Below are 72089 nucleotides of genomic sequence, written 5' to 3' on the forward strand. Positions count from 1 at the left end.
GTGTTATATGAAAAACTATCTTAGAAATGATATAGTATATCATCCTGAGGATAATACTCATCAAATATCATGAAGAGTGCTAACATTAAGCTTTGAGAAAGTCACTGTTGCTCTAAACATAAATCTTCAGGAATACTCATATGCTTACACATGTACACACATGTATAAAAATTATATCAAAAGAACACAGGCTCACATACATGGTAGTAAGTATGCATAGCAGGGCTTGAGCCATGGCACAGTGGGTTAATGCCCTGGCCTGAAGTGCCAGCTTCCCATATGGGCCCCGGTTCTAGTCTAGCTGCTCCTCTACTGATCCTGCTCTCTGCTATGTCCTGTGAAACAGTAGAAGATGGTCCAAGTCCTTGGGCCAATGCACACACATGAGAGACTTGGAAGAAGCTCCTGGCTCCTGGCTTCAGATCAGCACAGAACCAGCCATTGAAGCCATCTGGGGACTGAACCAGCAGACAGAATTCTTCTCTGTCTCTACCTCTCTCTGTAATTCTGTCTTTAAAAAAAGTATGCATAGCAAGGTAGGTCAGTGACAGCAAATTCAACACAAGCCCTTGAAGGTAAAATGTGGACATTATAAGGAAACTGAAGTAAATAAAAATTGGAAGAATTTGAAGTTGGTTATCACAAAACAAGCAAAATTTATGAATCTCAGGCAAGATGGAACACTATGAAAATAAGATTACAGTATGTGTGTGGGTGTATGTGTGTGTGTGTGTGTGTGTGTGTGTGTGCATACACAAAGAGAGCTGAAGAGGTCTCTGTAGATATTAAAAATAGTAATATTAGAACATATTAATCATTTAATGGTGATATATTGAAGAATACAGAAGGAATTCAGAAATTTCCTGATAGAAATCTTGTCCAATACATTGAGAAATATTTGAAAAATCCAAATATCCTCACAGTTATTAAAATAATTCCCAATACTTATATGTGTTCAACAATTTTCAGATGACTTTTACCAATCTTTCACATAGGAAAGGAACTCTTTTCTCAACTCCTGTAGAGAACAGGAAAAATGGAAAAATTCTGTTTCTTCTACAGGAACATCTTAAATTGATTGATCAAATACTTCCAGACAATTCAGCAAAATGAAATTGTAAGACGCTAATGTTGAAATAAATTCTCACATTTGAAATCTGAAACAATGTAAATCCAACAGTATTTTAAAATAGGTTACATAATGCCAAAGTGATGTATACACTCTAATTCAGTTTATTGTCCCTGAAAAGATGTAATACTAGTTAGAATAATGGAAGAAAAACACTTGATGTAATCTAACTGATCTAAGAATTGTTAAAAAGAACAGAACAACTCAAACATGACAAAAAGAAGAATCAGTTTTCAATCTTAAAGAGTATTTGCAGAATTCAATAACATAGAAGTTATGGCTGAAGATTGGACACAAAGTTGAAGAAAAAAATGCAACTTCTGCAGGTAATTATCCGAGGCTTGGCTCCATGCATATTGTCAAAAAATGACATACAACTTACTAAAAAGAAAGATATACAAGTGGCATCATTTACAACTGCTACTGGGATGGTGTAATGAAATCAGGGATTCAGTAACTGAGTTAAGTAGTGCTGAAATACAAAATTAAACACACAAAACAGTTATTTTTGCTTACCAATTCTGGGAAATAAGCTGTGAAAAATGGTACATGTAATGTCTCAAACGTATGAAATATCCCAAAGTAAGAATACAGGTTGGAAGACATCTGCATGTTCAGACATTCGACAATGCTGGAGCAATGTATAGAAAAAAAGAGGATGCAGAAAGAGCTGGAGAGAAAATTCATGTTCACGATAAAAAGACTAGTGGAAAGATGTCAGTAGCGTACAGGGTGTTCTACATACTGACTTGGATTACAGGCAGCATCCTAGTGTGTTCCTTGATGGAAGCCTGCTCAAGGGTGGCAACTACTCCACTTGGTATCAAGTAGACAGCTCTTCTGTGTTTTTCTAGAACTTGACCATTTGCCTTCTAATGGTGGTCTGTCCGGCAGTGCTTACCCCTAGAATGACATGATCCAGATTCTACCTTAGAGCGATGTGCTTTAGTGAGATCACTGGGTGCTTCCTGCACATTCAAAATTCACAAAGTAAACCTCCCAGTCCATAATATTTAAAGTGGGAACTGGGGGCCAGTGCTGTAACATAGTAGGTTAAGCCTCTGGCTGGGATGCCAGCATCCCAGTTGGGCAGCAGTTCCAGTCCCAGCTGCTTCACTTCCAATGCAGCTCTCTGCTGATGCTTGGGAAAGCAGCAGAAGATGGCCCAAGTTTCTGAGCCCACACCATGTAGAAGACCCAGAAGAAGCTCCTAGTTACTGGCTTCAAAATGGCCCAGTTCCCGCTATTAGCATCATTTGGTGTGTGAATCACTGGGTCGAAAGATCTCTCCCTTTCTCTTTTTCCTCTCTCTATTTTTCCCCGTCCCTTTTTTCTTGTCCTCCTGTCCTCCTTTCTCTCCCTCTTCCTCTTCCTGCTTCTCCTCCTCTTTCTGAAGCTGACTTTCATGTAAATTATAAATAAATAAATGAACACTCATTAAAACAAAGACTGCAACCCTTGGGTGGTTGAATACACCATGAAAGTTCAGAGTGAATAGCACTATTAAAACAAGTCCTCATTGCAGGCATGGAAAGTGAAGACTCTCTAGCAAAAACAGACTACATGGAGGAACTCTGTGAAAATGAAACCCAATCCTTCTTCCTTGCTCTGCAGTTCCAAGGTGTAAGGCATGTAGCACCATATGAACTCTCCTCTCATTATTCATTCATTACAGAGGCAAGATCACTGGAACTGAAATTTCATATTCTTTGCATGAAAAACACTAAGTCCTGAGTTAATGTGCAAATGATATTTCTGATTATAATTTCTATCATTTATATCTAGATCATATGTTTCTGTATTAACTAAATAGTACATTCTGTGAGGACAGAGTAGGAACCATGTCCTGTACAGGAATGTGGGTCATGAGGCATGGGGAATGAGAAGATGCCCCACCTTGCCTTGCTTCTTTGGTGCAAAATCTGAGGATATGGGGCTTTATGTGTGTGGTCCCCAAGGGCCGAGCTGCAGAGGAGCAAAGTGTGTTCCTGCCACTGCCCCCTGTAAGCTCCTCACTGCTCTGCAGCTCAATGGGCCCTCCCAGACTCTATCCCAAGTTGTGAGACCTGGGGAGGAGTGGAGATGTCCCTTAATTTCTTTATCCAGTCTACTGTTGATGGGCTTTTCGGTTGGTTCCAGGTCTTAGCTATTGTGAATTGAGATGCAATAAACATTATGGTGCAGGCAGCTTTGTTGTTTGCCAATTTAATTTCCTTTGGGTAAATTCCAAGGAGTGGGGTGGCTGGATTGTATGGTAGGGTTATATTCAGGTTTCTGAGGAATCTCCAGACTGACTTCCATCGTGGCTTAACCAGTTTGCATTCCCACCAACAGTGGGTTAGTGTCCCTTTTTCCCCACATCCTCTCCAGCATCTGTTGTTGGTAGATTTCTGCATGTGAGCCATTCTCACCAGGGTGAGGTGAAACCTCATTGTGGTTTTGATTTGCATTTCCCTGATTGCTAGTGATCTTGAACATTTTTTTCATGTGTCTGTTGGCCATTTGGATTTCCTCTTTTGCAAAATGTCTATTGAGGTCCTTTATAGCCATTACCTATATTCTCACTAATCAAGAGTTTATATTTTACTTGTTAAACTTATGCTGTGAGGCATTAAGCCTTTTTACTATAATACAAATTTAACATGTTATTTCAAAACTAAAAGAGAAAGAAAGAAAAGGGAGTTGGAGGGCAGCTAGGAGGGAGAGAAGGGGGGGAAGAAAGGAAAAGAGAAGAGAGTATAATTATAACATTAGAATTGCATCTATGAACTATATTGAATCTGTTCAAAACTAAAAGCTTAAAAAAATTAACAAGTACACATACTAGATCATTGTTATCTATAGTTACCCTATTGTGCAATAGAGCACAAGACTTCCTCATATTTAACTGTAATTTAGTGCTCATTAATCTTCCCCCTCTACTTTCCCGGGTTTTGGGGAACATCATTGTACTCTCAACTTTTATCAGATCAATATTTTCAGATTCCACAAATAAAACGAGATCATGGGGCACTTACTTTTTTTCCTGATTAATAATTACATAACATACAATTTATAATAGAAGCATCATTTAATATAATGTTTGTATTGCTGCATGTGACAGGGTTGCACCCTTTTTGTGGCCAAATAGTAATCTTGTGTATGTGTGTGTGTGTTTGACACTGTCTTTAACACAGGCTACTTCCATTTCCCGGCTATTGTGAGTAGTGCTGCAATAAACTTGGGAGTGCAGATTTCCCTTTGACAAATTGATTTCACTGCTTTTGGATAAAAATCCAACAGTGGGATTGCTGAAGTATATGGTAGTTCTATTTGAAATTGTGGAGGAAATTTCATATTGCTTTTCACAATGATCACAGTAATTTCCATTCCCATCAATAGTGCAGAAGAATTCCCAATTTTCCACATCTCCACCCTCTCTTATCCTTCATTTCTGTATAACAGCCATTGTAACTGGAGTAAAGGACTGTATCACTATGGTTCTGATTTGCTTAGTGATGTCGAGTTTTGTTTTTTCACACACCTGTTGTTCCTTTGTATAACTTTGAGAAAAATATTTATGCTGATTGGTAGCACATTTTAAAATTGGATTATTTGCTCCTGTTTATTGAGTTCCTGATATATTACAGTTATTAAACATTTGTCAGATAAATGATTTTCAACTATTTTCTTTATTTCTGTAGGTGGTCTCTTCAATCTGTTGATTGTTTCCTTTTCTTTGCAGAACCTTTTTAGCTTGATGAAATTTCATGTATTTATTTTGGTTTGTTACCTGTGCTTTTGTGTCCTTAAGCATAAAAATCCTTGTCCAATGAAAAAATATGAACACAAACCAATATTTAAGAATATTTACCCCATAAAACAATGTGGGACTTCTCTGATTTATTCCACTTAACAGTAATATGCCATCATCACATGTATCATGAAGATTTTCCAATTTCTGTTTGTGTTGGATGATTAGTGATTTTCACCATATATTAGGTATCATTTCAATTTGAAATTTATTGATAATTGTGATAGATTCTGGCAACAGAGTACAATCTGTGTAAGATGTCCTATGTGCAACTTCATTATAGGTAACTTTGTGTCTGTGTTTCTTTTGCATGTATAAATAAAAGTGCTTTCACCTAATTCACATATAACATGCTTGAAGTGAGGAAGCACACCTCCAAACAAACTGTATTGTATGGAAAACTATATTAGAAATTATACAGTATATCAACCTGAGGATAATACTCATCAGATATCATAAATGGGACTAACCTTAGCCTTAGAGAAAAATCAGTGCTTCTCAAAATATAATTCTCTAGGAACACTCATATGCATCCAGGCACATACTCATGTATATAATTTATATTGAAAGAGCACAGGCTGACATCCTCATTGATAAGTATGCATAGCAAAGTAGGTCAATGAAAGCAAATTCAACACAAACCCTCGGAGATGGGATGTGGATATTATAAGAAAATGGAAGTAAATAAAAATTAGAATATTTAAAGTTGATTGTCATCTAAAACAAGGAAACTTCATGAACCTCAGCAAGATTGATCAATAAGAAAAACATGGTTACTGTGCATGTGTACAAAGTTGAAGGGGTTCTGCACAGATGTAAGAAATACTAATAGCAGAATATAATCACTAAATGGTGACACATTGAAGAATACAGAAGAAATTCGAACATTTAGAGGGAAATATTATGAAGCATATTAAGAAATATATTAAAAATCCAAATATACTCATGGTTGTTAAAATAATTCCCAATAGTTTTTTGTTGTAAACAATTTTCAGATTTGCATATTATCCAAAAATGAGGACATGGAACTTATTGGAAATGAAGATATAAAAGTGGCATTGTTTTAAAATGATAATGGGATTGTGTAATTAAGTCAGTGTATCAGTAATTGATTAAGTAGTGCTTGAATACAAGATTAAACACAGAGAAAAGTTATTTTCACTTAGCAGTTCTGGAAAATGAAGCTTTTAAAGATGGCATGTATGATATCTTAAATGTATGAGATATCCAAAGGTGAAACTACCCTAATATTGGAAGACAACTGCAAGTTCAGACATGGGACATCATTGGAGCAATATAAAGAAAAGGAGAGGATACTGACACAGTGGAGAGAAAATTCATTTTCAAGGATAAAAAGACAGGAAAGTGGAAATATGCCAGTAGGGTTCAAGGTGATCTAGACCAACTTCTATCACAGGCAGCATCCCAGTGTGTTCTTGATGGGAAGCTGCTCAAGAGTGGCAACTAATCCAGCTGATATCATGTGTACAGCTCTTCATGTTTCTCTAGAATTTAACCCATAGCCTTGCTAATGGTAGTCTCTCAATCAAGCTTGACTTTAGAATGACTTAATCCGGATTCTACCAGAGAGAGTTATGCTTCACGGAGATAGCTGGATGCTTTCTGTACAGCCAAAATTTGCAAACTTCCAGTCCATGATATTAAGAGTGGCATAGCAGGTTAAGTCTCTGCCTGTGATGCAGGCATCCCAAATGGCACCAGTTTCAGTCCCAGCTGCTTCATTTCAAGTCCTGTTCTCTGCTGATGCTTGGGCTTTTGGACCCACACCCACTTGGGAAATCCAGAAGAAACTCCTGGTTATTGGTTTCAGATCAGCCCCACTCCAGCCATTACAGTCTTTTGGGGTATGAACCACCAGGTGAAAGATTTTCTCTCCCTTTCTCTCTCTTCCTCTCTCTCTTTTTCCTTTCCTCTCCTCCTCCCCCTGTCACTCTCCCTCTTCTTTCCTCCTTCTACTTCTCCTATTTCTGTAACTCTGCCTTTCATGTAATTAAAAAAATAAAATAACTTTCATTAAAAACAAACACAAGGAACCTTGACTGATTGATTAGGTCATGATATTATTGAGTGAATAGCACCCTTAAAACAAGGGCTGCTGCTTGCTCTTGTTCAAAGTGAGGACACAGAAAGAATGTGTCATGTATAAGGGCAGAGTAGTCCTCACCACACATGGAATTCTCCGGTACCTTGATCATCACTTCCCAGTCCTAAGAAACCATGGAAAATGAGTTTGTGGTGTTAAAACAACACAGGTTAAGATATGTTTTTAAAGCAACATGAATAGGTTCAGAGAGTAGGACTTAGGGCTCTATTATTAGAAAAAGAGAATGTACTCATCAGTATGTAAGGTACTTAGGGAGAGTAAGTAATAAATGACTAACATGAGGTAGATGAACATGAATTTTTTTATTTTTAATTTTTTAAAAATTTTATTTATTTATTTGAGAGACAGAGTAACAGACAGCAGAGGGAGAGACAGATAGAAATGTCCTCTGTCTGTTGGTTTACTTCCCAAATGGCTGCAATGGCCAGACCTGTACTGATGCAAAGCCAGGGGCTAGGCGTTTCTTTCCATCTTGAGAGGAGTTCAGGGGCTCAAGGACTGGGGCCATACTCTGCTGCTTTCCCAGGCCATAGCAAAAGCTGGATTGAAAGAGCAGCCAGGACTAGAACCGGCACCCATGAGGGATTAACCTACTGAGCCACTAGCCGGCCCCTGAAGAGCAAGACTAATTGCCAAAAATTCCCTACATGTCATTTTTATAAGTTGTCTTCAGTAAGAAATAAGGAGTATTTGCCTAAACTAGCTCAGTCGGGTATTCTAGAAGGACCTTGTGAATCTGAAATAACTGAACTTGGGATGATGTTATTGTACATTTCTCACCAGATGTGAACCAGTGTGTAAAGTGTCTGGATCATCAGTATGCCAGCACCGAGTGTGACCACTGCCTGCACAAAGCTGTGGCCTTCTTGGCTTATGAAGACCCATTAGGAATGAGCCAGGTCTGCACAGCTCTATGTTTTTCTGTCCTCACCACTGGGGTTCTTTGTGTCTTTGTGAAGCACTGAGACACTCCCATAGTCAAGGCCAACAACCATTGTCTCAGCTACATCCTGCTCATTGCCCTCATCTTCTGCTTCCTCTGTTCTTTACTCTTCATTGGTCATCGCAATACAGCCCCCTGTGTCCTCCAGCAGACCACGTTTGGTGTGGTGTTCACCATGGCTCTTTCCACTGTCCTGGCCAAAACTATCACTGTGGTTCTGGCCTTCAAGGTCACTGCCCCAGGGAGAAGGATGAGACACTGGCTAATATCAAGGGCACCTAACTCCATTATTCCAATCTGCTCCCTGATCCTACTGGCTCCATGTGGCTTCTGCCTTGGGACTTCTCCTCCCTTTGTTGACACAGATGCGCACTCTGAGCATGGCCACATCATCCTGGTGTGCAACAAGGACTCGGAAACTGCTTTCTATTGTCTCCTTGGCTACCTGGGCTCCATTGCCATGGCCAGCTTCACTGTGGCTTTCCTAGCCAGGAATCTGCCTGACACCTTCAATGAAGCCAAATTCCTGACGTTCAGCATGCTGGTGTTCTGCAGTGTCTGGGTGACCTTCCTGCCTGTCTACCATAGCACCAAGGGGAAGTTCATGGTGGCCGTGCAGGTCTTCTCCATCTTGGCCTCCAGTTCTGGGCTCCTGGGCTGCATCTTTGTCCCCAAGTGCTACATTATTCTTTTCAGACCTGAGAAGAATGCTTTGAAAGGATTAAGGGATAGAATAATTTCCAAGGAAACAGATGTTCTGAACAGTAACTCTTAAGGCTGTCTCAATTTCCCATGGTTAGAAACTAGTATTTACAAAAGTGATTTTGCATTCTGATACTAAAAAATAACTTGCAGAATGTAACCACCTTATAAACAATTTATGCTTCTATTTAAATGTTTTTGTTCTGAAGGACCAATTCACAGAAAAGAAAGAGAGAGTGGGACAAACCTTCCATCTGCTGATAGATGCTGAAGATATCTAAGTGGCCCAGCGTTGGTTCTGAAGAGAAGCTCTTGAGGCTCTCTCAGTTTCAAGGATTGGAAAGTAGTATTTACAAAACTGATTTTGCACACCAACAATAGATGCTGGAGAGGATGTGGGGAAAAAGGGACACTAACCCACTGTTGGTGGGAATGCAAACTGGTTAAGCCACTATGGAAGTCAGTCTGGATTCCTCAGAAACCTGAAGATAACCCTACCATTCAACCCAGCCATCCCACTCCTTGGAATTTACCCAAAAGAAATGAAATTGGCAAACAAAAAAGCTGTCTGCACATTAATGTTTATTGCAGCTCAATTCACAATAGCTAAGACCTGGAACCAACCCAAATGCCCATCAACACTAGACTGGATAAAGAAATTATGGGACATGTACTCTATAGAATACTATACAGCAGTCAAAAACGATAAAACCCGGTCATTTTCAACAAGATGGAGGAATTTGGAAAACATCATGCTGAGTGAATTAAGCCGGTCCCAAAGGGACAAATATCATATGTTCTCCCTGATCGATGACAACTAACTGAGCACCAAAGGGGAAACTTGTTGAAGTGAAATGGACACTGTGAGAAACAGTGACTTGATCAGCTGTTGTCCTGACGGTTGATGTACAATGTAATACTTCATCCATTTTAGCATTTTTTTTCTAGTAACATTGGTTGAACTCTGTAATTAACACACAATTATTCTTAGGCCTTTAAATTTTCACTGAAAAGTGATCCCTGTTAGGAATTTGGAAAACATTATGTTGAGTGAAATAAGCCAATCCCAAAGGGACAAATACCACTTGTTCTCCTTGATAGGTGACAACTAACTGAGCACCAAAAAGGAAACCTGTTAAAGTGAAATGAACACTATGAGAAATGGTGACTTGATCAGCCCTCACCCTGACTGTTGATGAGCAGCTTAATATGTTATCCCTCTTAGTATTTTTTTTTGGTTGTTCTACTTAATACTTTTGGTTGAATACTGTAATCAATACACAAGTCTTCTTAAGTGCTGAAACAACTGAAAAGTGATTGCTGTTAAATATAAGAGTGGGAACAAGAGAGGGAAGAGATGTGCAATTCGGGACATGCTCAAGCTGACTTACCTCAAACAGTAGAGTTAGAAACATACCAGGGGATTCTAATTCAATCCCATTGAGGTGGCATGTACCAATGCCATCTCACTAGTCCCAGTGATCAATTTCTGTTCACAATTGATCATAATGATAGGACTAAGAACCAAAGGGATCACATAAACAAGACTAGTGTCTGCAAAAACTAGCTGATAGAATAAAAAAGGGAGAGAATGGTCCAACATGGGAAGTGATATACTCAGCAGACCTATAGAATGGCAAATGTCCTAACAGCACTCTGGCCTCATAATCAGCCCTTAAGGCATGAGGATCCAGCTGAAATGCCCATGAGAGTATTTCAGGAATGGAAAGCCAAGACACTCTGGGGGGAAAAAAAAACCTAAATGAAAGATCTCTGTGAGTGAGATCCCAGTGGAAAGAATGGGTCATCAAAGAAGGAGGTACCTTTCTCTGAAGGGAGAACTTCCACTTTGACCATGGCCTTGTCCAAAAATGATCAGGGTCAGTGAACCCAGGGGGCTTCCATAGTCTTGGCAGCTCATGACAAGAGCCTAGGGTGATTACTGATGCCATAAACAAGAGTGTCAATTTGTTAAGTCAACAACAGGAGTCACTGTGCACTTACTCCTCATGTAGGATCTTTGTCCTTAGTGTGCTGTACATTGAGATTTAATGCTATAACTAGTACTCAAACAGTATTTTTCACTTTATGTTTCTGTGTGGGAGCAAACTGTTGAAATCTTTACTTAATGTATGCTAAAGTGCTCTTCTGTATATAAAGAAAATTGAAAATGAATCTTGACATGAATGGAAGGGGAGAGGGAGTGGATAAGGGGAGGGTTGCGGGTTGGAGGGACGTTATGGGGGAAGTCATTGTAATCAATATTCTGTACTTTGGAAATTTATATTCATTAAATAAAAGTTAAAAAAACTGATTTTGCATTCTGATGCTATATAATAAGTTGAACATTTTAATTGCCTTATGAACAACTTACATTTCTCTTAGAAACTTTTTAATTCTCATACACTAAATAACAAAACAGAGATAGATTGGGAAAAACCATCTAGTGATATACTCTGAAGATATCCGCAGTGGTGCAGTGCTGGTTCAGGACAAAGAAAGGAGCTCAGTTAGGTTTCCATCGGGTGTCAGGGACTGCAAGAGGCCATTTTCCACTGATTTTTCTGGTTCATTAACAGGGAGCTGGATTGCAAGTGGACAGCCAGCATATGGCCTGGCACCCACATAGGATGTCGGGGTTACAGGTGTTTGTTATATCCACCACACCCCAACACTGGCTGCAATCATCCTCTCTTCAAAATAATACTGTGTACAAGTTTCTTAGCTTGGGCTTTATGTTCACAAACAAAACCCATCTCAGATAAAGGCTGTCCTTGAAAATTTCATTTCTGCATTTTCATTGTCAACTCATCAACATTGTAATATTCATATTTTAATAAAATGAGTTACATGTTTGTTTGCTGTTTTCATTCATTCACTGGAATCTATATTAATTTTGGCTTTGTAATATAGTTGGGATATTTTCATGCAATCGTTGGACATGTTAAATCATTTCAATATGTATATGCATTATCCAGGAAATCCTTAATTATATATCATTTCATACAGATTTGAAATGATGTGATAATCACACACCAGGTTTTCATTATATGTAGAACTGATTCTGCAAACTTCTTTTCCATCTGCTCATTTCTGTTTATTATCAATTTGGCTTTAGATTTACTTTTGCCAATACCAGACATAAGAAAGTGATTTTTATATCTTCTTCAGCAGAAAATAATTCAACAAAAAGTAACAATTTGAAAGTGAAGTAATGGCATTTGGACCATTCACTCTCTTGTGCAACTGTTATCTCTGTCATATTTTAAAAATATTTTCTTTGCTACAAATCAGATTCCTTATCCATTAATGGTCACTCTCAGTTCCTTCTCTTGCTGGTCACACAACCACCAGTCTGTTTCTGTTTCCATGGATTTAATGGTCCTGAGTGTTTTGTATAAATTATATATTAGACTCTGTGGATTTAGGTGACCTTTGATTTTGCATGGTGTTTTCAAGGGGCATCCACATTATTGCAAGAATCTACATTTTTCATGACAAACTGATAATTCCTTGTAGTAATTCATTGAGTTTTGTGTCTCCGTACACTGACTTGTGTGTTATTTTTCACTTTGGCTGTTTGGAGACACACACTGATGTACAAGAGATTTTTGCCTATTTTCTAATTTTGGAGTGTACCATTAGGTGTGGGATGTTTTGGTCATCAATGAATTTTATGTTGAATTTGCTAAGGAGGTGACAACTGTATTCCATACCATATGTGTTGTAACTTTATAGCATGGTTTGAAGTTCCAAATTCTCTATGGCATCTCCAACAAGTAAAAACTTTGAAATTTTTTGTAGTCAGGTAGTGTTTGTGAAGTAGAGGCTCCTGGTGTGGAACGGTTTGTCCATACTTATTTCCGATTAGCATCATTTGTTATGTCCTTTGGTCATTTATTTATCTGTGCAGAAATATCCATCATATTATATTCCCATTGTTCATGAATTATATTTTGTTGTTACTTCTACTTTTTAAAAATATATGTTCTTGTTTGTAAGTTACTCAATGTGTTAATATTTCAAATTTTAGTTGATGTATAAAAATTTCATGAGCATCACATATACAGTTTTAGAACACAGAGACGCTTCCCACCTATTCATTCATCCTGTCCACAATCTGAAACTTACTTTTTTAAAAAGACTTATTTATTTTATTTGAAAGAGTTAAACAGAGAGAGGAGAGGCAGAGAGAGAGGGAGAGAGAAAGAGAGAGAGGTCTTCCATCTGATGATTCACTCCCCAATTGGCTGCAATAGCCAGGGCTGTGCCGAGCCAAAGCCAGGAGCTCCTTCCAGGTCTCCCATGACTTGGGGCATCCTCCACTGCCTTTCCAGGCCACAGCAGAGAGCCAGACAGGAATTGGAACAGCCTGGTCTCAAACCAGTGCCCATATAAGATGCCGGCACTTCAGACCAGGGCGTAATCCCACTGCTCCACAGCGCCAGCCACAATCTTATGCTTCTTCCTCCTCCCTCTCCTATTGCCACTCTTAATTTTTGCAAAGAACTGTTTTCTAGCTTACTTTATACTCAAGAGATTAACCTTACTGTATGTAATGTGTTCTACAAATCGTATGAAGAAACCAAACTATTCTTCAAAATAAAGACAAAGGCTATAAAAAAAAAAAAAAACCATGGAATCTCAAATTGTCAATTTTACTCCAACATTACATTTAGGCACTTGTTATGACAGATAAGAGAATACATATGGTTATGTCTGTTTTTGATACTTGCTGATTTCTCTTAAGTGCCATGGTTTCCAGCTGCATCAATTTTGTTTCAATAAACAAGATTTTTTTCTTTTTTTTTCCTGCTGATTAATATTCTTAGAGTATATATACCATGGTTTCTATATCCAGTAAGCTATTGATGGATATCTGGGTTGATTCTATTTCTTAGCTATTTTGAATTGAGCTGCAATGAACATGGGGGTATAGATGCCCCTTTTTCATGTTGATTTCACTTTGGGTAGATTCCTAGGAGTCAGTTGGATGGGTCATATGGCAGATCTATTATCCACTCTCATAGGTTTCTATACTGTCTTTCACAACTACTGCATCAGTTTACATCCCCACAACCTGTGGATGAGGGTACATTTTCCTTCAAATCCTCTCCAGCACAGGTTGTTTGCTGATTTCTGTGTGAGAGCCATTTGGACAGGTGAGGTGAAATCAACCTAAATGCCCATCAATGGAAGAATGGATAAAGAAACTATGGATATGAACTCTATAGAATACTACAAAGTGGTAAAAGCAAAAAATGAAATCTGGTTATTTGCAACAAAATGGAGGAATCTGGAAAACATCATGCTGAGTGAAATAAGCCAGTCTCAAAGGAACAAATATCCTGTTCTCCCTGATCTGTGACAACTAACTGAACACCTAAAAGGAAACCTGTAGAAGTGAAACTGACACTAGGAGAAGCAATGACTTGATTAGTTCTTGTCCCGAAGTTTGAGAAACAGTTTACTATTTTATTCTTTTTAGTATTTTCTTTTTCTACTTAATACCATTGGTTGAACTCTTGGATTAACACTGAATTATCCTTAGGTGTTTAAAATTCACTGAAAATTGATATCTGTTAAAATAAGATTGGAAGGGCCAGCCCTGTGGCTCAGCAGGTTAAAGCCATGGCCTGAAGTGTCATTATCCCATATGCGTGCCGGTTCAAATCCTGGCTGCTCTTCTTTGGATTCATCTCTATTCTATGGCCTGGGATAGCAGTAGAAGATGGCCCAAGTTGTTGGGCCCCTGCACCCACGTGGGAGACCCGGAAGAAGCTCCTGTCTCTTGGTTTCCGATTGGTGCAGCTCCGGCCATTGCGGCCATCTGGGAAGTGAGCCAGTGGATGGAAAATCTTTCTATCTGTCTCTACCTCCCTCTCTAACTCTGTCTTTCAAATAAATAAAATAAGCCTTTCAGAAAGAATAAGAGTGAGAATAAGAGATGGAGGAGATATACAGTTTGGCACATCCTCCCTCAGACTTATTCCTAAGGGTAAAGCTAAAAATGTGCCATGGGGGGGAGGAGGCAAGATGGTGGAATAGGAAGGGAGCACACTGATAGTCTGGGGAGAGATAGTTTAATAAAAGTGGAGATACTGCAGGTTCAAGGAAGAGTAGGGGAGGAAACAGCAGAAGAAACCCTTCCGGAACGTGTGATTCACAGCGGACTTGCGTGGAGAGCGTGGGAGCCCACAGTTCGGGACACCAGCGGCAGACTCAACACACCAGCGCTGGAAAGCGAGGTGAGCCGAACCTCAATAGCCCGAGACACAGGCAGGCAAGCGGAGAGAGGAGACTAGAGGGAACAACCCCCGGGGGCGAAAAGTTCACCAGGCTAACTGGAAGAGAGACAGAGAAAAAAAAAAGGTGACTGGTATGGACATGGGTTTCTCTCTCTCCGCTCACCTCTCAAGGGCGAGCAAGACAAAGAGCAGGTGCCATCTTGGACATACGTCATAAGCAGAGCGACCTCAGGTCTGCATCGCCCCTGAGTCTAGCAGAAAAACCTGACTCTCGGTGGGGCGAGAACTAACTCCAATTCTTCTCAAACTATTCAGAACAATCGAAGAAGAGGGAATCCTCCCAAGTTCTTTCTATGAAGCCAGCATCACCTTAATTCCTAAGCCAGAAAAAGATGCAGCACTGAAAGAGAATTACAGACCAATAACCCTGATGAACATAGATGCAAAAATCCTCAATAAAATTCTTGCCAATAGAATGCAACAACACATCAGAAAGATCATCCACCCAGACCAAGTGGGATTTATCCCTGGTATGCAGGGATGGTTTAATGTGCGCAAGACAATCAATGTGATACACCACATTAACAGACTGCAGAAGAAAAACCATATGATTGTCTCAATAGATGCAGAGAAAGCATTTGATAAAATACAACACCCATTCATGATGAAAACTCTAAGCAAACTGGGTTTGGAAGGAACATTCCTCAATACAATCAAAGCAATCTATGAAAAACCCACAGCCAACATCCTATTGAATGGGGAAAAGTTGGAAGCATTTCCACTGATATCTGGTACCAGACAGGGATGCCCACTCTCACCACTGCTATTCAATATAGTTCTGGAAATTCTAGCCAGAGCTATTAGGCAAGAAAAAGAAATTAAAGGGATACAAATTGGGAAGGGAGAACTCAAACTATCCCTCTTTGCAGATGATATGATTCTTTATTTAGGGGACCCAAAGAACTCTACTAAGAGACTATTGGAACTCATAGAAGATTTTGGCAAAGTAGCATGGTATTAAATCAATGCACAAAAACCAACTGCCTTTGTATACACAAGCAATGCCATGGCTGAGGAAGAACTTCTAAGATCAATCCCATTCACAATAGCTACCAAAAGAATCCAATACCTTGGAATAAACTTAACCAAGGATGTTAAAGATCTCTACGATGATAATTACAAAACCTTAAAGAAGGAAATAGAAGATACCAAAAAATGGAAAAATCATCCATGCTCATGGATTGGAAGAATCAATATCATCAAAATGTCCATTCTCCCAAAAGCAATGTATAGATTCAATGCAATACCAATCAAGATACTGAAGACCTTCTTCTCAGATCTGGAAAAAATGGTGCTGAAATTTATATGGAGGCACAAGAGACCTCGAATAGCTAAAGCAATCTTGTACAACAAAAACAAAGCCGGAGGCATCACAATACCAGATTTCAGGACATACTACGGAGCAGTTGTAATCAAAACAGCATGGTACTGGTACAGAAACAGATGGATAGACCAATGGAACAGAATTGAAACACCAGAAATCAATCCAAACATCTACAGCCAACTTATATTTGATCAAGGATCTAAAACCAATCCCTGGAGCAAGGACAGTCTATTCAATAAATGGTGCTGGGAAAACTGGATTTCCACGTGCAGAAGCATGAAGAAACAGATGCTGGCGAGGATGTGGGGAAAAAGGGACACTAACCCACTGTTGGTGGGAATGCAAACTGGTCAAGCCACTATGGAAGTCAGTCTGGAGATTCCTCAGAAACCTGAAGATAACCCTACCGTTCGACCCAGCCATCCCACTCCTTGGAATTTACCCAAAGGAATTTAAATTGGCAAACAAAAAAGCGGTCTGCACCCTAATGTTTATTGCAGCTCAATTCGCAATAACTAAGACCTGGAACTGACCTAAATGCCCATCAACAGTAGACTGGATAAAGAAATTATGGGATATGTACTCCTTAGAATACTATACCGCAGTAAGAAACAATGAAATCCAGTCATTTGCAACAAAATGGAGGAATCTGGAACACATCATGCTGAGTGAAATAAGCCAGTCCCAAAGGGACAAATACCATATGTTCTCCCTGATCGGTGACAACTGACTGAACACCAAAAAGGAAACCTCCTGAAGTGAAATGGACACTATGAGAAATGGTGACTTGATCAGCATAGCCCTGACTGTTAATGAACAACTTAATACATTATCCCTTTTAGTAGTTTTTTTTTTTGTCTGTTCTACACAGTTATTCTTAAGTGTTGAAATTTAACTGAAATGTGATCCCTGTTAAACATAAGAGTAGGAATAAGAGAGGGAAGAGATGTACATTTTGGTACATGCTCAAGCTGACTTGCCCCAAATGGTAGAGTTAGAAACATACCAGGGGACTCCAATTGAATCCCATAAGGGTGGCATGTACCAATGCCATCTCACCAGTCCAAGTGATCAATTTCAGTTCAAAATTGATTATAATGAAAGGACTAAGAGTTAAAGGAAGCACATAAATAAATCTAGTACCTGCTAATACTAACTGATAGAATAAATAAAGGGGAGAGTGATCCAACATGGGAAGCGAGATACTCAGCAGACTCGTAGAATGGTGGATGTCCTAAACAGCACTCTGGCCTCAGAATCAGCCCTAAAGGCATTCCGATCTGCCTGAAAAGCCCATGAGAGTATTTCAGGCATGGAAAGCCAAGACACTCTGGCAAAAAAAAAAAAAAAAGAAACAACCCTAAATGAAATGCTCTGTTAGTGAGATCCCAGTGGAAAGAACAGGTCATCAAAGAAGGAGGTACCTTTCTCTGAAGGGAGGAGAGAACCTCCACTTTGAATATGAACTTGTCTAAACAAGATAAGAGTCAGTGAACTCAAAAGGCTTCCATAGCCTTGGAAACTCATGACTGGTGCATAGGGAGATTACTGATGCCATAAACAGGTGTGTCAATTTGTAAAGTCAACAACAGGAGTCACTGTGCACTTACTCCTCATGTAGGATCTCTGTCCTTAATGTGCTGTACATTGAGACTTATTGCTATTATGAGTACTCAAACAGTATATTTCGCTTTGTGTTTCTATGGGGGTGCAAACTGTTGAAATCTTTACTTAATGTATACTAAACTGATCTTCTGTAAAAAAAAAAAAAAAAAGAAGAAATTAGCAATTCCCAACTTGACTCTCACCGGGATTAAACATGACAATAGGTCTGATCTGATTTCATCATCAGTTAAAAAATCATCTATTATTTTTCACTTTATGTTTGTGTAGGAGCAAACTGTTGAAATCTTTACTTAATGTATGCTAAACTGATCTTCTGTATATAAAGGGAATCGAAAATGAATCTTGATGTGAATGGAAGGGGAGAGGGAGTGGGAAAGGGGAGGGATGCGGGTGGGAGAGACGATATGGGGGGAAGCCATTGTAATCCATAAATCGTACTTTGGAAATTTATATTCATTAAATAAAAATTTAAAATGTACCATGGGACTCCAAATCCCATTAAGTTCTCAGATACAAACACCGTCTTACTAGTTAAGGTGATCAGTTTAAGTTCATAATTCATCATCAAGATAGGATTAAGTGTCAAAGGAATCACATAAATAAGACCAGTGTCTGCTAATAATAATTGATACACTTAAAAAGGTGAGAACAATACAACATAGGATGCTGGATACACAGCAGACTCATAGAATTACAAATGCCCTAAACAGAACTTTGGCCTCAGAATCAGCCATTTAGGCATTTGGATTTGGCTCAAATGCCTATGAGAGGCATGGAGGCATGGAAAGCCATGACACTGTAGCCAAAAAAAAAAAAAAAAGCCTAAATGAAAGATCTCTGTGAGTGAGATCCCAGCGGAAAGAATGAGCCATCAAAGAGGGAAGTACCTTTTTCTAAAGGGAGGAGGGACCTTCCAGTTTAATTATGGCCTTGTCTAAATAAGTTTGGAGTTTGTGAACTCAAGGGGCTTCCAGGGGCTGGTGCCATGGCTCACTTAGTTAATCCTCCGCTGTGGCACTGGCATCAAATATGGGCGCCGGGTTCTAGTCCTGGTTGCTCCTCTTCCAGTCTACCTCTCTGCTCTGGCCCAGTAAGGCAGTGGAGGATAGCCAAAAGTGCTTGGGTGGCTGCACCCCCATGGGAGACCAGGAAGAAGCACCTGGCTCCTGGCTTCAGATTGGCATAGTTCTGGCCACAGCAGCCATTTGGGGGATGAACAAACAGAAGGAAGACATTTCTCTCTGCCTCTCTCTATCTCTCACTGTCTAACTCTATTTGTAAAAAAAAAAAAAATAGGCTTCCATAGTCTTGGCAGCTCATGACGAAAGCCTCAGGTGATTACTGACATCATAAATAAGAGTGTCAATTGATAAATCAATAACAGGAGTTACTATACACTTGCTCCTACATAGGACCTCTATCCTTAATGTGTTGATCTATGAGAATTAATGGTAAAACTAATCTTCAAACAGGACTTGATACTTTGTGTGTCTGTGTGGGTGCAAACTGTTGTAATTTTACTTAGTATAGAATTGATCTTCTGTATATAAAGATAATAAAATGAATCTGCGTGAAGAATGGGATGGGAGAGGGATTAAGAGATGGATGGTATGCCAGTGGGAGGGTTGTTACGGGAGGAAGAACCACTGTAATCCAAAAGCTGTTCTTTTGAAATTTACATTTGTTAAATAAAAGTTTTCTATGAAAAAAGAATGTAGAAGATATGTGATAAATATGAAAGAAATAGTTAACCAAAAATGATGAATAGATCTGGGTGCCAAATTTTTTTAAAATTCATGCATAATGTTTCATAACACACATTTTCAATACATTTTCGAAGCCTTCTCATTGCATGGAATTCATCCTTTCCAGTCCCAACCTTTGTTCAGTGAATCTTGTGCATTCAGATTGACTCTACTTTTAGTTTCTACACATTAGAGAGAATGGGAGATGTTTGCTCTCTGATTTAGATTTACTTTTCTTGTTTAACTGAATAGACAACAAGTTATGTCATTGTACTGGTAATAAATCTAACTCATCAAGACATTATATTTTCAATTTTATGCAAGTCAGTGAATTTTGTGTGTTTTGTTTCTATACTTCATCTCAATTTGCATGAGCCTGTATTCAAAATCTCACTAATGGCATCAGAGCAGTGACTAGGCAATGGAGAATGTGTTTTGCTTAAAATATTAGGGAACTCATTGATAGAAGTTTGAGTTTAGGAAACTTCTGAGTGGAATAACAGAGTTCTCTTCCATGCTCTCTTGTTTACCTCCTCATTAGATTTACCCCATTAGTGATACCTCACACTGATATGCAAGCACAAATGATTAGTCAGTGTTGATCATCATTTTTGCTTACAAGACATGCTATCCATTTTGTTCAGTTGTGTTGTGCAGTCTCTTGGTTTTGCAAAGTGTTAAAGGTATGTAGCTGCCATGATGGTGTCCTACATGAGTCCTTAAAGTCGCTTACATTCAAGAAGTACAAGTATCTGTATGCATAATCCTGCCCTTGGTGTTTGTCGTGGTGGGAATAAAGTGACGACTTCCAGCTAGTATTGTCTGCCTTATAGTAAAAAGTGAGAAGTACTCAAATAGTCCCTAGTTCTCATGAGAGTATTAACCAAGGTTTTAGTGTGAAAACAGTTTACCATGAGATTACCAAGGTTAACAGCAATGTGGAAGGGTTTTGTATTTTACAAGTAAGGATGTGATCATTTGACATATAGAATGAAACTCCTGAATTCAGGGTGATTACTGGTTCCACAGTGCTTGAGAATCAGAAGGCCTATTGGGTATCTTTGTAAACAGGATCTGCTTTGGGTCTGTGTGGCATCAAGGCAATGTGTGGCTCCCCAGAACATGGGGTCTGGAGGCTGCCCTATTGTTCTTTGGGTCTTTGACGTCTGTTACACTGGAGTTTTCTGGTCTGAAAATGTTCTGAGAAACTCACCTCATGCCTCTCTTCATGCCCTCTGATGCAATCCAGGTACATAATTGCCAAAAGTTCATGGAGAGGTTTATTGACAGAGCCCATGGACCAAATGTAACTAATAGGAGGTATGCCCTTGAGTCTTTGTACCCATGGACTTGGAGGAAATACTTGCACCTGGGGTGAAGAGGATGATTCACAAACATGTTTTCCTTCTTGTGTTTTTCATCAGGACAGAAGCCCTGAGCTGCAGAGCCTTGGGGCAGAAAGGCTTCCAGATTCCCACATGGACGAATGGACAGATGGTAGAAAGAAATCAGATTGAGCAGTATTAAAATGGCTTGATGTGAGGAATCACACACACACACACACACACACACACACACACATGCTATTTGTATGCACAGGCATGACCCTTCAAGTTCCACTATGGTTGTGTCCTAGGGTTTTCATAGACTTTGAAGATGTTTCCTTTGATTTTTCTGTTGCTCTTTTTGCAACTGTGTCTCCTTGTGACTTGTCATGATGATCCGAACTGCTTTTTCCAGATGGAACGGAGTTATTACAAGGATGGAGATATTGAGATCGCTGCTTTTTTCCCCATTTACATATACCTTGTGGACAGAATGATTAATATTTTCAAAAATTATATCACATTCAAAGGGTAAGTTCTCTTTGCCATAATCATTTTTCCTTGATTTACATAATAGATGCTTGCTGTTGGGTCTGCAGATGGATAGACACATGCGTTGTGTGTCCCTGCCCTTTCCATTTCTGTCCCACCTAAAAAGTTCTGATAATTAACTTGGAGCATGTGGAAGATATTTCTTTCTGCCTCGCACATTGAATTGCTCAGGAAAATGTTATCTCATCATACGAGAAAGGAGAGTCTGGTTGGGATCTTCTTGTCCTTCCCTGTCCCTGTTCATCAGCTCAGGGGCCTATTGTGCCTCAGTAGCAGGTTCTTACATAACCCATGCACTGAAATGAACAACCCTGAGTTACATGAGCTCTTCCACATGTGCTCACAAACTTTTCTGCTACATATTAGATTTGGGGCCATGAGCTCACTTCATTTCTTCTACAGTCAAAAAGAAGAAAAGATATTCAAGAAAGTAAGATTTTACTAGGTAAAAGTAACCTCAGGCCACAAGTATAATAATAATTGTATGTTAATGATGAATATACGCATAAGAACTGTAATGGTTGGAATCTACACATTCAGGATGCACCCCTGATTCTTTTTCTGGAAAAATACATTTCAGAAGAGGGATTATACTGCTTCTGCCCATCTTTAAGATACTGTCTACCTGTAGCTAAATATAAATGTTTCATATATATTTATATATGAATATTTCATGCCTCCAGAATATAGTATCTTGTAGGACAGTGACATTGTTTTCCTCACATCTGTTTATTTTGGAGCTAATTTCTAATTGGTTTCTACTGTAAGCTATAAAAGTAGGTTGATGATACATAGATCTTTGATAGAAGGTAGATATTAGGACATATATCATTGCAGTATCATTAAAGCCAATGGAATTTAGAATTATAGTTGGTGCCACAAAGGTGAGACAACTGATCAAGTATTTTAGGCATTTGTCCTAAGTTCTATCCAGAAAAAATCTAATGGATACCAGCTTGGTATAATGATATCATTCACTTCACATGATTTTTATGAATTTGCCTATTTTGATAGTGCACATGACATCCCAATTATGAAATATTTATTTATTATTAGTAGTGGTATTCCCCATGGTTATGCATGCAGTACATCATTTACGTGTATCCTAAATGATGGAGACCAGAAGAGTGTAAATTTCCTGTAGTAGGAATAGAGTTTATGAATAGAGCCCAGGTTCCTCCAAGATGTATACCTTGCCAACTGGAGATCATAACCAAATCTTAGAAAACCCAGGAGAAAATGCCTGTGTTAATGATATTTGGGAATATAATATAAGATTCAACAACTTTAGAATACCCAATAATTATATATAAACTGTTCTTAGAGATAAGAAACACAACATAAAACAGATTGAAAAGGCAACTCTCAAAAATGCCCAGTGTGTCCAAAAATCTTTTAGACCTTTTATACCAATGGCAGTGGGAATAAGAAATGAGAGGTTAAGGAATTGATGGAAATGTAAACAATGAGGAGGGGAACAGAGAAATATGAACTAAAAATGGAATATTATTTGATACTCTTAGCAAGGATTTTTAAAGTTCTTCATTATATACAAAGTATGAGTGAAATATTTGGATAACAAATATTTATAGAAATGAGATTTATATAAAGCAATAGATATTGAGCAACTCTTTACATGGTAATGGATACCTATATATAAATATATAGGCAGAATATGTATATAATATGCATGCATACATACATATTATGTTGCAACATGAACCAAGAAAAGAAAGACTGTCACTTCCTCTGGAGCACACAGTGACCCTTAATATCAGTGTACATGACCTAGTCTATTCATAATGACTCAACACACAGTAAATCTGAAATACATACAAGGGGCTCCTCATTTACACACTTTGTGAAATGTCAGAACCTGGAAAGTAGAAATGCATCATGTTCTTTGCATGGAAGGATATTTATGTTTGGTTCTGTAGGGAAAATTGGGTGAATAAGGCCAGTTTGGAGTATATACTTATACCACTGATAATGATTTACTTTCATATATACCTAGTGTTCAAAATAAATGCATGAATGTCTTAATTGTAAAGCATTACAAATCCAACCGGGGAGTGTTTCAGGCTTTTCTAAAGTGTTCCTCCCTTTTCACTGATTTCCTTCTTTCAAGCTCTGAATCTGATTTCATTTTCCTGGCTTGTGATGGTGGTTGATGGGTGAGTATGTTGGGGAAGAGATTTTTCAGGATATATCCAGACTTACATCTACCATTCTCAGTGCTTTGATGTCATCCTTCTATGTGATCACATAGCCTTCAGTTGAGTTACTCTCTTTTCCCATTACAACCTGCAGCCTTATGATCATAGGACTCCTATTTCAAGGAGCATATAATGATGTGATAAGATGAAGCATCATTGTAGTTTCTGAATATAGGAATATTTGTAGAGGCAGTGCTAAAGATGCACCTTTCCTTGTCAAGTTTTCTTTGAAACTTGAATGTTCTTTCTAGGTGTGCATAAACATTCGAAAGGGCATTCCAGAGCATATTATAGTATTTAGATATCAAATATAAAAACTTAGAAGATGTAGTTGTTGCCAGAGATGATTTAAATTGATAGGTTTATATTAAAACATAAAATCATTTTCTTTGGCTGCATGGACAGCCATGTGATAACATGCCAAAGACATTATAATGTAAAAGCAGATCTTATTTTCAGAATCATTTAGGCTGGGAGACTGAGATCAAGGGAGTAGCAGCTATGGTTCTGGTGAGGACATGTGTCCTGCAAATGCAACACTCTTCACATGCTGTCCTCAGCAAATGTGCAGATAATCATTAGAACATATGAATCTTTGGCCAAGACCAATCCATCTGTTATAGTTATTACAGTAGAATTGATGATAATCTGGATTTGAGGCTTCTCCCTTAAAGATCCTTGTGCATTTCATGCAGATTTCAGTCCAAAAACTACCAGTATGCTCTGGCCTTGGTTTTTGCTATTGAGGAGATCAACAAGAACCCCCAGCTTTTACCCAACGTGACCTTGGGATTTGATCTCTATAATGTCATGCACAGTGACATGATGGTGCTGCAGAATCCCTTCATCTGGCTTGCAGGACTGGAAGAGGATGTTCCTAATTACACGTGTAGGAAACAGAGCAAGTCTGTAGCTGTAATATCAGGAACAAGCATTGCTGTCCAAGTAGGGACACTGCTGGAACTCTACAAAATTCCACAGGTGAGTGTGTAAGTGAAAGAGAGGGATAAAACACATCACCTGAGGTGCCTGACTTAGACCCAAAAATTTAAGTGACAGAACCAAATACACTTGCCACAGCTTGTGATCAGAAGGGAAGGCGTATAGAGATTAGGTGGATTAGCCACATATTATCAGAAGCTGAGTGTTGGCGAGTGAAAATGAGAAATGTTTTCCTTAATCTGTGAATGTAATGTCTCAGGAACTAGGATGTTTTCATGCAAGGCAGATGAGAAAAATGAAATATTCTAAAATCTTCTGATGCTTCCATCATCTGCTTAATTTCTTCAGGAATAAGATAGTACACTATGGCAATATACTTACACATATTTCTTGCATTTTACCTTAGCTGACAATTGGGTCTTTTGAACCACTTCTGAGTGACAGTGGTCAGTTTTCTTCCCTCTATCAGATGGCACCCAAAGACACTTCTCTGGCCCGTGGCATAGTCTCCTTGATGCTTCATTTCAGCTGGACCTGGGTGGGTTTGGCCATCTCAGACCTCCCAAAAGGTATTCAGTTTATGTCCAATTTGAAAGTTGAGATGCAGAAGAATGGCATCTGTGTGGACTTTGTGGAATTGATTCCAGTTACTGAGGAGTCTCGTATGTCACTCCAGAATAGGTTTCATATCCAGATCCTAAAATCATCAGCAAATGTGGTGATTCTTTTCTGTGACACTGATTCACTCATAGGAATCAGCTTTCCAACATGGGAACGTGTAATGACATGGAAAGTCTGGGTCACCACCTCACAATGGGATTTTGCCAGCGATGAGCATCATATTCTGCTCCACTCATTCCATGGGACTCTCATTTTTTCACACCACCATAGTGAGATCTCTGGTTTCAAAAACTTTCTTCGGACAGCTAACCCTTCCAAATACCCAGAAGACATTTACCTCTTAAGATTCTGGTTATTGGTTTTTGATTGCTCAGTTACTGGGGCATCCTGCAAAACCTTGAGAAACTGTCCACTGAATACCTCCTTGGAATCGTTGACATGGCATAATTTTGATATGAGCATGAGTGATGGGAGTTACAACATATATAATGCTGTGTATGCTGTGGCCCACAGCATACATGAGATGCTTCTACAATTGTTAGAAATGCAGCCAGGGAACAAGGGGGAAAAGGTGGCATTTTCTCCCTGGCAGGTAATTTGGTTTCCATTGCATGACATGTACTCCTGAAGTGATTCCTTTAACAGCTTCTGCCAGTGTTCAAACCAAGTAGCTTGGGATCCTTTCTCCAATCACTAGATATATATGAGCCTCTGCTTGTAATTTGTCATAAGACACAGGGTTCCATTGACAAGTGGGAAGGTAACTTGGATAAGCTTCAGTGCAGTGTCTTAAAAAGTACTCTCCCATCCTGTCAATTTAATTATGACTTGTGAATACCTAGACTGTGTCATTCCATTTTCCGTCTCAGTGGTAAAAAAAAAATATTGCTTTTTAGTGTCAAATGTTGTTGAGTATGTTCAGCCACAATGTACATAAGACATCTCATTAAATTGCATATTTTTTATCCTGGTAACTGTACTACAGATGGTTTTCCTAGGTACACTGAGAAAATAAGTGAGTGTTAGTAGCATGGACTCCACAGTTGGAAATGATCAGAATCTCACAGTTAGATCTTTTTGATTGCCCTAGTTTTTAGATGAAAATGAGTGAAATCATACTTACTTTGATGTAGTTCTCATCATGTTTTAGTTTTAATTCATTGGGTGGCTATAAAAAGTTCCCTTTGTTTATTTGTGATTACAAACAAAAGGCTTTCTTTAAACTGGGTTTGATGTGTTATTGCTTGGGCAATCTTCATGTGAATATAATGTATTTTTTCAGTTGCACCCGTTTCTCAAGAACCTCCAATTTACCAATCCTGCGGGTGACCTAGTGAATTTGAATCACTTGAGGAATTTGGAAGCTGAATATGACATTCTCAACTTTTGGAATTTTCCTTATGGTGTTGTTCATAAGGTTAAAGTAGGACAGTTTTCCCCTTATGCCTCACAGAGCCAGAAGTTGTCTCTCTCTGAGAATTCGATAGAGTGGGCCACAGGAATTACAGAGGTAAGTTGCACCTGATCATAAGGTTCACAATGCACATTGTTACCCACAATTCATATGGGGATTTGTGCCACTTGGCTTATTAAAAACACACTTAGAGACATTAAACTACACCCCTTCCAATCTAAATACTTTCTTATGTTTTTAGTGTCTGAGGTTGGACACTACACGCACTTGTTCCTCCACATGTTTTGAATCTATTTATTTAGAAAATAAACTTGCATGCCATCATTGTGTCAGAAATAGGTATTTACAGTTTAAGTGAACAGGTTGTGCAGGACTTGAAAACACTCTACATGGAACATAAGCAATAGTCCCATCTCTGACCAACACACATCTGATTTTTCTCAGACTCCACACTCAGTATGCAGTGAGAGTTGTAGCCCTGGATTCAGGAAAACCCCTCTGGAGGGAAAGCCTACCTGTTGTTTTGATTGCACACCTTGTCCTGAGAATGAGATTTCCAATCAGACAGGTAAGTCAGTGCCAGCCTCATGGAGAAGTTAACACCTGTTTCTTAAAATAGTCCTCTTCTCCATGGAAAGAAAAGGATGTGGAGTATGACTGCTGAGAAGATTCTTTTCACCTTCTGGTAGAAGTTAAACCTTATATTCAGTAATAACCCTTAAAATGATGAAAGTTTGCACACTATACTTTACGGCATGTAGTATTTGCAAAATCATTTAGGTAAATTCACATCAGTGTTCCTTGTACATGAATAGATAAAATGCTTTCACCTAATTCAAGTATAGCATGCTTGGAGTGAGAAAGCACAACTCTCATCAAACTGTGTGTAATTTGAAAAACTGTATTAGAAATTATACAGTATATCATGCTGAGGATAATACTCATCAGATATCATAAACGAGCTAACCTTAGCCTTTGAGCAAAATCATTGCATATCAAAATATAAATCTTCAGGAACATCCCTATGCTTACACTCATACACACTCATGAGTAAAATTTATTTTGAAAGAATACAGGCTGACTTCCATGATAAAAAGTATGCATATCAAGGTACGTCAATGACAGCAAATTCAACACAAGCCCTTGAAGATAGGATGTGGACATTATAAGGAAACTGAAGTAAATAAAAATTGGAAGAGCTTACAGTTGGTGATCATAAAACAAGTAAAATTTATGAACCTCAACCAGTTGGAACAGTACTAAAAACAAGATTACAATGTCTGTGTGTGTTACACAAAGAGAGCTGAAGAGATCTCTGCACAGATATAAAAGATACTAATACTAGAACATGTGAATCATTTAATGGTGATAGATTGAAGGATATAGAAGAAATTCAGAAATTTCCAGATAGAAACATTATAAAAACTTTGAGAAATATTTGAAAAATCCAAGTAACCTCATAGTTATTAAAATAATTCCCAATACTTTTATTGTGATAAACACCTTTATCAAATGTTCACATAGGAAAGGAACTCTTTCTCAACTACTGTACAGAATAGGAAAAATTCAGTTTCTTCTACAGGAACATCTTAACTTGTTTGATCAAATACTGCCAGATATTTCAGCAAAATGAAATTGTAAGACACTGTTGTTGAAATAAATTCACACATAGAAATTTTAAACAATGCAAACCCAACAGTATTTTTAAATAGGTTACATCATGCCCAATGTCTTGAATAAAGTGTAATTCAGTTTATAATCCTTGAAAAAGAGTAATAAGAATTAGCATTTCTGAAGAAAAACATTTAATAAATTTAAGTGATCTAAGAATTATAAAAAAAAAGAACAAAACAACACAAAATGCCAAAAAGGAGGATCAGTTTTCAATCCTAAAGTGTATTTTAGAATGCTAAAAAACATGGAAGTTAGGGCTGAAGATTGGATACAAAGTTGAATAAAGAATGCAACTTCAGCAAGAAATTACCCATTGGTTTGTTTGTGCATACAATAAAAATGAAAGCCATTCAACTTATTATAGAGGAAGATTTAAAATGGCATCATTTTCAACTGATATTGGGATGATGTAATACAATCAAAAATCAGTAATTGAGTTAAGTAGTGCTGGAATACTAGATTAAATACAAAAAGAGATATTTTTGCTTATCAATTCTGGAAAACAAAGCTCTGAAAGATGAGCAGATGTAATGTCTCAAAAGTATGAACTATCCAAAAATAAGACCACCTAAACTTTGGAAGACATCTGCAAGTTGTGACAACTGACATTGATGGAGAAATGTATGGAAAAAGAAGGGGATACTGGCAGAGATGGAGATAAAATTCATGTTCAAGAATCAAAAGGCAGCAAAGTGGAAATATGCCAGTAGGGTTCAAGGTGATCTCCAGACTGACTTTGATTACAGGCAGCATCCCAGTGTGTTCCTTGGTGGAAATCTGCTCAAGGGTGGCATCTTATCCAGAAGGTATCAAGTGCACAACTCTTCTGTGTTTCTCTAGAGCTTGATCATCTGTTTTCTAATGGTGATCTCTCAATCAGTGCTTGCCCATAGAATGACTATCCAGATGCTACCTTAGAGAGATGTGGTTTAGTGAGATCGTTGTGTGCTTTCTGTGCACCCAAAATTCACAAAGTAAATCTCCCAGTGCATGACACTAAGAGTGGGAACCTGGGGCCAGTGCTACATCATAGTAGTTGAAGCCTCTGACTGGCATGCCAGCATCCCAGTTGGGCAGCAGTTCCAGTCTCAGCTGCTTCACTTCCAATGCAGCTCTCTGCTGATGATTAGGAAAGCAATAGAAGACATCCCAAGTTTCTGAGTCCACACCATGTAGGAGACCCAGAAGAAGCTCCCATTTATTGCCTTAAGACAGCCTAGTTCCATTTATTGCCATCATTTGGGGTGTGAATCACTGGTGGAAGATGTCTTTCTTTCTCTTTTTCACTCTTTTCCTTTCTCCCTCTCTTTTTCTCCCTGCCCTCCTGTCCTTCTCTCTCTCCCTCTCCCTCTCTCTCCCTCATACTTCTCTGCCTCCTTCTGAAACTCTGCATTTCCATTAAATTATAAATAAATAAAAACACTCATTAGAAATAAAGACTGGGGCCTTTGGTCATTGATTAGGCAATGAGAGTACAGAGGGAATAACACCAATAAAACAAGGGCTCACTGCAGGCATGGAAAGCCAAGACTCTGGCCAAAAAATAGCCTACATGGAGGATCTCTGTGAGACCCCAGTGGAAAGAAATGATCATCAAAGAAGGATATACTCTTCTCAGAAGGGAGGAGAGAACATCCACTTTGCTTATGGCAGTGTCCAAATGCTGATGGAGTCTATGGTTACAGAGGACTTCCATAGCCTTGGCAGCCCATGGCAAGAGCCTTGGGTGATCACTGATATCATACGTATGAGTGTTAATTGTTAAAGGAACAACGAATTCACTGTGCATTTATTCCCCATTTAGGAACTCCATCCATAATGAGTTGAACTGTGAGAATCGACTACAATTTTTTCTCAAACTGTACTCTATATGTAGTGTGTCTGTGTGGATGCAAACTATTGAAATCTATATGTTATATGGAGTTGGTCCTCTGTATATAAAATCAAATAAAAAAGTAACATAATGAAGAAGTAGATGGGAGAGGGTGAGGGAGGTGGGATGAGAGTTGGGATGGGAGGGTGGGTTTAGGGGAAAGGAACACAATATTTCTAAAGTTCTATGAAAAAAATGCATTTGTTGAATAAAAACTTTAAAATAAAAAAATTATGAAAAAATGCAATCACTACATAAAAACTTAAGAAAACAAGGAGTGCTGCTTGCTCTTGTTGAAAGTGAGGATGTAGCAAGCATGTGCCATACATAAAGGTCAGAGTAGTCTTTATAATACATGGAAACCTCTGGAATCTTGATCACCACTTCCCAGTGTGGAGAAACCATGAAGAATGAATTTGTGGTGTTAAAATGATACAGGCAAAAAAGGCAGGATTTAAAGCACCAGAAGTAGTTTCAGAGAGTAGCCTATAGGGCTTTGTTAGGAGAAAAAGAATATGTACTCATCAGTATGTAAGGTAGTTAGAGAGATGAAGCAATAACTTTGGCTAACATGAGGAAGATGGGCATGAATAATGGCCAATAATTTCCTCGATGTTATTTTATACGCTATTTCAACATCAAGTAAGGGCTATTTGCCTAAACTAGCTATGTCCGTTATTCCAGAAGGTCCTTGTGAATCAGAAATAACTGAACTCAGGACGATGTTATTATACGTTTCTTGCCAGATATGGACCAGTGCATGAAGTGTCTGGATCATCAGTATGCCAGCACAGAGCGAAACCAGTGCTTCCACAAAAAAGTGACGTTTCTGTCTTTTGAAGATCCCCTGGGGATGACCTTGGTCTGCACAGCTCTGTGCTTCTCTGTCCTCACTGCTGTGGTTCTTGGGGTCTTTGTGAAGCACCGAGACACTCCCATAGTCAAGGCCAACAATCGTTGTCTCAGCTACATCCTGCTCATTGCCCTCATCTTCTGCTTCCTCTGCTCCTTACTGTTTATTGGTCATCCCAACACAACCACCTGTGTCCTCCAGCAGACCACATTTGGAGTGGTGTTCACCGTGGCTGTTTCCACAGTCCTGGCCAAAACTATCACTGTGGTTCTGGCCTTCAAGGTCACTGCCCCAGGGAGAAGGATGAGACACTGGCTGCTATCAGGGGTACCTAACTCCATTATTCCCATCTGCTCCCTGATCCAACTGGCTCTCTGTGCCATCTGGCTTGGGACTTCTCCTCCCTTTATTGACACAGATGCACACTCTGAGCATGGCCACATCATCCTGGTGTGCAACAAGGGCTCCATCACTGCCTTCTACTGTGTCCTGGGCTACCTGGGCTCCTTGGCCCTGCTGAGCTTCACTGTGGCTTTCCTAGCCAGGAATCTGCCTGACACCTTCAATGAAGCCAAGTTCCTGACATTCAGCATGCTGGTGTTCTGCAGTGTCTGGGTGACCTTCTTGCCTGTCTACCACAGCACCAAGGGGAAGGTCATGGTGGCTGTGGAGGTCTTCTCCATCTTGTGCTCCAGTGCAGGGCTCCTGGGCTGCATCTTTGTCCCCAAGTGCTACATTATTCTCTTCAGACCTGAGAAGAATGCTTTGAAAGGATTAAGGGATAGAATAATTTCTAAGGAAACAGATGTTCTCAGGAGTAGTTCTTAGGCTCTCTCAGTTTTTATTGGTCAGAATCTAAAATTATAAAACTGATTTTGCATTCTGATATTAAAAAATTACTTGCATAATGTACCCTCCTTATGAACAGTTTATACTTATCTTAATATGTTTTTGTTCTGAAGGACCAATTTACAGAAAATGAAGATAGTGAGTGGGAGAAACCTTCCATGTGATAGTGGCATCTGAAGATATCTGTAGTGGCCCAGTGCTGGTTCATGCCAAAGCAAGGAGATTAATTCAGGTTTCCAAGTGAGTGTCAGGGACAGAAAGGCTTAGGTCATCTTCCAAAGCATTTTCTAGATCTTAACAAAAAGCTGGGTTGCAAGTGAGTGGACAAAACATGAACTGGCATCAACATGGGATGTCGGGGTTATAGGTGCTACTTATAGCCACTATACCCCCATGCTGGACCCATTCCTTCTCTCTTCAAAATAATACTGTGAACTAATTTCTTAGTCTGGGTTTTATGTTCATAAGCACAAAACCAATCTCAGATAAAGGCTCCCCTTGAAACTTTTCATTTCTTTTCAATCCTGTATTTTCAATGTCAACTCATTGACATTGTCCTATTCATATTTTAATAAAATGAGTTACACGTTTCTTTGCTGTTTTTATTCATGCATTAGAGTCTAAATTAAAATAAGCTTATTAATATAGTTGAAATATTTTGGCACAATCTTTAGACATGTTAAATCTTTGCAATGTGTAATTCATTGTCAAGAAAATGCTGAATTATATATCATTTCATATGAATTTAAAATGATGTGATAATCACACACCAAGTTTTCATTATATGTAGAAGTGATTCTGTAAACTACTTTTCCATCTGTTCATTGCTATTTATTATCAATCTGGCTTTGATTTACTTTTTCCAATACCAGACATAAGAAAGTGATTTTTGATGTAATCTAATTGTGAATATTGGTTTTGACTTCCTGTACCTCTGGGGTCTATTCCAAGAAATCTTTACCTGTGCCTATATCTTGCAGGGTTTCTTTGATGCCCTCTAATAATTTCAAAGTGCCAGGTCATAGTGAGTGGATTTTTGTGTAAGATATAAGGTAGGGGTCTTGCTTCATGCTTCTGCATGGGTAATCCATTTTGCCAGCACTATTTGTTGAATGGACTGTCCTTTCTTCAGGAATTTGTTTTAGCTCCTTGATGAAATATAAATTGGCTGTAGATGTTTGGATAGATTTCTGGCATTTCCATTCTGTTCCATTGTTCTACCCATCCATTTTGATACCAGGCTGTTTTGATTATAGATCCATTGCAATAAGTCTTGAAATCTGCTATTATGGTGCCTCTGGCTTTGTTTTTGTTGTACAAGATTGCTTTAGCTATTTCAGGTCTCCTGTGCTTCCATATGAATTTCAGCATCATTTTTGCAAGATCTGAGAAGAATTTCTTTGGCATTTTGATTGGTATCGCACTGAATCTATAAATTGCTTTTGGGAGAATGGAGATTTTGATGATATTGATTCTTCCAATCCATGTACATGGAGGATTTTTCCATTTTTTGGTATCCTCTTCTATTTCTTTCTTTAAGATTTTATAATTCTCTGGCCAGCACTATGGCTCAATAGGCTAATCTTCCACCTGTGGCACTGGCACACCAAGTTCTAGTCCCAGTCGGGGCGCCGGATTCTGTTCCAGTTGCACCTCTTCCAGGCCAGCTCTCTGCTATGGCCCGGGAGTGCAGTGGAGGATGGTCCAAGTGTTTTGGCCCTGCACCCACATGGGAGACCAGGAGAAGCACCTGGCTCCTGGCTTCAGAACATCGCAATGCTCCGGCTGCAGCGCGCTGGGTGCAACGGCCATTGGAGGGTGAACCAACCGCAAAAAGGAAGACCTTTCTCTCTGTCTCTCTCTCTCTCTCACTGTCCACACTGCCTGTTAAAAAAAAAAAAGATTTTATAATTCTCATTGTAGAGATCTTTGATGTCCTTTGTTAAGTTTTTTCCAAGGTATTTGATTGTTTTTGTAGCTATTGTGAATGGGATTGATCATATAATTTCTTTCTCAGCCATGGCATTGCCTGTCTATACAAAGGCTGTTGATTTTTGTGCATTGATTTTATATCCTACTACTTTGCCAAACTCTTCTATGAGTTCCAATAGTCTCTTAATAGAGTTCTTTGGATCCCCTAAATAAAGTCATATCATCTGTGAAGAGGGATAATTGGACTTCTTCCTTTGCAATTTGTACCCCTTGAATTTCTTTTTCTTGACTAATGGCTGTGGATAAAAATTCCAGAACTATATTGAATAGCAGTGGTGAGAGTGGGCATCCCTGTCTGGTACCAGATCTCAGTGGAAATGCTTCCAACTTTTCCCCATTCAATAAGGTTCTGGCTGTGGGTTTTTCATAAATTGCTTTGATTGTGTTGAGGAATGTTCATTCCACACCCAATTTGCTTAGAGTTTTTATCATGAAAACTTTAGCTAAGTTTTCATCATGAAAGGGTGTTGTGTTTTATCAAATGCTTTCTCTACATCTATTGAGATAATCATATATTTTTTCTTCTGCAGCTTGTTAATGTGGTGTATCACATTGATTGATTTGCAAAAGTTGAACCATCCCATTTTTATATCGTAAGTCAAATAATGATTCTTTCTTTTTACAATAACCAGTCTGCTGTCTATTTTCTTAGAACTATTGACCTGGTGTTTTAAGTTGTTTCTAGATTCTATCTAGACACACATGGCATATGTCTTTTCTGATACTGGCTCATTTCTTTAAGTATCATGGATTCCAGTTGCATCAATGTTGTTGCAAAAGAGAGGATTCTTTTTTTTTGTTCTCCTACTGATCAACATTCTTAGAGTACATATGCCAGGATTTCTTTTTTTTTTTACTTTTATTTAATGAATATAAATTTCCAAACTACGGATTATGGATTACAATGGCTTCCCCCCATAACGTCCCTCCCACCTGTCACCCTCCCCATTCCCACTCCCTCTCCCCTTCCATTCACATGAGGATTCATTTTTGATTCTCTTTATATACAGAAGATCAGTTTAGCATACATTAAGTAAAGATTTCAACAGTTTGCTCCCACACAGAAACATAAAGTGAAAAATAATAGATGATTTTTTAACTGATGATGAAATCAGATCAGACCTATTGTCATGTTTAATCCCAGTGAGAGTCAAGTTGGGAATTGATAATTTCTTTTTTTTTTTTTACAGAAGATCAGTTTAGTATACATTAAGTAAAGATTTCAACAGTTTGTACCCCCATAGAAACACAAAGTGGAATATACTGTTTGAGTACTCATTATAGCATTAAGTCTCAATGTACAACACATTAAGGACAGAGATCCTACATGAGGACTAAGTGCACAGTGACTCCTGTTGTTGACTTTACAAATTAACACTCCTGTTTATGGCATCAGTAATCTCCCTATGCACCAGTCGTGTGTTTCCAAGGCTATGGAAGCCCCTTGAGTTCTCTGACTCTTATCTTGTGTAGACAAGGTCATAGTCAAAGTGGTGGTTCTCTCCTATATTCAGAGAAAGGTACCTCCTTCTTTGAAGAACTGTTCTTTCCTCTGGGATCTCACTCACAGAGATGTTTCATTTAGGTGTTTTTGTTTGTTTGTTTGTTTGTTTTTTGTGTGTGTTTTTTGCCAGAGTGTCTTGCTTTCCATGCCTGAAATACTCTCTTAGGCTTTTCAGCCAGATTGGAATGCCTTTAGGGCTGAATCTGAGGCCAGAGTGCTGTTTAGGACATCCACAATTCTATGAGTCTGCTGAGTATCTCGCTTCCCATGTTGGATCACTCTCCCCTTTATTTATTCTATCGGTTAGTATTAGCAGGTACTAGACTTGTTTATGTACTCCCTTTGACTCTTAGTCCTTTCATTATGATCAATTTTGAACTGAAATTGATCACTTGGACTGGTGAGATGGCATTGGTACATGCCACCTCGATGGGATTAAATTAGAGTCCCCTGGTATGTTTCTAACTCTACCATTTGGGGCAAGTCAGCTTGAGTATGTCCCAAATTGTACATCTCTTCCCTCTCTTATTCCCACTCTTATGTTTAACAGGGATCACATTTCAGTTAAATTTCAACACTTAAGAATAACTGTGTGATAATTACAGAATTAAACCAGTCATATTAAGTAGAACAGACAAATAGAAACTACTAAGAGGGATAATGTATTAAGTTGTTCTTTAACAGTCAGGGCTATGCTGATCAAGGATTTCTTTATCCAGTCATCAGTTGATGAATATCTGGGTTGATTCCATATCTTAGCTATTTTGAATTGAGCTGCAATGAACTTGGGGGTGCAGATGACCCCTTTTCATGCTGATTTCATTTAGTTTGGGTAACTTTCTAGGAGTCAGTTGGCTTGGTCTCATGGCAGATCTATTTTTTTTCTCAGAAATTTCCATACTGTATTCCACAATGACTGCATCAGTTTACATTTTCACCAAATGTGGATTAGCCTACCTTTTTTCCTGAGTCCTCTGCAGAATAGGTTGTTAGTTGATTTCTGTATGAGAGCCATTCTGATGGCTAAGGTGAAACCTGATGGTGGTTTTGATTTCATTTCCCTAATGGCTAGTAGTCCTGAGAATTTTTAAGTGACTTTGGCCTTTTCAATTTCTTCTTTTTGAAAAATGCATGATGAAGGTGTTTCCCATTACTTATCTGGATGTTTAGGTTTTTTTTTGTTGAGTTTGTTGAGTTCCTTTCACCCTTACAGGGTTCTTGGTGTAGAACAAGGGGGGACTTGTGGGATGCCAGCACTCAAGGTGGAAACTTAACATACTATACCACAGCCCAGCTCCAGTTTCCATTATTCTTAAAGATAAGTGGAGAAGCACCAGATCACGTGGATTCTAATCATCTTCTGATAGCCTTTACCCCAATAGAGGTTTCTTAAATTAAATGGCCCCATCCTCTCCAGTACAGTTATCAGTTTTTCTTAGAATTACTTCTTTCTCCCCAAAATCTCCATCAGTGTCTTCAGCAGTTATAGTCTGAGAAGCACTTTAGTGGGAGTTATCATAACTTTATGTGGCTGTCTCAGAACATAGCAACACTTCCTGAGTCATACTCAATTGTGTATGAATAGCCATTAGCATGTGTGTCTTCTAATATCCAAGTCAATTGGTATCTGAGTCCTTGCATTTTACAATTGTGTGTGTATGTGTGTGTGTGTAAAGACAAGGTCACTGGAATTGAAATTCTATATTTTTGCATGTAAAAACTAATTCCCAAGTTAATGTGCCAATGATATCTCATTATAATTCTATCATCCATAGCTAGATCATATGTTTATGTATTTTCTGAGTAGCATATTCCATGCTGACTTACCTTTCATGAGTTGTCTGTTGTATGATAGGCTTGTTTATTTCATTAAAATGAAACACGTTGGCATTCAGTTTTAAATTCAATGTGAAATTGGCCTGTTTTCAGCTACTGTTCCATAGTATCCTTAAGGCAAATAAATCTAAGCACTTATAAAGGAGAAAGGAAAACCAACTGCAATCCCATTGCTCAGAGGCAGCTCCTATCTAAGTAGTCTTTCAGACTTCCTGTACACACACATGTTTATTTCTGCAGGGCCATCTGGTGTTCCCATGGAGATCGTTTCCATTACATGGATGTTTCAGTTCACCCAGTCTTGACTTGGAGCTGTCTACTGCTATTATGCCCAGGTCTCCCTTCCTTTCAGTCAGGTCAATACTGACCACAACACTAGAGGGAGCCTGAGGCCAAGGATGGATTTGAACATTCCTGCAAGAATGCAGTGATGCAACTGAGGTGATTTGGGGTGGGTATAGGGCTCTTTCTTGTAGAACCTCTCAAGTCAGCTCCTCCAGAGTAACACCTGAAATTCGCAGAGAGCCACACATCAGCCATAATGAATACCCCCACATCGATCTGCAGCCAAAGTCAGGAGGCTCAGCACTGTGAGCACAAGTTTCTCATGAGAGGACAGAGGCAGGAACCATGTCCTGTACAGGAATATGGGTCATGTGTCACGAGGAATGAGAAAAGGCCCCAACACACCTGGCTCTTTTGGTGCAGAATATGAGGATATGGGTCTTTACGTGTGAGACCCCTAATGGCCCAGCTGCAGAGGAGCAAAGTGTGTTCCCGCCACTACCCCCTGTTGGCTCCTCACTGCTCTGCAGCTCAACAGACCCTTCCAGGCTCTGTGCCAGGTTGTGAGACCTGGAGAGGAGCTGGGTTGGTGACTCTGAGGGTTCTCCTGGGGAATTGTGAGGAGGGAGAGTCCTTCTGGTTTCTTCCCCACTGTTTTGGTGAAACCTAGTAATCCTGTAATGTAAAATAATTCTAATGCACCTTGTATCCCTTGGGCCAGGAATTTATATCTTACTTGAACAGTATATTATGGAAGTTTTAAATTCTGGAATAGGAAGTCTTACCTCACTGAGATGCCAACTTTTTAAGAGGAGGGTAATTTTGTTTGTTTCCTTGTTTCTGCAACCCTCAGAATCACCTTGAACACTTACTGAAACAGGGAGACTGCTGGGATGCACTCTGTGATGCCTTATCTGGTAGACCTGGAGGTGTGTGGCATTCAGCTCCACATGCGGTGACTAGGAGCCTCTCCCAATTCTGCTTCCTTGTGTTTTGGATTTCCCTTATTCCTCATTAAATAAAAATGCAAGTTTATTGATCTGAAATTTCCTTCTCTTTCTTCTCAAATAAAGCATGAGAGTTTCTACAACAAAACATCAAGGTCTTTCAAACAATATTATTCTGATTCGTTTGCTGAATTTGCTTGAGAAGAAAATCCCAGAAAGAAGGGTAGTGGATTGTTAACACTTGTCCATTTTTGCATGAACCAGCAACAGACAAACGCCAAGAGCCATCCAAATAGGAAAAGATTTGTGTGTAGGTCACCATCAAGCTGGGGCAAATTAATGTGGAATCCCAGATAAACACTGAGTCTGAAGAAGAACATGATATCATTCAACATGGGATCATCCCATGATCAGGAGAAACCAACATGGTTCTTAAGTGGAGGAGAAGACCGTGATAAGAACACAGGTACTTCACAGGTGAAAAATCATTCAATAAGGACCTTATAAAGCAGCCTTATTAGACACATGGAAGAAAAATAGGCCATTGTTGATGACAGCAGAATAAAACAACATTGAATTTAAAATAACTGCTTTAGACTCTAAACTCCCAACTGTTACATTTCCCAGCATCAGAATATCTCTTACTACTGATTACCTGTTCAAAGAGATAAAGGATGGAATTATATAATGTATCCACATGCAAACTGTCTGCAAAAGCCTGTTTGGCAGAGATCATATATAGCTTTATAAAGAAGAGGAGGTGGAGGATGAGGATGAGGAGATGAAGAGGGCAGAGGGATTAGAGAAACACTAGAAAATGACAAAGGAGAAGAGGAAGAATAGAGACATGAGAAAATATTTTTTTTTCTTTTTTAAAATATTAATATATTAATTTATTTATGAAAGAGTTTCACAGAGAGAGGAGAGGCAGAGAGAGAGAGAGAGAGAGAGAGAGAGAGAGAGACAGAGAGTACTTCCATCTAATGGTTCACTCCCCAGTTGGCTGTAATGGCCGGACCTGCATCATTCTGAAGCCAGGATCCAAGAGCTTCTTTCAGGTCTCCCATGCAGTTGCAGGGAACCAAGGACTCGGGCCATGTGCTGCTGCTTTCCCAGGCCATAGCTGAGAGCTAGATCAGAAGTGGAGGAGCTGGATCTCCAACCACTGCCCTTATGGGATGCCAGCACTTCAGGCCAGGGTGTTAGCCCACTGCACCACAGCGCCAGCCCCAGAAAATATATTTTTCTTAGAAGGAGGATTTTCAACGTATCTCACCCAGAAAACAACATAGGTAATAAAAAGATGCTTGAAAAATCAAGTGCAAAATTGGATTTCTTGGAAACACATAAAACCCTGTACCCAATAATTGAAAGTTGCCTCTTTCTGTCTGGCACACAGTGGGCATGAACAAGCCATCAACATGAAGCAGACAGTTCATCATGACTGAATACGGGGGACACTTGAAATACAAGGGGCATCTGCGTTCCCTCCTTGAGGAAGTTTTCTGTCAGTGCCTGTAGAAATGTGTGGTGTTTTTTCTTGGCCTGCAAGTCTATCTGCATGCAGGTCTCAAGGAACGATTCAGAGAATAAGACCTATTTGGCGTTAGAACTGCTACCAATAAGCATTATTTATATGAACATACTTTTCAGATTTCCATAGAAAAATAAATAGCAGCCACCTTGATGGGATTGAAAGGGAATCCCCTGGCACATTTCTAACTCTACTGTTTGGGACAAGTCCGATTGAGCATGTGCAAAACTATACATCTCATCCCTCTCTTATTCCCACTCATATTTAACAGAGATCACTTTTCAGTTAAATTTAAACACCTAAGAATAATTGTGTGTTAATTAAATAGTTCAACCAATGGTATTAAGTAGAACAAAAATAATAATAGCAATAAAACGGTATGCTGTTCCTCGAAAGTTAGGACAAGGGCTGATCAAGCCACTGTTTCTCACAGTGTCCATTTCACTTCACCAGTTTTCCTTTTTGGTGCTAGGTTAGTTATCCCCCATCAGGGAGAACATATGATATGTGTCCCTTTGTGACTGGTTCATTTCCCTCAGCATGATGTTTTCCAGATTCCTGCATTTTGTTGCAAATCACTGAATTTCATTTTATTACTGCTGTATAGTATTGTATAGATTTCAAATCCCATAATTTCTTTATCCCATCTGCTGTTGATGGAAATGGAAAGCCAAGACACTGTGGCAAAACAAAAAAGACCTAAATGAAAGATCTCTGTGAATGAGAACCCAGTGGAAAGAACAGGCCATCAAAGAAGGAGGTACCTTTTTATGAAGGGAGGAGAGAACTTCCACTTTGACCATGGCCTTGTCTAAATAAGATTGGAGTTGGCAAATTCACAAGGCTTCCATAGCCTTGGCAACTCATGACAGGAGCCTAGGGTGATTACTGATGTCATAAATAAGAGTGTCAATTGTTAAGTCAAAAACAGGAATCACTGTGCACTTACTCCCCATGTAGGATCTCTGTCCTTAATGTGCTTTACTATATGAATTAATGGTATAAGTAGTACTCAAACAGTACTTTACACTTTGTATTTCTGTGTGGGTGCAAACTGTTGAAAACTACTCAATATATACTAAATTGATCTGTATATAAAGATAATTGAAAATGAATCTTGATGTGAATGGGATGGGAGAGGGAGCAGGAGATGGGAGGGAAGTTGCGGGGGGAGACACTGTGATCCAAAAGTTATACTTTGGAAATTTATATCTATTAAATAAAAGTTAAAAAAAAAGAAAAATAGATCACAGCCATTAAACTTCACTAGGTGGCATGCTTTTGATCTATAGTACTTGACATTCCCCCAATAAATGATTCTGACATCTTCTAAATATTCTACATTTTCATGATTCTCCTTCCTTTAAGCTTTAAACTTGAGTTAGTTTCCTGATTTGGGATGGAAGCTGATGCTCAGGTTTGATAAGGAGGAAGCTTGAGTTATAAATGCCAAGTCTTGCACTCCACCATTCTCCACACTTAGATATCCTGCCTCTGCTGGCCCCTTAGCCTTCAGGTGAGGTAACCAATCCCATGACCTTGTGCTGAGTCATGTTCATGTTGATGCTGTTTTGGGAATCATTTAATGGTATGCCAATATAAATAACCATTTTTGGTCATGAGTAGAACATGTGCAAAAACAAAGACTGATTTCTATTCCATTAATTTTGCTTTCCCTTGAAAATCAGTTTCTTTTCCTCAGGGTTCATGGGATTTAGACAAAATATTCCAGAGCCTTTCTGCCATTTGCTAAAAATACAAAATCCAAGGACTTGGGAGAGCCAGCTGTTGACACAAATGAAATTAACCTGCATTCTTCCCCATTTCATTGTTGTGTTAGTCACCTAGAGTTTCCACATAACAACATACCATGACTTTGTGACTTAACAACAGGAATTTATTTTTTAGAATTGCTGAGGCTGGGAAGACCAGGATCAAGATACATGAGGTTGGCGTCTGTGAAAGACACATTTCCTGCCTCAAGGAGAGACATTTTTCCTTTCCTATTCTCACTATCTTCACCAGTTAGAGAGATGTAGCAATCTCACTGCACAATCTCATATTGAAAATTTCTAAGAAAGTAGTTAGGTAAGTCATAAAAAATTGTACTTACCTCCCAGAAACCACATCAAATATGATCGTACTAAAGAGCAGTATCTCAGCCTATGCATATTAGCAGAGATCATTCATTCTATAGAGGTTATCACATTGGAGTTGATAATAATCATGGTTGGAGACATTTCCCTAAGGATCCCTATGCCCTTCTTGCATGTTTCAATCCTAGATAGAATAGTGCTCTTGGTGCCCTTCTCTTTAGCATCTGTCCATAATGTATTCTCTCTCTCCCTTGGCAGACTGTGTTTCCACCGTTAAAAGGAGGTGGCAGAATACTTTGTTTTTCCCCATTTGTAGGGCTTGGGTCTGAGTGAGCAATCACTCTACATCTTACCCTGTCATCTAGACCCTCCACCACTGCCAGAGGTCAAACCAAGCTCCTTAGGATGACAATGCAGTCTATTTGCATGAGTTCATTTCTAAGAGGAACAGAGAAGTGTTCTTTCCACAGCATCTTGAGACTGTTTCCATCAAGTGTACAATTCCTAATGTCCCTATAGAAACTGTTATGTACACCTCATGTACTGTACAATAAATTAAAAATGTTATCACAAAAATTAAAAAGGACAAGCATCAGGGATGGAGAGGAAGGGAGGGAGGGAGGGAGGAAGTGAGAAGTATCATATTAGAATTTTATCGATAAACTATATTAAATCTGTTCTCTTTATATTAATAAAAATAAGTAGTAAAATGAAAACAATTCAGGGGAGGCTGAGTTAAATTTGATGAAATGAATCTTGGCCAGGGCAGAAGGCAGGGCTTCCTAGGGTGCTGGAGAGGGCGCTTGTCTTTCATCATAGCCACAGTGAACCTCTTGCTCTTCTTGTCCTCTGATTTTCTGTCCCCAGCTCAGGGGCCCGAGGTGCCTGGGCCAGTGTTTCTCTCTAGACCCATGTGCTGGATGCCTTATCCATGCCTGAAGTGCATATATTTGAAGCTACACAAGGTCCTCCTATTCACACCAAGTTATCCAATAGCTAGAAGCCTTTATGGGCCCATGAGAATGCGTTACCTTATAATTCAGATAGGGAAACAGAAGGATTTTTTGACAGGGAGGATGTTTCCATGTGCAGAATTAATATATTTGTCTTTTTAGTTCAATACTTTTGTGAAATGAAATTTTCAATTTGGCTTTATTGGAGAAAGAGTTTACCTAAGTGTAAATGTCTCAGTTCCATAAAATCATCACATCACCCTGATCTTATGCTTTCTATTTCTTCATGTAAATATTAAGACATGACAAGTGGGATCACATAATTATATCTTATACCTATTATTACTTTACTTTGTAGGGTTAGCATAATTTTAGTTTCTCACCAATTTTTGGGTGTTTCTAAGTTTTCTAATTGCATTCCTAGTTTGTGGTACTGTAATTAGCAGTACTATAATTAGGTATTTTATATGAAAAGCAGAGAGACAGAGAAGGAAATCATCCATCTGCTGGTTCACTCCCCAAATTTGCAACATAGTGAGATCTGGGTCAGGCCAAATGAAGGAACCAGAAATTCCATCCAGGTCTCCCATGGGCATGGGTGGCAGGGAACCAAATGTTTGAGCCAACACCTACTGCCTCCCAGCGTGTGCCTTGGAAGGAAACTAGATGCTGAAGTAGAGCAAACTGGAACCAAGGCACTCCAATTTGGGATGTGGGTATCTCAATATTGTCCTAATTACTTTGATAAACACCTGCTCCAGTAGAAAGATCTTTGATTGAAGATCGATTATAACAAAGAGATCTACAGTATAATTTGAAAACTAATGAATTTCTAAGATGGAAACTAGCTCAGTACATTGCTATTTATATTTAGTTTTACTTTATTATACATGGATAAATTAGAATTTCATATTTTTAGAGAGTAAAATTGACCACACTGTGGAGAACAATTAAGTCAAGTTAATTAATCTGCAACAATTTTCACTGGTTGCAGTCAGAGTTATCTATATTGTAAAGCAGTTAGAGGAATATAGTCTAAGAACCCCCTAGCCCTGGCCCTGGCCCTGACCCAGGGAAATATCCTGTTTCAAAAACTATACAGAAGAGAATTACCACTTCATGTTTACTTTTTTATAAGATTTTATTTATTGGAAAGGCAGAGTTACAGAGAGGCAGATGCAGAGAGAGAAAGAGATCTTCCATCTGCTGCCTCACTCCCAAAATGACTACAATGGTCAAAGCTGGTCTGATCTGAAGCCAAGATCCTGGAGCTTCCTCCAGGTCTCCCACATGTGTGCAGGGGCTGAAGGACTTGGGCCATCCTCCACTGTTATCCCATGCCATAGCAGAAAGCCGGATCAGAAGTGGACCCGCCGGGACTTGAACCGGCACCATATGTGACGCTGGCACTGCAGATGGCTGCTTTACCTGTTATGTCATAGTTTCAGTCCCTCATGTTTACTTTTTTTCTTTTTTTGACAAACAGAGTGGGCAGTGAGAGAGGGAGACAGAGAGAAATGTGTCCCTTTTCCGTTGGTTCAACCCCCAATGGTCGCTGCGGCTGGTGCACTGCGACTGACGTAATGCACTGATCCGAAGCCAGGAGCCAGGTGCTTTTCCTGGTCTCCCACGCGAGTGCAGTGCCCAAGAACTTGGGCCATCCTCCACTGCCTTCCCAGGCCACAGCAGAGAGATGGACTGGAAGAGGAGCAACCGGGACAGAATCCAGCACCCCAACCGGGACTAGAACCTGGTGTGCTAGCGCTGCAGTTGGAGGATTAGCCTATTGAGCCGTGGCACTGGCACTCATGTTTACTTTTAAAAGAGGGATTTATTCCTCGTTATCCATGTACAAATTGTTTCTCATTGTTTATATTAGTATTTTTTGTGGATAGATAGGTATAGATAGGTTGATCATATGTATACCTCATGTCTTCATATATTCTTTGATTTCTTGTTATTTTTATCTTAATTTTAACTTGTTATTTCCCTTTTAAAGAACTTTGTGCAATGTTATTATGAAGTTTCTGCTTATCTTAAATATTGTTGAGTGTGGGATCTTTACAGTAGAAACAAACATGAACTTTAAAGAAGAGTAAAATGTAAAAATCTTGTGTCCTCTACTTTCTGCCTTTATTTTATTTTCAGGTAGTTTATTTAATGAATATAATTTTCCAAAGTACAGCTTATGGATTACAATGGCTCCCCCCCATTACGTCCCTCCCACCGGCAACCCTCCCCTTTCCCACTCCCTCTCCCCTTCCATTCACATCAAGATTCATTTTCTATTCTCTTTATATACAGAAGATCAGTTTAGCATACATTAAGTAAAGATTTCAACAGTTTACTCCCACATAGAAACACAAAGTGAAAAATACTGTTTGAGTACTCGTTATAGCATTAACTCTCAATGTACAGCACACTAAGGACAGAGATCCTACATGAGGAGTAAGTGCACAGTGACTCCTGTTGTTGACTTAACAAATTGACACTCTTGTTTATGGCATCAGTAATCACCCTAGGCTCTTGTCATGAGCTGCCAAGGCTATGGAAGCCCTCTGAGTTCACCGACTCTGATCATATTTAGACAAGACCATGGTCAAAATGGAAGTTCTCTCCTCCCTTCAGAGAAAGGCACCTCCTTCTTTGATGACCCGTTCTTTCCACTGGGATCTCACTTGCAGAGATCTTTCATTTAGGTTTTTTTTTTTCCCAGAGTGTCTTGGCTTTCCATGCCTGAAATACTCTCATGGGCTTTTCAGCCAGATCCGCTTGCCTTAAGGGCTGATTCTGAGGCCAGAGTGCTGTTTAGGACATCTGCCATTCTATGGGTCTGCTGTGTATCTCACTTCCCATGTTGGATCCTTCTCTCCCTTTTTTATTCTATCACCTAGTATTTGCAGACAGTAGTCTTGTTTATGTGATCCCTTTGGTTCTTAGTCCTATCATTATGATCAACTGTGAACAGAAATTGATCGCTGGGACTAGTGAGATGGCATTGGTACATGCCACCTTGATGGGATTGAATTGGAATTCCATGGTATGTTTCTAACTCAACCGTTTGAGGTAAGTCAGCTTGAGCATGTCCCGAATTGCACATCTCTTCCCTCTCTTATTCCCACTCTTATATTTAACAGCGATCACTTTTCAGTTAAGTTTCAGCACTTAAGAAGACTTGTGCATTGATTACAGTATTCAACCGAAGTATTAGGTTGAACAAACAAAAAAAAAATACTAAGAGGGATAACATATCAAGTTGTTCATCAACAGGGCTATGCTGATCAAGTCACCATTTCTCATAGTGTTCATTTCACTTTAACAGTTTTCCTTTTTGGTGCTCAGTTAGTTGTCACCTATCAAGGAGAATAAGTGGTATTTGTCCCTTTGGGATTGGCTTATTTCACTCAGCATAATGTTTTCCAAATTCCTAACAGGGATCTCTTTTCAGTTAAAATTTAAACTCCTAAGAATAATTGTGTATTAATTACAGAGTTCAAACAATGGTACTAGAACAAAAAAAGTACTAAAATGGATAAAGTATTACATTGTACATCAACCAACAGGACAAGAGCTGATCAAGTCACTGTTTCTCATAGTGTCCATTTCACTTTAACAAGTTTCCCCTTTGGTGCTCAGTTAGTTGTCGCTGATCAGGGAGAACATATGATATTTGTCCATTTGGGACTGGCTTAATTCACTCAGCATGATGTTTTCCAGATTCTTCCATCTTGTTGCAAATGACTGGGTTTCCTTTTTTGACTGCTGTATAGTATTCTAAAGAGTACATATCCCATAATTTCTTTATCCAGTCTACTGTTGATGGGCATTTGGGTTGGTTCCAGGTCTTAGCTATTGTGAATTGAGCTGCAATAAACATTAATGTGCAGACAGCTTGTTTGTTTGCCAATTTAATTGCATGGTAGAGTATGTAATTGTTTGCCAATTGGATTGTATGGTAGAGTTATCTTCAGGTTTCTGAGAAATCTCCAGACTGACTTCCATAGTGGCTTGACCAGTTTGCATTCCCACCAACAGTGGGTTAGTGTCCCTTTTTCCCCACATCCTCACCAGCATCTGTTTTGGTAGATTTCTGAATGTGAGCCATTCAGAAAGGGGTGAGGTGAAACCTCATTGTGGTTTTGATTTGCATTTCCCTGATTGCTAGTGATCTTGAACATTTTTTCATGTGCCTGTTGGCCATTTGGATTTTCTCTTTTGAAAAATGTGTATTGAAGTCCTTGGCCCATATCTTAAGCGTGTTGTTTGTTTTGATGTTGTGGAGTTTCTTGATTTCTTTGTAGATTCTGGTTATCAACCCTTTATCTGTTGCATAGTTTGCAAATTTTTTTTTCCATTTTCTTGGGTGCCTCTTCACTCTCCTGACTGTTTCATTTGCAGTACAGAAACTTCTCAATTTGATGCAATCCCAAATGTTAATTTTGGCTTTTACTGCCTGTGCTTCTGGGGTGTTTTCCAAGAAGTCATTGCCGGTACCTATATCTTGCAGGGTTTTCTGGAACCATTGCCAATCTGTTTAAAATGTTGCACATAAGAAGTCATTGCTGTTGTTTTCTTCCCCTTGGAAAGTTGTATTCTCCCCTTATGATTATTCTGAATAATATTTACTTATTTTCTGAGCTCTTTAAAATTTGAGTGTCAGTAAAGTAACTGGTATTAAAGTAAAAAGAAATGGAATTATACCCCTAAACCTGCAGGAATTTAATGTACTCACCTCAGAATATAAAGAAATATAGAAATAGACCACATAAAAGCAAAGATGCAGTTAAAGGCAAACACCAAACTGAAAACTTCATAAATGATGTATTTGGAAAGAATCTTACAAACTTTCAGGCCACACAAGTCACTGAATTGGATTTGAGGCCATTCATATTTGGAGCCTTTTCCCTAAGGACTCCTGTGCCCTGTATGCAGGTTGGAGTCTAAGACGTATCAGCATGTTCTGGTTTTGGTTTTCACCACTGAAGTGATCAACAGGAGCCCACATCTTCTACCCAACATGTCTGGGATATGATATCTTCAGTGTCCTACACAGTAATCGAAGGATGTTACAGACTCCCTTCCTTTGGTTCTCAGGGATGGTTGAGAGCATCCCGAATTACACTTAGGGAAGAGAGAGCAGTTCTGCAGCAGTACTGAAAGGGACAATGTGGGCAACTTCTGCCCAAATCGGGACACTGCTGGGACTCTACAAGTTTCCACAGGTGAGCGGGGTGTCATGAGGAGAGAGAGCTGTTTTTGGCTGATGCCAATCTCTGGTGCTTTGAAGGGTGAGAGGAGGAGACTGGATTTAAGCATCTGTTAAAGTACATAATCTCAAAGGGCAAATACTCAGGAAACTGGTGGAAAAGCCAATTTTCTTTTTGAAATACAGGAAGAGAGAGAGAGAGAGAGAGAAGACAGAGTTTTTTCCTGGAACTATTATATTGTTAATTTTTCCCTAGAATATTCTAAAGGAGTGAGGATGACTAGAAAAAGAAAAGATTAGTTAAATGAAAGTTGAAAAAATAAATCTATCAATGGAATCTGAAAAAAAGAAAGTATTTGTGAACATAACGGTTAATCTTTAAATTAAAAAAATCATACAATATAACCAGTTATTGCCAATGAAAGAATTCTATTTTATTTTGATCATGTAACTATAGTTCAGCTATAAATGTTAATAAAAACCAATATGTCTCCACCCAAAAAAAGAAAAATAAAAATAAATGATTGATTGTTTTTTTTCCTATGACCAGTTTTTTTTCTTACTTTTATTTAACAATAGGACACATAGCATTCTATGAGTCTGCTGTGTATTCTGCTTCAAGTGTTGCATCGTTCTCTCTTTTTAATTCTATCAGTTAGTATTAGCAGACACTAGTCCTGTTTATGTGATCCCTTTGACTCTTAATCCTATCATTATGATGAATTGTGAACTGAAACTGATCACTTGGACTAGTGAGATGGCATTGGTACATGCCACCTTGATGGGATTGCATTGGAATCCCCTGGCACATTTCTAACTCTACCATTTGGGGCAAGTCTGATTGAGCATGCCCCAAATTGTACATCTCCTCCATCTCTTATTCCCACACTTCTATTTAACAGGGATCATGTTTCAGTTAAATTTAAACACCTAAGAATAATTGTTAATTAAAGAGTTATGACCAGCTTTTTAAAGAGACTTATTTATTTGCAAGTCAGAGTTAAACAGAGAGGGGAGAGACAGGGAATGAGAGAGAGAGAGGGAGAGAGAGAAATTCTTTAATCCAATGCTTCACTCCCCAATTGGCTGCAATGGCTAGAGCTGCACTGATCTGAAGCTAGGAGCCAGGAGCTTCTTCTGATCTCCCATGTGAGTGCAGGGGCCCAAGGACTTAGGCCATCTTCTGCTGCTTTCCTGGGCCATAGCAGAAAGCTGGATTGGAAGTGGAGCAGCCAAGTCTTGAACCAGCACCCATATGTGTTGGCACTTCAGGCCAGTGCATTAACCCGCTGCACCACAGCTCCAGCCCCCTCTGACCAGCTTTTGATTAACGCCTGTCAGAACTGAGATTATGATTTTTGGAAAGCCTGTTCCTCATGTTGCTTCATATTTTATTTTCCCTTTAGCTAACTTTCGGCCCTTTTGATCCTATTCTGAGTGACAATGGCAATTTTCCTCCCTTCTATCAGATGGCTCCCAAGGAAATGACTCTGGTGCATGGCATGGTGTCTCTGATGCTTCATTTCGGTTGGACATGGGTGGGGCTGGCCATCTCAGACGATGAGAAAGGTATGCAATTTCTCTCATAATTGAGAGCTGAGATGGACAGGAATGGAGTTTGTGTAGCCTTTTTGAAAATTATCCCTGTTTCTGTGTTGATGTATTACTCAAGAACCTCATTGTATCAATGGCAGATCATGAAATCATCAGCAAATGTTGTTATTATTTTTGGTGACAATGAATCTTTTTTAGGCCTGACCTTTGGAAAGAGGGAACATATAATGATGTGGAAAGTGTTGGTCACAACTTCATAATGGGATATCACCACTGGGAGGAGGCATTGCCTACTTGACTCATTCCATGGGGCACTCATTTTCTCACATCACCATGGTGAAATTTCTGGTTTCACAGATTTTACCCGAATAGCCAATCCATCCAGATACCCAGAGGACCCTTTCCTTGCTGACCTGTGGTTGCCATATTTTAATTGCTCGATTTCTAAACTTGACTGTAAAGCTTTGGAGAACTGTCCACCCAGTGCATCCTTGGAATGGTTGCCTTGGCACCATTTTGACATGACCATGACAGAAGAGAGTTACAATAATACAATGCTGTGTATGCTGTGGCTCATGCCATACATGAGATGATTCTTCAACGAGTAGAAATGTCACCAGGAGGAAATGGAAAAGGACTGGTGTTTTCTCCTTGGCAGGTAATGGCTCTGCCATTGGATGGTACATACTGTCACTTGTTGCCAAGATGTTTTAAGCAAACCAGATCATTTATAATCCTTCTCCAAAAGCATTGGGGAATATGACTTTATGTATTGCCCAGGACATAAATGTAGACTTGGTATAAGTGATTGTCAAGAGCATGGAGCCAAGTGGGCAAGCAGAAAGGCATTGTGAATTTGACTGATGCTTTGTTTTATATAAGGCCTCAACAGCCTGCCCTTCTACTGCTTTCTATAGAAGAAATCTAGAGGTTTCCTGTGAAGTTCTTTTAAAAATTTTTCAGAGAACGGATTTCAGATATTTCATAGAGTTCTGAAAAGATAACCGTACTTTCCTCGCAACAGGAAGAGGATTAGTTCTTTAAGTTGATAAAAGATGTTGAGCCTTATCATATAATGTAACTAAGCAGAAATCAGTCACTGATAACCTCGCTTTGCAGATTGATGTTCTGGATACTTCAGTAGGAAAAGGGTGTGGGTTTGACTCAACAGCTGAGATTTGTCTGAGCAGTCAGCCTCCTTACTGTGTAGGTGTGCATGTTTGGGAGTTTTCTGTTGATTCTTACTGATATTTTAGAAACATTATGATTAGTTTTCTGGGGCCTTTCATTTCTGTTACTCCCTTGTGTGCCTGTAATACGTTGACATCTTCAGCAAGGCATTTCAATTGATAAGAGACTTTCAGTAATTTAGGCTTTGTGTCTGAACCTTGGGATGCCCTTTAGCATCAGATGATGCATCTCTTTTAGCTGCACCCTTTTCTGAAGAACCTCCAGTTTAACAATCCTACTGGTGACACAGTGAATTTCAATCAGGGACACAAATTGAATGGAGAGTATGACATTCTCAACTATTGGAATTTCCCAGATGGTGTTGGAATTAAGGTGAAAGTAGGGAAGTTTTCTCCATATGCTCCACATGGTCAACACCTGTCTTTATATGAAGATTTGATAGACTGGGCACAAAAATTGAACAGGTGTATTGGAACTAATAATAATTCTTTGCACTACTAATAAATAGCCAATCTTCAAAAAAATATTTACTGGGGCCAGTGTTGTGGCATAGTGGGTAAAGCTGCCATCTGTAGTGCCAAGCATCCCATATGGGTGCTGGTTCGAGTCCCAGCTGCTCCACTTCTGATCCAGCTCTCTGTTATGGCCTGGGGAAGTAGTAGAAGATGTCCCAAGTCCTTGAACCCCTGCACCCATGTGGGAGACTGGGAAGAAGCTCCTGGCTCCTGGCTTTGGATCAGCCTAGCTCCAGCACTTGCACCATCTGGGGAGTTAACCAGTGGATGGAAGACCTGTCTCTGCCTCTGCCTCTCTCTAACTCTGCCTTTCAAATAAATAAATAAGATTAGTAAATAAAATAATAAGATATTTTTAAAATATCTTTTAAAAAGATTTATTTATTTGAGAAGCAGAGTTAGAGACAGAAAGAGGGAGAGACAGAGGGAGGTCTTCCATCCAGTGGTTCACTCCCCAATTGGCCACAATGGCCAGAGCTGGGTCTACTTGAAGGCAGGAACCAGGAGCTTCTTCCATGTTTCCCACGTAGGTGCAGGGTCCCAAGGACTTGGGCCAATATCCACTGCTTCCCCAGGCCAATTTCAGGGAGCTTGATTGGAAGAGGAGCAGCAGGGATGTGAACTGGCACCCATATTGGATGCCGATGCTGCAGGCAGAGGCTTAACCTACTATGCTACATCGCTAGCCCCAAATGATTAACCTTGTTGTGGAGGTTTCTGTTTACTCATAGCACAGTAAATGGCTATTTATGCCATTTAACAATACACCTTCCCAACTAAGAGATTTTTCTTACAGTATTTCTGCTGGATATGAAGGGAATACAGCTGTTCAATAATATTTCTCAATTCTCATACATTTCACAGCATACAATAAACATGGCATTCAGTCCATAAAATTGGATGTAGATGTATGTGCAAGTTAAGTTTATTTTAATTTCAGTATTGTAAAACACCCTAGTTGGTAGAAGAATGGGTTGTACTCTCAGTAGTGACCAACACATATCTGATTGTCCTCAGCCTCCCCAGTCCATATGCAGTGCGAATTGTAGCCCTGGATTCAGGAAGACCCCTTGAGAGGGAATGGCTGCCTGTTGTTTTGATTGTACTCCATGCCAAGAGAATGAGATTTCCAATCAGACAGGTAAGTGTACCTATTTGGAGAAATTCCTCATTTCTATTTCAATCTCCCCCATCCATCCAAGGAAGTGGAAAGGGCCCAGAGGAGAACTGCAGAGACAAGGATCTCCACTTGTAAGTTAATAAGGAAATTATTATTATAAATATTTACCCTATTATGTTACTTTGCATCTGCCTTGAACAAGACAGGCAGATATAAACAAATCTCCTATCTTCTGGTCCAGTTCCAAAATGTCTGCAGTGGCCAGGGCTAGACCATTCCTGGAATCAGGAGCTGAGAACTGAGTCCAGAGCTCTCATGTGTGTGTTAGGAACCCTGCCACTTCAGTCTTCACCCCTGCCTTCCAGGGTCCTCAATGACAGGAAACTGGAACAGGAGCCATATCTGGGAATCAAACCGGTTACTTAAATGTGGGACAGGTGTGCATTCACCAATAGTCTAAACATTCACTCAGTGACATATGTGTTTTCAGGCATTATTTTACACGTACAGCAGGCATTACTGTCTTTATAAAACTCCTCTTGACCACCGCTCAGTCTCCTAAGTTCCATCTTCATCATGGAGTGAACACAGGTATTATATGTATCTACTTTTCATTTAGTGTGAAACTACATTTAGATCACATTGAAGAAATAAATACTACAAGTCCTTATTTTCCCAGGACCTGGCACTGTTTTTCAGTGGAGCAGGTGCTTATAAAGGTTGTGTTTGATTTACTGGTATGTATTACTGATGTGTAAAACATGTTTATGATATACCATATTCTGAGTGAGGAGATTGTATTTCATGCTCTTCTCTAGTTCACAGGTAAGAAAAAAAAAATAGAGGGAGTTGGCAAGATGGTGGAATAGGAAGAGAGCACACTGATAGTCCAGGGAGAGAGAGTTTAATAAAAGTGGAGATACTGCAGGTTCAAGGAAGAGTAGGGGGAGAAACAGCAGAAGAAACTCTTCCAGAACAAGTGATTCACAGTGGACCTGTGTGGAGAGTGTGGGAGCCCACAGTTCGGGACACCAGTGGCAGACTCAACACACCAGCGCTGGAACGCGTGGTGAGCCGAACCTCAATAGCCCGAGACACCAGCAGGCAAGCAGAAAGAGGAGACTAGAGGGAACGACCCCAGGGGGAAAAGTTCACCAGGCTAACTAGAAGAGAGAGAGAGAAAAAAACAGTGACTCATATGGACACGGGTTTCTCTCTCTCCGCTCACCTCTCAAAGGCGAGCAAGACAAAGAGCAGGCGCCATCTTGGACATACGTCATAAGTAGAGCGACCTCAGGTCTGCACCGGCCCTGAGACTAGCAGAAAAACCTGACTCTGGGTGGGGAGAATTAACAGGAGATTAGGACCTAGTGAATTTGTGGTGCTACTGAACTGAGACTGTGAAAAAAGAGACGGTGGGGGAGAGAACTCACAGAATTCACGTGAGTACTCTCCAGAGACGCTACAATTCGGTAACTTTGGCAACCCAGTGGGAGACTGAAGGACAATTTGAGCCCACTCTGAGGGCAGAACAGATTCCCTGTGTGGTCCTTATGAAAGAGCTTCCCATGGGCCGGCGCCGTGGCTCAATAGGCTAATCCTCCACCTTGCGGCGCCGGCACACCGGGTTCTAGTCCCGGTCAGGGCGCCGGATTCTGTCCCGGTTGCCCCTCTTCCAGGCCAGCTCTCTGCTATGGCCAGGGAGTGCAGTGGAGGATGGCCCAGGTGCTTGGGCCCTGCACCCCATGGGAGACCAGGAAAAGCACCTGGCTCCTGGCTCCTGCCATCGGATCAGCGCGGTGCGCCGGCTGCAGCGGCGGCCATTGGAGGGTGAACCAACGGCAAAAGGAAGACCTTTCTCTCTCTGTCTCTCTATCTCACTGTCCACTCTGCCTGTCAAAAATAAAAAATAAAAAAAAAAAGAAAGAGCTTCCCATCTCTGGCTCCTGTGGGTATATCATTTGCCTGCTAACTACCTCCAACTTCGATCAGCTGTGCGGAATTACTTCCCTTTTGAATCAAAAAGAAAGAGAGAGAGGGAGAGAGATTTACCATGCCTAATCTGGGAGTGTCACCTTTGGCACACCAAACAGAGCTCTCAGGCCACACCCATCTCAAGCCTCTAAGGCTCCATCAAAAACAGACAGTCCACTTAATCTAGAGTCATAGTATAACAAGAAAAATCACCACAGTGAAGAAACCAAATATCTCCAATATGCCAAATAACAAACGCAAAAACCGAGGTAATAAAAACAAGGAAGTCACTATGATGCCCCTAAATGAAAAAAACACCCCAATTCAAGATTATGAAGATGATGAGATAGAAGAAATGCAAGAAGCAGATCTCAAAAAATTGATAAGAACATTAAGAAGTTCTCAAAAACAAATTCTTTAACTACAGAAATCCTTAATGGACAAGATAGAAAATCTCTCTTGTGAAAATGAAATATTAAGGAGGAATCAAAATGAAATGAAACAACTAGTAGAACAGGAAACTGTGATAGTGATGAGAAATCATAATGAAGTGAAGAATTCAATAGATCAAATGACAAACACATTAGAGAACCTTACAAAGAGAATGGGTGAAGCAGAAGAGAGAATATCGGACTTAGAAGATAGAGAAGAGGAAAGGATACAGTCAGACCAAAGAAAAGAAGAGGAAATTAGAAATCTGAAGCATATTGTCGGGAATCTTCAGGATACTATTTAAAAAACCAACATTCGGGTTCTAGGAGTTCCTGAAGGCATGGAGAGGGATAAAGGATTAGAAGGCCTTTTTAGTGAGATATTAGCAGAAAATTTCCCAGGTTTGGAGAAGGACAGAGACATCCTAGTACAGGAAGCCCACAGAACCCCTAATAAACACGACCAAAAGAGATCCCCACCACAAAACGTTGTAATTCAACTCACCACAGTGAAACATAAAGAAGATCCTAAAATGTGCAAGAAAGAAACGTCAGATTACTCTCAGAGGATCTCCAATCAGACACACAGCTGACTTCTCATCAGAAACCCTACAGGCTAGGAGGGAATGGCGAGATATAGCCCAGGTAATAAGAGAGAACAACTGCCAGCCCAGAATATCATATCCTGCAAAGCTGTCATTTGTGAATGAAGGTGAAATAAAGACCTTTAACAGCAAACAGAAATTGAAAAACTTTGTTGCCACTCGTCCAGCCCTGCAACAGATGCTTAAAGATGTGTTGCACACAGAAACACAGAAACACGGTCATCAATATGAAAGAAGGTAAAGGAAGAAAACCTCACAGCAAAAGATCACAGGGAATTCAAAGCATATATTAGAACTTATCTTTGGCAAATGGCAGGGCAAAGTTACTACTTATCATTAGTCACATTGAACGTTAATGGCCTGAACTGTCCAGTTAAAAGACACTGATTGGCTGACTGGGTTAAGGAACAAAACCCATCTATTTGCTGCTTACAAGAAACACATCTTTCCAACAAAGATCCATACAGACTGAAAGTGAAAGGCTGGAAAAAGGTATACCATGCCAACAGAAATGAAAAAAGACCGGGCATAGCCATCTCAATATCGGATAACATAAACTTTACCACAAAAACTGTTAAGAGAGATAAAGAGGGACACTTAAAGATGTGCTACACTCAGAAACACAGAAACACGGCCATCAATATGAAAAAAGGGAAAGGAAGAACACCTACCAGTAAAAGAGCATGAGAAGCTCAAAGCATATACTAGAAAATATCTCCGGGAAATGGCAGGGCAAAGTCACTAAGTATCAATAGTCACATTGAACATTAATGGTCTGATTCTTCAGTTAAAAGACACCGTTTGGCTGACTGCCTCACAGAACACAACCCAACTATTTGTTGCCTACAAGAAACACATCTCTCTAACGAAGAGGCATGCAGACTGAAAGTGAAAGGTTGGAAAAAGATATTCCATGCCAACAGAAACCAAAAAAAAGCAGGTGTAGCCATATTAATATCAGACAAAATAAATTTTAATACAAAAACTGTTAAGAGAGACAAAGAGGGACACTATATAATGATTAAGGGTTCAATTCAACAGGAAGATGTAACTATTATAAATGTATATGCACCTAATTACAGGGCACCAGTCTATTTAAAAGATATGTTAAGGGACTTAAAGGGAGATTTAGATTCCAATACAATAGTACTGGGGGACTTCAATACTCCACTCTCAGAAATAGACAGATAATCCGGACAGAAGATCAACAAGGAAACAGCAGATTTGACACTATTGCCCAAATGGATCTAACAGATATCTACAGAACTTTCAACCCTACATCTACAGACTTCACATTCTTCTCAGCAGCGCATGGAACCTTCTCTAGGATTGATCACATACTAGGCCATAAAGCAAGTCTCAGCAAATTTAAAAGAATTAGAATCATACCATGCAGCTTCTCAGACCACAGCAGGATGAAGCTGGAAATAAGCAACACAGGAAACCCCAGAAAGTATGCAAACACATGGAGACTGAACAACATGCTCCTGAATGAACACTGGGTCATTCAAGAAATCAAAAGAGAAATCAAAAACTTTCTGGAAGTAAATGAAGACAATGACACAACATATCAAAACTTATGGGATACAGCAAAAGCAGTATTGAGAGGCAAATTTATAGCAATAGGTGCCTATACCAAGAAATTGGAAAGGTACCAAATAAATGAGCTTTCAGCGTACCTCAAGGACCTAGAAAAACTGCAGCAAACCAAACCCAAATCTAGTAGGAGAAGAGAAATAATTAAAACCAGAGAAGAAATTAACAGGATTGAATCCAAAAAAACATTACAAAAAATCAGCCAAGCGAGGAGCTGGTTTTTTGAAAAAATAAACAAAATTGACACCCCATTGGCCCAACTAACTAAAAAAAGAAGAGAAAAGACCCAAATCAATAAAATCAAAGATGAAAAAGGAAACGTAACAACAGACACCACAGAAATAAAAAGAATCATCAGAAATTACTACAAGGACCTGTATGCCAGCAAACAGGAAAACCTATCAGAAATGGATAGATTCCTGGACACATGCAACCTACCTAAATTGAACCATGAAGACATAGAAAACCTAAATAGACCCATAACTGAAACAGAAATTGAAACAGTAATAAAGGCCCTCCCAACAAAGAAAAGCCCAGGACGAGATGGATTCACTGCTGAATTCTACCACACATTTAAAGAAGAACTAACTCCAATTCTTCTCAAACTATTCAGAACAATCGAAAAAGAGGGAATCCTCCCAAATTCTTTCTATGAAGCCAGCATCACCTTAATCCCTAAGCCAGAGAAAGATGCAGCACTGAAAGAAAATTACAGACCAATATCCTTGATGAACATAGACGCAAAAATCCTCAATAAAATTCTGGCCAATAGAATACAACAACACATCAGGAAAATCATCCAACCAGACCAAGTGGGATTCATCCCTGGTATGCAGGGATGGTTCAACATTTGCAAAACAATCAATGTGATTCACCACATTAACAGACTGCAGAAGAAAAACCATATGATCATCTCAATTGATGCAGAGAAAGCATTTGATAAAATTCAACACCCTTTCATGATGAAAACTCTAAGCAAATTGGGTATAGAAGGAACATTCCTCAATATAATCAAAGCAGTTTATAAAAAACCCACAGCCAGCATCCTATTGTATGGGGAAAAGTTGGAAGCATTTCCACTGAAATCTGGCACCAGGCAGGGATGCCCACTCTCACCACTGCTATTTAACATAGTTCTGGAAGTTTTAGCCAGAGCCATCAGACAAGAAAAAGAAATCAAAGGAATACAAATCAAGAAGGAAGAAGTCAAACTATCCCTCTTTGCAGACGGTATGATTCTGTACTTAGAGGATCCAAAGAACTCTACTAAGAGACTATTGGAACTCATAGAGGAGTTTGGCAAAGTGGCAGGATATAAAATCAATGCACAAAAATCAACAGCCTTTGTATACACAAGCAATGCCATGACTGAGAAAGAACTGCTAAGATCAATCACATGCACAATAGCTACAAATCAATCAAATACCTTGGAATGAATTTAACCAAGGACGTTAAAGATCTCTACGATGAAAATTACAAAACCTTAAAGAAAGAAATAGAAGAGGATACCAAAAAATGGAAAAAATCTTCCATGCTCATGGATTGGAAGAATCAACATCATCAAAATGTCCATTCTCCCAAAAGCAATTTATACATTCAATGCAATCCCAATCAAGATACAAAAGACATTCTTCGCAGATCTAGAAAAAATGATGCTGAAATTCATATGGAGGCACAAGAGACCTCGAATAGCTAAAGCAATCTTGTACAACAAAAACAAAGCCGGAGGCATCACAATAGCAGATTTCAGGACATACTACAGGGCAGTTGTAATTAAAACAGCATGGTACTGGTACAGAAACAGATGGATAGACCAATGGAACAGAATTGAAACACCAGAAATCAATCCAAACATCTACAGCCAACTTATATTTGATCAAGGATCTAAAACTAATTCCTGGAGCAAGGACAGTCTATTCAATAAATGGTGCTGGGAAAACTGGATTTCCACGTGCAGAAGCATGAAGCAAGACCCCTACCTTACACCTTACACAAAAATCCACTCAACGTGGATTAAAGACCTAAATCTACGTCCTGACACCATTAAGTTATTAGAGAACATTGGAGAAACCCTTCAAGATATTGGCACAGGCAAAGAATTTCTGGAAAAGACCCGGGAGGCACAGACAGTCAAAGCCAAAATCAACTATTGGGATTGCATCAAATGGAGAAGTTTCTGTACTGCAAAAGAAGCAGTCAGGAGAGTGAAGAGACAACTGACAGAATGGGAAAAAATATTTGCAAACTATGCAACAGATAAAGGGTTAATAACCAGAATCTACAAAGAGATCAAAAAACTCCACAAAAACAAAACCAACAACCCACTTAAGAGATGGGCCAAGGACTTCAATAGATATTTTTCAAAAGAGGAAATCCAAATGGCCAACAGGCACATGAAAAAATGTTCAAGGTCACTAGCAATCAGGGAAATGCAAATCAAAAGCACAATGAGGTTTCACCTCACCCCAGTTAGAATGGCTCACATACAGAAATCTACCAACAACAGATGCTGGCGAGGATGTGGGGGAAAAGGGACACTAAACCACTGTTGGTGGGAATGCAAACTGGTCAAGCCACTATGGAAATCAGTCTGGAGATTCCTCAGAAACCTGAAAATAACCCTACTGTTCGACCCAGCCATCCCACTCCTTGGAATTTACCCAAAGGAGTTTAAATTGATAAACAAAAAAGGGTCTGTACCCTAATGTTTATTGCAGCACAATTCACAATAGCTAAGACCTGGAACCAACCTAAATGCCCATCAATGGTAGACTGGATAAAGAAATTATGGGATATGTATTCTTTAGAGTACTATACCGCAGTAAGAAACAACGAAATCCAGTCATTTGCAACAAAATGGAGGAATCTGGAACACATCATGCTGAGTGAAGTTAGCCAGTCCCAAAGGGACAAATACCATATGTTCTCCCTGATCGGTGACAACTGACTGAACACCAAAAAGGAAACCTCCTGAAGTGAAATGGACACTATGAGAAATGGTGACTTGATCAGCATAGCCCTAACTGCTAATGGACAACTTAATCCATTATCCCTCATAGTATTTTTTTTGTCTGTTCTACTTAATATGACTGGTTTAATTCTGTAATTATCACACAGTTATTCTTAAGTGTTGAAAATTAACTGAAATGTGATCCCTGTTAAACATAAGAGTGGGAATAAGAGAGGGAAGAGATGTACAATTTGGGGCATACTCGGGCTGACTTGCCCCAATTGGTAGATTTGGAAACATACCAGGGGATTCCAATTCAATCCCATCAAGGTGGCATGTGCCAATGCCATCTCACTATTCCAAGTGATCAATTTCAGTTCACAATTGATCATAATGAAAGGACTAAGAGTCAAAGGGAGCACATAAACAAGTCTAGTATCTGCTAACACCAACCGATAGAATAAATAAAGGGGAGAGTGATCCAACATGGGAAGTGAGATACTCAGCCGGCTCATAGAATGGCGGATGTCCTAAATAGCACTCTGGCCTCAGAATCAGCCCTAAAGGCACTCGGATCTGGCTGAAAAGCCCATGAGAGTATTTCAGGCATGGAAAGCCAAGACACTCTGGCAAAAAGATCTCTGTGAGTGAGATCCCAGTGGAAAGAACAGGTCTTCAAAGAAGGAGGTGCCTTTCTCTGAAGGGAGGAGAGAACCTACACTTTGACTATGACCGTGTCTAAACAAGATAAGAATCGGAGAACTCAAGGGGCTTCCATAGCCTTGGAAACTCATAACTGGTGCATAGGGAGATTACTGATGCCATAAAAAGGAGTGTTAATTTGTAAAGTCAACAACAGGATTCACTGTGCACTTACTCCTCATGTAGGATCTCTGTCCTTAATGTGCTGTACACTGAGGCTTAATGCTATAACGAGTACTCAAACAGTATATTTCACTTTGTGTTTCTATGGGGGTGCAAACGATTGAAATCTTTACTTAATGTATACTAAACTGATCTTCTGTTAAAAAAAAAAAAAGAAATTATCAATTCCCAACTTGACACTCACTGGGATTAAACATGACAATAGGTCTGATCTGATTTCATCATCATTAAAAAAAATCATCTATTATTTTTCACTTTATGTTTCTGTGTGGGAGCAAACTGTTGAAATCCTTACTTAAGGTATACTAAGCTGATCTTCTGTATATTAAGATAATCGAAAATGAATCTTGATGTGAATGGAAGGGGAGAGGGAGTGGGAAAGGGGAGGGTTGTGGGTGGGAGGGACGGTATGGGGGGGGAAGCCATTGTAACCCATGAGTCGTACTTTGGAAATTTATATTCATTAAATAAAAGATAAAAAAAAGAAAAGAAAATCAGAGAAGAAATCAACAGGATTGAATCCAAAAAAACATTACAAAAAAATCAGCCAAACGAGGAGCTGTTTGTTTTGAAAAAATAAACAAAATTGACACCCATTGGCCCAACTAACTAAAAAAGAAGAGAAAAGACCGAAATCAATAAAATCAGAGATGAAAAAGGAAACATAACCACAAACACCACAGAAATGAAAAGAATCATCAGAAATTACTACAAGGAATTGTATGCCAGCAAACAGGGAAACCTATCAGAAATGGATAGATTCCTGGACAAATGCAACCTACCTAAATTGAACCAGGAAAATATAGAAGACCTAAACAGACCCATAACTGAGACAGAAATTGAAACAGTAATAAAGGCCCTCCCAACAAAGAAAAGCCCAGGACAAGATGGATTCACTACTGAATTCTACCAGACATTTAAAGAAGAACTAACTCCAATTCTTCTCAAACTGTTCAGAGCAATCGAAAAAGAGGGAGTCCTCCCAAATTCTTTCTATGAAGGCAGCATCACCTTAATTCCTAAGCTGGAAAAAGATGCAGCATTGAAAGAGAATTACAGACCAATATCCTTGATGAACATAGATGCAAAAATCCTCAATAAAATTCTCACCAATAGAATGCAACAACACATCAGAAAAATCATCCACCCAGACCAAGTGGGATTTATCCCTGGTATGCAGGGGTGGTTTAATGTGCGCAAAACAATCAATATGATACACCACATTAACAGACTGCAGAAGAAAAACCATATGATCATCTCAATTGATGCAGAGAAAGCATTTGATAAAATACAACACCATTTCATGATGAAGACTCTAAGCAAACTGGAAGCATTTCCACTGAGATCTGGTACCAGACAGGGATGCCCACTCTCACCACTGCTATTCAATATAGTTCTGGAAGTTCTATCCAGAGCTATTAGGCAAGAAAAAGAAATTAAAGGGATACAAATTGGGAAGGAAGAAGTCAAACTATCCCTCTTTGTAGATGATATGATTCTTTATTTAGGAGATCCAAAGAATTCTACTAAGAGTCTATAGGAACTCATAGAAGATTTTGGCAATGTAGCATTGTATAAAATCAATGCACAAAAACCAACTGCCTTTGTATACACAAGCAATGCCTTGGCTGAGGAAGAACTTCTAAGATCAATCCCATTCACAATAGCTACAAAAATAATCAAATACCTTGGAATAAACTTAACCAAGGACGTTAAAGATCTCTACGATGAAAATTACAAAACCTTAAAGAAAGAAATAGAAGAGGATACCAAGAAATGGAAAAATCTTCCATGCTCATGGATTGGAAAAATCAATATCATCAAAATGTCCATTCTCCCAAAAGCAATTTATAGATTCAATGCAATACCAATCAAGATACCAAAGACATTCTTCGCAGATCTAGAAAAATTAATGATACTGAAATTCATACGGAAGCACAAGAGACCTCAAATAGCTAAAGCAATCTTGTACAACAAAAACAAAGCCGGAGGCATCACAATAGCAGATTTCAGGACATACTACAGGGCAGTTGTAATCAAAACAGCATGGTACTTGTACAGAAACAGATGGATAGACCAATGGAACAGAAATGAAACACCAGAAATCAACCCAAACATCTACAGCCAACTTATATTTGATCAAGGATCTAAAACCAATTCCTGGAGCAAGGACAATCCATTCAATAAATCATGCTGGGAAAACTGGATTTCCACGTGCAGAAGCATGAAGCAAGACCCCTACCTTACACCTTACACAAAATCCACTCAACATGGGTTAAAGACCTAAATCTAAGACCCAACACCAGCAAATTATTAGAGAACACTGGAGAAACCCTTCAATTATTGGCACAGGCAAAGACTTCCTGGAAAAGACCCTGGAGGTGCAGGCAGTCAAAGCCAAAATTTACTCATGGGATTGCATCAAATTGAGAAGTTTCTGCACTGCAAAAGAAACCGTCAGGAGAGTGAAGTGACAACTGAGAGAATGGGAAAAAATATTTGAAACTATGCAACAGATAAAGGGTTGATAACCAGAATCTACAAAGAAATCAAGAAACTACAACATCAAAAAAAAAAACCACTTAAGAGATGGGCCAAGGACCTCAATAGACATTTTTCAAAATAGAAAATCCAAATGGCCAACAGACACATGAAAAAATGTTCAAGATCACTAGCAATCAGGGAAATGAAAATCAAAACCACAATGAGGTTTCACCTCATGCCGATGAGAATGGCTCACATTCAGAAATCTACCAACAACAGATGCTGGTGATGATGTGGGGAAAAAGGTACTCTAACCCACTGTTGGTGGGAATGCAAACTGGTCAAGCCACTATGAGAGTCAGTCTGGAGATTCCTCAGAAACCTGAAGATAAGCCTACCATACAATCCAGCCATCCCACTCCTTGGAATTTACCCAAAGGAATTGAAATTGGCAAACAAAAACGCTGTCTGCACATTAATGTTTATTGCATCTCAATTCACAATAGCTAAGACCTGGAACCAACCTAAATTCCCATCAACATTAGAATGGATAAAGAAATTATGGGATATGTACTCTTTAGAATACTATACAGCAGTAAAAAACAATGAAAACGGTCATTTGGAAAAAGATGGAGGAATCTGGAACACATCATGCTGAGTGAAATAAGCCAGTCCCAAAGGAACAAATATATGTTCCCTGATTGGTGAAAACTGACTAAACACCAAAAAGGAAACCTGTTGAAGTGAAATGGACACTATGAGGAATGGTGACTTGATCAGCCACGGCCCTGACTGTTGATAAACAAATTAATACGTTGTCCCTCTTAGTATTTTTTGTCTGTTCTACTTAATAAAATTGGTTTAATTCTGTAATTAATACACAGTTATTCTTAAGTGTTGAAACTTAACTGAAAAGTGATCCCTGTTAAATATAAGAGAGGGAAGAGATTTGCAATTTGGGACATGCTCAAGCTGACTTGCCCAAATGGTAGTGTTAGAAACATAACAGGGGATTCAAATTCAATCCCATCAAGGTGGCATGTAACAATGCCATCTCACTAGTCCAAGTGATCAATTTCTGTTCACAATTGATCATAATGAAACGACTAAGAGTCAAATGGATCACATAAACAAGACTAGTGTCTGCTAATACTAACCGATAGAATAAAAAAGGGAGAGAACGATCCAACATGGGAAGCAAGATACACAGCAGACTCATAGAATGACAGATATCCTAAACAGCACTCTGGCCTCAGAATCAGCCCTAAAGGCATTCGGATCTGGCTGAAATGCCCATGAGAGTATTTCAGGCATGGAAAGCCAAGACATTCTGGCAAAAAAATGACCTAAATGAAAGATCTCTGCGAGTGAGATCCCATTGGAAAGAACAGGTCTTCAAAGAAGGAGGTACCTTTCCCCGAAGGGAGGAGAGAACTTCCACTTTGACTATGACCTTGTCTAAATAAGATAAGAGTCGGTGAACTCAAAAGGCTTCCATAGCCTTGCCCACCCATGACTGGAGCAATGGGAGATTACTGATGCCTTAAACAGGAGTGTCAATTTGTAAATTCAACAACAGGAGTCACTGTGCACTTACTCCTCATGTAGGATCTCTGCCCTTAATGTGCGGTACATTGTGATTTAATGCTATAACGAGTACTCAAACAGTATTTTTCACTTTGTGTTTCTATGTGTGTGTAAACTGTTGAAATCTTTACTTAATATGTGCTAAACTGATCTTCTGTATATAAAGAGAATTGAAAATGAATCTTGACATGAATGGAAGGGGAGAGAGAGCGGGAAAGGGGATAGTTTCGGGAAGGAGGGAAGTCATTGGCGGGGGGGAGCCATTGTAATCCATAAGCTGTACTTTGGAAATTTATATTCATTAAATAAAAGTTTAAATAAAAGTGGTTTGCAGAGTATAGTATTCTGGGTTGACAGTTTTTGTTTAACATTTGTACTATGTCTTGCCATTCTCTCTGAGCCTGTATTGTTTCTGATAAGTCAGCTGTGAATGTAATTGGATATTTCCTGAAAGTAATCTGAAGTTTCTGTACATTTTTATGTATTTTTTTATTTGAAAGATTTCCTAATCTCTACATCCTGGAGGAGATGACCTTCACAAGTTTGAGAAGTGCCCGTGTTTTTTTTTTTTTTTTTAATTTTTTTGACAAGCAGAGTGGACAGTAAGAGAGACAGAGAGAAAGTTCTTCCTTTTCCGTTGGTTCACCCCCCAGTGCCTGTGTGGCCAGCGCAGCTGATCCAAAGACAAGAGCCAGGTGCTTCTCCTGGTCTCCCATGTCTGTGCTGGGCCCAAGCACTTGAGCCATCCTCCACTGCACTCCTGGGCCACAGCAGAGAGCTGGACAGGAAGAGGAGTGACCGGGACAGAATCCGGCACCCAGACCTGGACTAAAACCCTGGTTGTAGGTGCCGCAGGTGGAGGATTAGCCTAGTGAGCTGCGGCACCGGCCTGAAGTTTCTCTATTGCAGGTTTTAGAATTTTTTTTTAATTTTTTACATTGAAAATTTGACTCCATCAAAGGGATCACACAAACAAGACTAGTGTCTGCGAATACTAACTGATAGAATAAAAAAAGGGAGAGAATGATCTACCATGGGAAGCAGGATACACAGCAGACTCATAGAATGGCAGTTATCCTAAACAGCACTCCGGCCTCAGAATCAGCCATTAAGGCATTAAGTCTGGCTGAAGAGCCCATGAGAGTATTTTAGGCATGGAAAGCCAAGACACTCTGGCAAAAAAAAAAAAAAAAACCCTAAATGAAAGATCTCTGCAAGTGAGATCCCAATAGAAAGAGCAGACCATCAAAGAAGGAGGTACCTTTCTCTGAAGGGAGGAGAGAACTTCCACTTTGACTATGACCTTGTCTAAATAAGATAAGAGTCGGTGAACTCAAAAGGCTTCCATAGCCTTGGCAACTCATGACAAGAGCTTAGGGTGATTATTGATGCCATAAACAAGAGTGTCAATTTTTTAAGTCAACAACAGGAGTCACTGTGTACTTGCTGCTCATGTGGGATCTCTGTCCTTAATGTGTTGTACAATGTGAATTAATGCTATTACTAGTACTCAAACAGTATTTTACACTTCATGTTCTGTGTGGGTGCAAACTGATGAAATCTTTACTTAATATATACTAAATCGATCTTCTGTATATAAAGATATTTGAAAATAAATCTTGATGTGAATGGAAGGGGAGAGGGAGCGGGTGATGGGAGGGTTGCAGGTGGGAGGGAAGTTATGGGAGGGGAAGCCATTGTAATCTATAAACTACTTTGGAAAATTATATTTACTAAATAAAAGTGTTTTTAATTAAAAAAAGAAAATTTGACTCCAGTGTGTTGTGGTGAATATTTTTTCTGGTCAAGTCTATAAGGAGCTCAATGTTCCTAGTATAGTTGATTGTCCCTTTCTCCAAATTGGGGAAGGTTTCTGTAATTGTTTCAGTGAATCAGCTTTCTAATCCATTTTCTCTTTGCATACCTTCAGGAAATTCTAAGACCCAACATGGGGTCATTTGATAGTATCCCATACATCTACACTACTTTTTTTTATTTTAAAGCTTTTATTTAATGGATGCAATTTTCATAGGTACAACTTTAAGATTATAGTGGTTCCCCTCCCATACACACTCTCCCTTTCCAACTTCCATCCTAGCTCCTACTCCCTCTCACATCCCATTCTTTAGAATTCATTTTTAATTAATTTTATATACAGAAGAGCAACTCTATACTAAGTACAGATCTCAACAGTTTGCACCCATACACACATACAATGTAAAAGTACTGTTTGAAAACAACAATTTTGCAGTTAATTCTGATAGTACAACTCATTCAGGACAGAGGTCCTACATGGGGAGTAAGTGCACAGTGACTCCTGTTGTTGATTTAACAATTGACACTCTTATTTATGATATCAATGATCACCTGAGGCTCTTGTCATGAGCTGCCAAGACTATGGAAGCCTTTGTGACTACAAACGCCGTCAGTATTTAGACAAGGCCATAGTCAAATTGGAAGTTCTCTCCTCCCTTCACAAAAAAGTATATCCTTTTTTGATGGCCTCTTCTTTCCAGTGGGGTCTCATTCACAGAGATCCTTCATTTAGGATATTTTTGCCACAGTGTCTTAGCTTTCCATGCCTGCATTGCTTTCATGGGCTTTCAGCCATATGAAATACCTTAAGGGCTGATTCTGAGATTAGAGTCTTACTTTAAGTCTGCTGTCCAACACTCTTTTTTTATTTTTTTTATCTTTTATTTAATGAATATAAATTTCCAAAGTACGACTCATGGGTTACAATGGCTTCCCCCCCCATACCGTCCCTCCCACCCACAACCCTCCCCTTTCCCACTCCCTCTCCCCTTCCATTCACATCAAGATTCATTTTCGATTATCTTAATATACAGAAGATCAGCTTAGTATACCTTAAGTAAGGATTTCAACAGTTTGCTCCCACACAGAAACATAAAGTGAAAAATAATAGATGATTTTTTCAAATGATGATGAAATCAGATCAGACCTATTGTCATGTTTAATCCCAGGGAGAGTCAAGTTGGGAATTGATAATTTCTTTTTTTTTTTAACAGAAGATCAGTTTAGTGTACATTAAGTAAAGATTTCAATCGTTTGCACCCCCATAGAAACACAAAGTGAAATATACTGTTTGAGTACTCGTTATAGCATTAAGCCTCAGTGTACAGCACATTAAGGACAGAGATCCTACATGAGGAGTAAGTGCACAGTGAATCCTGTTGTTGACTTTACAAATTGACACTCCTGTTTATGGCATCAGTAATCTCCCTATGCACCAGTCATGAGTTTCCAAGGCTATGGAAGCCCCTTGAGTTCTCCGACTCTTATCTTGTTTAGACACAGTCATAGTCAAAGTGGAGGTTCTCTCCTCCCTTCAGAGAAAGGCACCTCCTTCTTTGAAGACCTGTTCTTTCCACTGGGATCTCACTCACAGAGATCTTTTTGCCAGAGTGTCTTGGCTTTCCATGCCTGAAATACTCTCATGGGCTTTTCAGCCAGATCCGAGTGCCTTTAGGGCTGATTCTGAGGCCAGAGTGCTATTTAGGACATCCACCATTCTATGAGTCTGCTGAGTATCTCACTTCCCATGTTGGATCACTCTCCCCTTTATTTATTCTATCGGTTAGTGTTAGCAGGTACTAGACTTGTTTATGTGCTCCCTTTGACTCTTAGTCCTTTCATTATGATCTTTCAGCCATATGAAATAACTTAAGGGCTGATTCTGAGGTTAGAGTGTTACTTTAAGTCTGCTGTCCAACACTCTTTTTAATATTTCTAATTTCTCCCTTTTTTGTATGACTAAAAAACTTCCAAAGACTTGTCTTCTAGCTCAGATATTCTTGTCTACCTTATCAAATCTATTGTTAAGGCTTTCCACTGTATTTTTTTATTTGACTTACTGAATTTTCATTTGTAAATTTTCATTTTCATTTTGCATCAAAATCTCAAGTTGTCATTCATGAATTTGCTTCTCATTGTTTCTGTGTAATCTTATAATTAAGCTTTTGAATTCCATTTCAGGCATTTCAACAATCTTCTCATCTTCACATTCTAATATTGAAACATTGCTGTCTTCCTTTGTGGTCTGGCATGTTTCTTCCTTATTCTTGTTTCTTGAATTTCTGCATTTATTTTTAGGCATTTGTGAAAATACATGATTTTTTTCCTCTGATGGCTTTTGTTTTTGGACTAAGTCTCTTTGGCTTAGTGAAGTGTCTGCTCTTTCAGGAATACCAAGAGGCATGTGCTGGTTGTGTCCAGCGCTCCAGGCCAGACTCACACCAAGCTATTCTCCCAGCTCTATTGCCAGTAGCACATGCTTCTGCTCTCTGAAATAACCTAACTCTCCAACGCTAACACTCTCAGGATGTTGGCTTCTGGGGTCTTGTGTTATGTCCCTGCTTGTGTTGTGTGTCTGTACCCTTTAAGTAGGTCCACAGCATCCCACTTCCTCCTGTAGAATTTGCACTGCAACAGTATCCCTATCTCTCCCCTGAGAAAGTACTCTCTGAGGTTTCACCTCACCCCGGTTAGAATGGCTCACATACAGAAATCTACCAACAACAGATGCTGGCGAGGATGTGGGGAAAAAGGGACACTAGCCCACTGTTGGTGGGAATGCAAACTGGTCAAGCCACTATGGAAATCAGTCTGGAGATTCCTCAGAAACCTGAATATAACCCTACCGTTCGACCCAGCCATCCCACTCCTTGGAATTTACCCAAAGGAGTTTAAATTGATAAAAAAAAAAAAACGGTCTGCACCCTAATGTTTATTGCAGCACAATTCACAATAGCCAAGACCTGGAACCAACCTAAATGCCCATCAATGGTAGACTGGATAAAGAAATTATGGGATATGTATTCTTTAGAATACTATACCGCAGTAAGAAACAACGAAATCCAGTCATTTGCAACAAAATGGAGGAATCTGGAACACATCATGCTGAGTGAAGTAAGCCAGTCCCAAAGGGACAAATACCATATGTTCTCCCTGATCGGTGACAACTGACTGAACACCAAAAAGGAAACCTCCTGAAGTGAAATGGACACTATGAGAAATGGTGACTTGATCAGCATAGCCCTGACTGCTAATGGACAACTTAATACATTATCCCTCATAGTATTTTTTTTGTCTGTTCTACTTAATATGACTGGTTTAATTCTGTAATTATCACACAGTTATTCTTAAGTGTTGAAAATTAACTGAAATGTGATCCCTCTCTACTTTTTTTTAGAAAACTATCTTCCCCTAGCCTAGAGCAGTAACCCATAAAGGGGGTTTTAAAGGCACTACATTATTCTCATTATATCTGAGAAGAACTCTTTGGAAGGATTAAGGGATAGAATAGTTTCCCAGGCAACAGATGTTCTAAAGAGTAGCTCTTAAGACTCTCACTTTCTATGATTTGAAACTAAAATTTGTAAACCTGATTGTGCATTCTAATGTTATAAAGTAACTTATAAATTTAACCTCCTCTGAAGAACTTTCAGGTTTCTTAAAAATTTGTTTATTCTGAAGGGCAGATTACAGAAAAGAGAGAGATAAATCTTCCATCTGGTGATTCCCTCTGAAGATTTCTGCAATGGCCCAGTGCTGGTTCAGGCCAAAGCAAGGAGCTTCATCTGGGCGTCCAGGTGGGTGGCAGGGGACCAAACACTTAGACCATCTTCCACTGATTTTCCCAGGTTAGAAATGCAGAAGCCAGAACATGAACTGGCACCCATAGTGGATGTTGCTGTTACATGTGGTGATTATACTCATTATAACACCATGCCGACTCCAGTTCATGTCTTTTTCTTTTTAAAGATTTATTTTATTTATTTGAAAGACAGGGTTACAGAGAGAGGTAGAGACACAGAGAGGTCTTCCATTTGCTGGCTTATGCCCTAGATGGCTGCAATGGCTGGAGCTTTGCCAATCCAAAGCCAGGAGCCAGGAGCTTCTTCCCAGTCTCCCATGTGGGTGCAGGGGCTCCAGGACTTGGGACATCTACTGCTTTCCCAGGCCATAGCATAGAGCTGCATCCCAAGAGGAGCCTCTGCCTGTGGTGCTGGTGTCCCATATGGGTATTGATTTGAATCATGGCTGCTTCACTTCTTATCCAGCTCCCTTCTAATGGCCTGAGAAATCAGTGGAAGGTGGCTCAAGTCCTTGGGTCCCTGCACCTACATGGGTGACCTGAAAGAAGCTCCTGGCTCCTGGCTTCAAATTGGCCCACCTATGGCTATTGTGGCCATTTGGGCATGAACCAGTGGATTGAAGATCACTCTTTCTCTTTCTCTCCCTGTCTCTGTAACTCTCTCAAATAAATAAATGAATGTTTAGAAAAGAAATACTTTAACCTTACAAATATAATATGAATAATCTTTCAGTATATTTTAAAAACTAGATGAAGTTTACAATTTCTCAGTAAAAGTTAATAAACTCCCAAAGTTTCCCAAAAGGGAATGAAAAATTCCAATTTTTATAGAAAACATATTTAATAACTATAAATTTTGAAAGTATGAATTTTGGATCATAATGGTTCTTCCCCCCATATCCACCCTCCCACCCCCAAACCATTCCATCTCCTTCTCCCTCTCCCATCCCATTCTTCATTAAGATTCATATTTAATTATCTTTATATACAGCAGACTAACTCTATACTAAGTAAAGATTTCAACAGTTTGCATCCACACAGACACATAAGGTACTGTTTGAGAACTAGTTTTACTGTTAGTTCTCATAGTACAACAAGTTAAGGACAGAGATACTGTTTGGGGAGTAAGTGCTCAGTGACTCCTATTGTTGATTTAACAATTGACACTCTTATTTCTGTCAGTAATCACCCGAGGCTCTTGTCATGAGTTGCC

At 39.3% G+C, this 72089-nt stretch overlaps 1 protein-coding gene across 1 annotated transcript; it reads left to right on the forward strand.

Annotated features, from left to right (window-relative positions):
* The first annotated feature begins 2656 nt into the window (after positions 1-2656).
* Positions 2657-31993, forward strand: LOC100352210 (vomeronasal type-2 receptor 116-like). The gene is made up of 7 exons (XM_089316330.1): positions 2657-2752; positions 21436-21551; positions 24484-24769; positions 25137-25943; positions 26634-26861; positions 27210-27333; positions 31059-31993. The coding sequence occupies exons 1-7, from the start codon at positions 2657-2659 to the stop codon at positions 31991-31993; spliced, it is 2592 nt and encodes an 863-aa protein (XP_089172456.1).
* The last annotated feature ends 40096 nt before the right edge of the window (positions 31994-72089 follow it).

This window comes from Oryctolagus cuniculus, chromosome 16 (assembly GCF_051225735.1).
Source record: "Oryctolagus cuniculus isolate XC-2025 breed Fujian yellow rabbit chromosome 16, ASM5122573v1, whole genome shotgun sequence".
Taxonomy (NCBI): domain Eukaryota; kingdom Metazoa; phylum Chordata; class Mammalia; order Lagomorpha; family Leporidae; genus Oryctolagus; species Oryctolagus cuniculus.

Bases quoted from the DNA above. Each gene is read 5' to 3' on its own strand.
- LOC100352210 (XM_089316330.1), top strand. From the start codon at position 2,657: ATGGAAAGTGAAGACTCTCTAGCAAAAACAGACTACATGGAGGAACTC. The intron at 25,944-26,633 runs GTAATTTGGTTT...GTATTTTTTCAG, and splicing joins TGGCATTTTCTCCCTGGCAG to TTGCACCCGTTTCTCAAGAA. The intron at 26,862-27,209 runs GTAAGTTGCACC...GATTTTTCTCAG, and splicing joins GGGCCACAGGAATTACAGAG to ACTCCACACTCAGTATGCAG.